Source organism: Barbus barbus (assembly GCF_936440315.1).
Source record: "Barbus barbus genome assembly, chromosome: 43".
In the NCBI taxonomy this organism is placed as follows: Eukaryota; Metazoa; Chordata; class Actinopteri; order Cypriniformes; family Cyprinidae; genus Barbus; species Barbus barbus.
Genome location: NC_136721.1, coordinates 23,998,360 through 24,070,448, shown reverse-complemented (window position 1 = coordinate 24,070,448; position 72,089 = coordinate 23,998,360). Strand labels below are relative to the sequence as shown.

The 72,089-nt window shown below is 37.3% G+C and overlaps 1 protein-coding gene across 1 annotated transcript; it reads left to right on the top strand.

Moving 5' to 3' along the window:
• Nucleotides 1–35,789: 35,789 nt before the first annotated feature.
• Nucleotides 35,790–71,888, top strand: LOC306862134 (synaptic vesicle glycoprotein 2C-like; the record flags this gene model as incomplete). The annotated part of the gene is made up of 12 exons (XM_079404784.1): nt 35,790–36,366; nt 53,234–53,414; nt 56,659–56,810; nt 62,468–62,601; nt 63,252–63,341; nt 63,463–63,573; nt 64,824–64,912; nt 66,013–66,177; nt 68,508–68,641; nt 70,603–70,806; nt 70,886–71,045; nt 71,705–71,888. 12 exons carry the CDS (start codon nt 35,790–35,792, stop codon nt 71,886–71,888), a joined length of 2,181 nt encoding a protein of 726 aa, XP_079260910.1.
• Nucleotides 71,889–72,089: the final 201 nt, after the last annotated feature.

Genomic DNA, 72,089 nt, shown 5'->3' with positions numbered 1-72,089 from the left:
ACTTTTTCACTGGAGGAAGCGTTATTATGGATTATGGACTATATTTTAGTCAGAAGCAACGGTTTGAAATGTCTTAATAATGGATTTGTTTCTTACAAACACACACACAGAAGTTTTTGGCTTCAGTTAAGATGTTAACTGATGGACTGGAGTGGTGTGGATTATTGTGATGTTTTTATCAGACTCTCATTCTGACGGCACCCATTCACTGCAGAGCATCCACTGGTGAGCAAGTGATGCAATACTGCATTTATACAAATCTGATGAAGAAACAAACTCTTCTAAATCTTGGACGGCCTGAGGGTGAGCTAATTTTTATTTTGGGTGAACTAATCCTCAAAACCTTGTTCATGCTTTAAATACATTATTGGATGTCTTATTAGATGTCCTCTTATTTTATAACCATCCATCATAGAGACACTTTTTACCAGTTAATCCAAACAGTTCTGCAAAAATGATTTTTCAAAGTAGATTATTAGAGTATAGGTTTTACAAGAAAATACTATTTCAGTCTTTATAATTTTAAATTTAATGTTTAATTCGATGTATTACTTGCCATTTCTTTTTATTTAAGTTTACTAGCAACTTCTGAGTGGAAATTGTTTCAGTCAGTTTTCTTTTTAGTGTACATTTCTTCCCTTTTATCCTGTTCTACTCAGGAAAATGTGTTGAAAATACTGTTGACAAATGCTGCAGTTTTTATTTAGAAGTAGTTTTTGGTTGTTAAAATAGCTAGTCTAGAATCCGGCTGCACAGATTTAATCTAATGCTAATCTATGATAAAAGATGTAGATTAAAAGATAAGCACACTATTAGCTAAGTAAAGCTGGTTTTCTACATTCGCTGTGACCCGCCGGCAGGTTGCACTCCTGTACTGTCATCTCTCTCCGTCTCTCTTTGTCTCTGTGCATTTCCAGTCTTTATGTCTCTGTGGGGCTTTAACAAAGTACAGACTGTCTCATACATTCTGTTCCTCTTGGACACGCCGAATGATCATAAAAATAAGAGAGAGATGACAGGGATTTACGAGACTAGCAGGTACGTGACGCTCTGCTGTGTCTGTTCTTATGATGAACGCGCTTGTGTCTTGCTTGTTATTTCTCATCACAGATGATTTCCTGTCCCAGCAGACATGTGCACAGACTTTACACTCTCTGATCTTTGATTGACGGCTGTCAGTGATATTCCATGCACCTCCTGAGAAGAGCAAACTTCCTGTGGTGGGAGGGGCCACACGGATCCTGGTGCAGTCAGGTTCATTGGAGAACAAAATGAATGTATTAAACTCAGTGTCTCAAACTGTGTATATATACATATGTATATACAGTATATATATATATATATACACATACACATACACACATTTATTTATATAATTACAAATAAGTGTATTTATTTTTAGATAAGTACATTATTTTGTGTATTTGGTGTAATGCAATGTGTTTATGCGGTTTAAGGTAAAAAAAAAACACATTATTTTCCACATACTGTACATTATTGTTGCTCCTCTATGCCCCGCCTTTCTGAAACGTGTAGATTTTTACAAAGCTCATCGTTCTGAGAAGCGAGGCATGCTCTGATTGGTCAGCTATCCAGTGTGTTGTGATTGGCCGAATACCTCAAACGTAGAACGGAAATATTATGCCCCTCACCATATTGTGATGTGTGTCCTGGCGCAACGACACAAAAACAATAAAACCCATTATAAACGAGGCATTTGTTGCATTCAGTGGGGACATAATTACTGATTATAATGACTTATACTGCTTTCTTACGCGTCGTGTTGTATCACGCCGCATAAACATTACCATGTCTGCATTTGTGATCGGAGAAACGACAAACAACAAGCACTACTCGAGTTTGAGTCGTCAGTAGCAGAAACGTACTTACAGGCTGTACAGGAGTCAGAAGCACCAGACTGTCCTTGCAAAGTTAGAATTGCCCCACTTTATAGAAACAGTCTTTGTGCAGCCAGCATTGTAATCTACTCTTCCAGCTTCAGGAAATAATCCTCCTTAAAATGCGCTGCACACACTCTAATATTTGGGTTGAACTGTTCTGGAACAGTGTTGTAAATACAACTTAACCACTGATTTCTAGTTGTGTCTTCTTTTGGAAGCCCAAACAAAGTAGTTTCGCTTTAACAACGAAACACAGCGTCTCTGGGACATGGCGCCGGCGGCAGCAACAATACATTATACATTTGGGCGGTGTTATGCAAATCTTCCCACACCGTGACGTAGACAAGCTATGCTATATTGCGTTCATTATCGAAGATGAATCACATTCGATAATGAACGCGATATTACGTAGCTTGTCAGTGATCTACGGCTCTGTGTATTAAAAGCCGCTCCATTTGAAAACAGGTGATGGAGATTTAGCGCTAATCATGGAACCGGCTTTACTGACGAGATGCGTATAACAATCGTGTTCGATATATCGCCCAGCCCTATGTGGGGGCGTATTTGAATGATCCGTTTTAGGGGGGCGTGGTCAAGTCTTAACTTTTATAAATAATATCTCTTTGGTTTTGAGACTTTAGTCTTTGCAACTTCAGGGATCTTATCTATGCTCAAACAGCTTGTAACACTCCAAAGAGAAAGGAAAATAAACGACTTTATATATATATATATATATATATATATATATATATATATATATATATATATATATATAAAAAATATATATATATATATATATATATTTAAAGATTACCTTCTTTAACTTTGTGTTTGTTATGCTGTTTTGTGTTCATCTGCATCTCCCATTTGCTCTTTTTCCATCACTCTATAATGACTAATACAAACAGATACAACAATGATTTCTCAAATATTTATTATAATAAATACTGATAAACTGAACATTCACTTCAGTGGTATGAGATGACTGGATACTTTCAACTGATTTCTAATTGAACTCTCACTAACTGAACTGCAGTGTCATTTGATTCAGATCAGGGCTTAAAAGCGTGTCACGAACCATTTTAGTTAGATTGTGACTTTGGAGTAGGTTCATAAATCATTTAATTTAGATCGTCACTTTGTGTATCGTGAACCGTTTGATTCAGATTGAGACTTAAGAGCACATACTATATGATGTAGATCAGAACTTCGGAGCGGGTTCATGAATCTTTTGATCAGATCGGGACTTCGGATCGGGTTCATGAATCTTTCGATCAGATCGGGACTTCGGAGCGGGTTCATGAATCTTTCGATCAGATCGGGACTTCGGAGCGGGTTCGTGAATCTTTCGATCAGATCAGAACTTCGGAGCGGGTTCGTGAATCTTTCGATCAGATCAGAACTTCGGAGCGGGTTCGTGAATCTTTCATCAGATCAGAACTTCGGAGCGGGTTCGTGAATCTTTCATCAGATTGGGACTTCGGAGCGGGTTCATGAATCTTTCGATCAGATCGGGACTTCGGAGCGGGTTCGTGAATCTTTCGATCAGATTGGGACTTCGGAGCGGGTTCATGAATCTTTCGATCAGATCGGGACTTCGGAGCGGGTTCGTGAATCTTTCGATCAGATCAGAACTTCGGAGCGGGTTCGTGAATCTTTCGATCAGATTGGGACTTCGGAGCGGGTTCATGAATCTTTCGATCAGATTGGGACTTCGGAGCGGGTTCATGAATCTTTCGATCAGATCGGGACTTCGGAGCGGGTTCGTGAATCTTTCGATCAGATCAGAACTTCGGAGCGGGTTCGTGAATCTTTCGATCAGATTGGGACTTCGGAGCGGGTTCATGAATCTTTCGATCAGATCGGGACTTCGGATTCGTGAATCTTTCGATCAGATCAGAACTTCGGAGCGGGTTCATGAATCTTTTGATCAGATCGGGACTTCGGAGCGGATTCATGAATCTTTTGATCAGATTGGGACTTCGGAGCGGGTTCATGAATCTTTCGATCAGATCGGGACTTCGGAGCGGGTTCATGAATCTTTCGATCAGATTGGGACTTCGGAGCGGGTTCGTGAATCTTTCGATCAGATCGGGACTTCGGAGCGGGTTCGTGAATCTTTCGATCAGATCGGGACTTCGGAGCGGGTTCATGAATCTTTCGATCAGATCGGGACTTCGGAGCGGGTTCGTGAATCTTTCGATCAGATCGGGACTTCGGAGCGGGTTCGTGAATCTTTCGATCAGATTGGGACTTCGGAGCGGGTTCGTGAATCTTTCGATCAGATCGGGACTTCGGAGCGGGTTCGTGAATCTTTCGATCAGATCGGGACTTCGGAGCGGGTTCGTGAATCTTTCGATCAGATTGGGACTTCGGAGCGGGTTCGTGAATCTTTCGATCAGATCGGGACTTCGGAGCGGGTTCATGAATCTTTCGATCAGATCGGGACTTCGGAGCGGGTTCGTGAATCTTTCGATCAGATTGGGACTTCGGAGCGGGTTCGTGAATCTTTCGATCAGATTGGGACTTCGGAGCGGGTTCGTGAATCTTTCGATCAGATCGGGACTTCGGAGCGGGTTCGTGAATCTTTCGATCAGATCGGGACTTCGGAGCGGGTTCGTGAATCTTTCGATCAGATCGGGACTTCGGAGCGGGTTCGTGAATCTTTCGATCAGATTGGGACTTCGGAGCGGGTTCGTGAATCTTTCGATCAGATCGGGACTTCGGAGCGGGTTCATGAATCTTTCGATCAGATTGGGACTTCGGAGCGGGTTCGTGAATCTTTCGATCAGATCGGGACTTCGGAGCGGGTTCGTGAATCTTTCGATCAGATCGGGACTTCGGAGCGGGTTCGTGAATCTTTCGATCAGATCGGGACTTCGGAGCGGGTTCATGAATCTTTTGATCAGATCGGGACTTCGGAGCGGGTTCGTGAATCTTTCGATCAGATCGGGACTTCATGAATCTTTTGATCAGATCGGGACTTCGGAGCGGGTTCATGAATCTTTTGATCAGATCGGGACTTCGGAGCGGGTTCGCGAAGCATTTTGTAAAATGAATTGAAGTCCCAATCTGAAATGATTGTTCGCGAATCTTTTGATTAGATCTCGACTTCCGATCGTGTATTGCGAATATTTTTTCTGATTTCATTTTTATTAAACAGTACAAAACATACAAGCCATAGAAACATAGAAATCCCTTAAGAAAATTAACCAAACTGTAGTAACCATGTTTTTTTTAATAATCACAGTTTTAATACAAATACCATATAGTTAAACTATGATTAGTGTAGCAAAACCATGGTCAGTTTTGGTTACCATGGTTTAACTAAACCATGTTTTTTTCACATTAAGAGAACACACAGGATGAATATAGAGATGCAGTTTTCACTGCTTTAGGATTAACAGAACTTTGGATAGTTTCAATATCCTTCTCTAGATCAGCTTTGAATAATGAAAAGAGAGGTTTAGAGTCAGATTTTTGTCTATATGTGTGAAATTTAGCTAGCAGGAAACAAATTAAGTTATTTTCTTATATTCTCATTCGAGTAGTCAAACAATCCAAAGAAAACATCTGTACAAAATCTGTCCAATTTATAGATTTATATATAAATGTAACATCTGAGATCTTTTCATTTAGTCTCTAAAGCTTTGGGCAGGATCATGTTTATGGATGAACCGGAGAATGGTTTGTGCTCTTGGACACACATTAAGTCGAATGTCAGGAAATCAAAGCTGAATGTTCAGTTCCTCTCTTTGTGTTCATTCTTTTAGTTTGATGTTTCGTTTCTCTGCATTAGCATAAAGCATAATGCTGGGAGATGAGCAGTCATTAAAGTTTAATGGCATTGCGTTTGGTCAGTCGTGTAGCCACGAGCAGCCGTAAGAGACTGAGACAGAATTAAACCTGTTTTAGTGATACAGAAAGTAAAATATGTGCTTCCTTTGAAGGGGCATGAAACACAAACGAGGGTCATCTGTCCTCATATCAACAAATCTGACATCAAATTGCATAATTCTTGAAAATTTAAAGGTATATTATGTTTTTCACTGAACTATCCTTTAATATGATATAGTGCATAAAACTTGATGCTGACACGAAAATTTGTGAGTTAATCGTGTTTTTAATGCATTTTAATTAAGGACTGTGCATTAAAGCTATGTGACAGTTATTCACAGGAACAGGCAACTGATTATTAGTCGTTATGAATGCATTTGAATGTCTATATAATGCAGTATATACACAGGCTTGTGGTTGCAGTGTCAGCGTAAGGTCTGTTTGGGCTAATGATCACATATGATGTGCATATGTTGTAGTCGACAGTGTTCTGATGACCCACACGCCGCGAGCAGCTAAAATCTGCGGCAGCTCCCATATGGCATTCCTGCAGGACGCCAACACTGTAGTGCAAACCCAGCAGAAACCTGATCAAGAGATTCACATTTACCTCCAGTGTGTGTGTGTGTGTGTGTGTGTGTGTTCTGGGATGGCAGCCCATTACAGCCCCTCTGACTGAGCTGATGGAGGTACAGATATTATAGAGCCATGAGCCTCTTTCAGTAAAAGACCAGACACTAATGAAATTAAAAAACAAGACATGCGGTCACAGAGGCCAGAACGCTTTTCAACACCGTTTTCCAGGCTATATAAATTCTGCTGTTATTTATAGCCGCCCTAGGCAGGTATCTTATTTATATTATATATTTATATATATTAAACATTAGATTTATATTTATATCTTGTTTGCATTGAAAATTTTGATTGGAACATAAAAATTTTAAACTATATATTTTTTTAGATTTTTATTTTATATATTTACATTTTCAGAATTTTTCTGATGGAAATGTACAAATAAATGTTTAAAAAATTTATTTTATATTTCTATATATTTTTATATATCATCACTATTCTTTATTTAAATATATATATAGAGAGAGAGAGATAAGTGTGTGTTTTCTCTACAGTTTAAATGTTTGTGGTGGGTAAGATTTTTTAAATGTTTTTGAACAAATGTCTCTTAATCCTCACCAAGGCTGCATTTATTTGATCAAAAATACAGTAAAATGTTAAATATTATTACAATTTAAAATAACTGTTCTCTATGTGAATATATGTTCAAATGTATAATTTATTTCTGTGATGCGCAGCTGAATTTCCAGCATCATTACTCCAGTCTTCAGTGTCATGTGATCCGTCAGAAATCAGTCTAATATTCTGATTCGCTGTTCAAGAAACATTTCTGATTATTATCAATGTAGTGTATAATTTTTGTTCATATTTTTGTGATACATTTTATTTGACTCTGATGAATAGAAAGTTCAAAAGAACAGCATTTATTTGAAATATAAATCTTTTGTAACATTATTAATGTCTTTACTGTCACTTTTTATCAATATAATGCAGCCTTGCTGAATAAAAATGTTAATTTCTTATCTTATTGACTCCAAACTTTTATATACTGTATATTAGCCTACATTCTATATATTTTACATTTTATTACATATAACATGTATATGTAATTCATACGTAACTTAGATGAAAATAGAAGGAAAAAGCACAAAAAATTATGTTTTAGGACATATACTATGGTAATACTATGGTACTTTTTGTAATTGGTTCAGTACCATGGTATCACCTTCTCTCGCTCTCTCACTTCCTGTGGCTGATCTTCATGCAGTGTTTCCTCCAGAGCTGAAGGCTTTGAGTTTTCCCGCAGTGATCTGGTTTTCCTAATGCGTGTGGACAGTCCACAGACCTCTGGAGATTCCTGCGAGTGAAACTGCAGCATTAGCGTGATCATGCGTGACGCTAGTGTGTGTGTATGTGTGTGGCCCTGGGCTCCGTGTCAAACACCCCCACTTCATCACAGACGCTCTTCTGACCCCAAATACCGTCAGGAACCCTGCTGTGATTCTGTCATACACACACCCACCCGCCCTCAACTGTTGCTCTGTGTCATGTCTGCTGAATGAAATCAGTACATATTTCTTACTCATTTTGAGCTGCTGATTGCAAAAATAGTGGCAGTTTCACACTTTCTCACAAAATATCATGCATTTTGTAGCAGTTTTGCTTTCGATGACCATTTATTTGTTTAAGAAGTCTTGTATTCTTCCTTAATCAGCAGAAAAACAGCCATAAACACATAATTCCTGTCTGAATCTAAAGCCAGATTACAATTGTTTGTTCAATTCTCAGCCCATTTTCATTATTAATCATATGGTTTAACTTAACCATGTTTTTTCACATTAAGAGGACACATAGAATGAATAGATGCAGTTTTCACTGCTTTAGAATTAACAGAACTTTGGATAGTTTCAATATCCTTGTCTAGATTATCTTGAATTATGATTGGTGATTATGGCCAGTGACAAGAAATATGCAGACATGAACCAGATTTCTACTGTTTTCTATTACATCTGTGAGTGTTTTACTGCATCCAAACAGTGGCAGAAAATTACAGATTTTATAGGGGGAAAAAATTATTCATTTATTTAAAAAAGTTTTTTTTTTTTTTTTACATTTTTTTTTACTACTTTTTGGCATTTGACTGCTTTTTTTATTTTAAAAAGTGCATTAAAGCTGATACAACTTTAACTTTTTTAACTCAACATCAGCAATTTAGGTAATGTTAGGCCTTTTTGCAAATATATATACTATATATTTAAATGTTCTGATGGTCTTACAACTATAAAAACTGAACAAATTAATCTGTATATATATGATACAAGTTTTTGGTCAGTAAGACTTTTTAATGTTTTTGAAAGAAGTCCAAGGCTGCATTTATTTGATCAAAAATACAGTAAAAACCGTAAAAACAAAACAAAAACAGTATTCATGTGATCAAAGCTGAATTTTCAGCATCCAGTCTTCAGTGTCACATGATCCTTCAGAAATCATTTATTGGCATCTGTGTTCTCTATTCATATTCAAAACACAACACGAAACATGATTCCTCCATGTGTGTGTCTGTGGGGTTTTTCTGGTCCAGAAGATGAAGATCTTGCTCTGATCATCACACCTCAGCTCAACACGTTTGAGCCGCACACTGAATTAGCATCAGAATTAGCATCTTCCATCCGTCCCTCTGGAATCAGAACGTTCCCTCATGCCTGGTTGCCATGGAGATCTTTTTGGTCTTCAGTACGGAGCCACTTGTTGATGCCCTCATGAAAACGGTAAACAGCTTTTGTTGTTAATTTTGTTCACTCAGATTGTTTTGAACATTGATCGTCAGTGAAAACCAAAGATAGTTGTTTTCATGAAGCATTTGAAACTGATATAAATCAAGAGAGAGGTAGGTAGGTGTGTGTGTGTGTGTGTGTGTGTGTGTGTGCGCGTGTGTGTGCGCGCATGTGTGTGTGTGTGTGTGTGTGTGTGTGCGTGCGCGTGTGTGTGCGCGCTTGTGTGTGTGTTGAGCCATCTGCTAATGGATGAGGAGAGAGTGAAAGTGGGAATAAAATCTTGATAGAAACAGAAGAATTTTAATGTTCAGACTCTGCTATTTTATAATACATTTACTGGAAATTCTTAGTCATGCTTCATTCAAGAATCAATTTCTCAGATGTTTCTTCTAAAATTCCTTTAGAAGTTTATAAACAAACACAAATGAGTCACTACACTAAACAAAAATGGATTTTGAAACAATTTTCTACTTCTGTCAGGACCACTATCATCAAAGATAATTGACAATTAGCTTATAGTTTGGATTGGTGGAATGGTTCAGTTCTGGACAAGGCAGCCTAGCATGGATGAGAGCAGGGAGAACAGCGATAACCTCCCAGGGTAAACAGAACAGAACCAGCAAAAGTATTGCACATTTGTTAAAAAGTTCAGTAATTTTATGTACACATTTTTTAATTTGTCTGATTCAAAATCAGAAGGCTGGACCCTGACTGACAGAGGAGGAGTTGGGGATGGAGGAGGGTAATTTGCTATTGAGCAATGCGAAGACTGCTGATAATATTGACGACCTTATATATGGATGCTTAGATAGGTGTCGTATTCCTAGGTAGATGGGGATCAGCTGAGAGTCAGCTGACGCGAGCTTGACTAACACGACCTGCCAGAACTAACGCTACACTCGATTATTACTTCAAGCTTATTTCACAAGTTATACAAAGAAACTGAAAATAACATGAAATTTTGAAATAGTCATTTAAAGAGTGCTTTCTTGTAAACATTCTCCAATAATCTTTGTTTCATTTACAACTTCGATAAATGGTGTAGAATTCATATTGAAAAAAAAAACATTAAAAAGCATTAAAAAGTTTTGTTTCTTGAAATAAATAAACTTAACTGCAATAAAAAAAATATAAATGAAAAAGTTTTATTTTTTTTTACATTGTTTAAATTTTTATTTTTTATTTTTTTTATTTTCTTTTTACATTTAGTTTATCTTGAATGAAACTGGAATAAAAATGAATAAAAAACTATATAGACATTTAAAAAAATTCTAAAATTAAAATGAAAACAGAAAATATAAAATTAAAAACTAATTCAAAATATTAATAAAAACTATAATACTATAACACTATTTTGAATCAATTATGACTTAAAAGAAGAAATGGCATGTAACATTGAATTAAACATGAAATTTTGAAGCAAAAAGACTGAAATAGTATTTTGTTGTAAATACTTCAATAATTTTTTACAACTTTATAACTTTGAAAAACAACATTTTTCACCATTTAATCTCAAGATAACTTATTGAGATTCATTTGTTGTGTTGTGTTAGATGGCTGCTAGTGTTGTTATAGTGTGTTTCTATGCAGTTGTTGTATGTTGTTTGCTAAATGGTTCCTTTCTGTGGTCTTAATTATGAGCAATAATGATGCAAACATTTTTTTTCCAGCATGTTTATTTTTGGCATCCACTATTAGACTCATAGCAACAGAAATAACAGATTGCATGTTGAAGAAACAGGCCTCGTCTTCTCTGATATTTGCTCGAGTCTTTTATGCCGTGCAATAACAGAAGCGATCCTCACCTGCTGAGAAACACCAGAGGCCTTCAGCAGCACTGTGTGGAAGAGTTCCCTTTCTCCTGTGCTCATCATGACTCCTCCGCAGCCCATGCACATCAAATAAAGCGCTTCAAATGCACATACTGGCCGTGGGAATTTTCTTTTGATGAAAGTATTTTTCGTGTGTTGTGGTATCACAATCGCCAGCGGCAGCACGTCGCTCAAACACACTGTGAACACAGTGCACTTCAACATCTGCTTGCTTTTCTGTCTCACTTATTTCTCATTCCCTCTGTTTGTTTTTTCCCTCAGGCTATCCATTTCTCTCTGTAGGACTGACTTGTACTGTAAACATTTTTTTTTTTTTTTGAAGATTATTGGAGTATTTGTTTTTTTACAAGATACACGTTGATTGTGCCAGGGTTGCTATTGTAAACTAAATCTAAAACCATAAAAAAAAAAAACATTTTACTTAAAATAAACATAATACTTGCAATAAAATACATGTTAACTGAAATAAAATATAAACAGATATATTTTAGTTCAGCTAGTTCCCAAGAACACAAAATAACTAAATCTACAACTGAAATAAAAACTTCACTGAACAAAAATTTACTTTGAAACAGTTTTCCGCTATTATTTTAAACTTAATTCACAAATAATTGCATAGAAACGGCAAAATAACATTGAATTAAACATTCAATTAGTAAGCAGAAAAACTGAAATTGCATTAGTGAAATAGTATTTTCTTGTAAACATACTCCATAATTGTTGTTTTCCTTACAAGAAACAAATTATTTTGATGTACTAAAATAATTAAAATATTAAACTGAAATAAAATTAATAAAAACTATATAGGCATAAAAATATAAATATAATAATATCTATCAAATTCATATAGATATAAAAAACTAATAAAAATGCCAAACAAACAAAAAGTACTAAAACTTTAATTAAAATTAAACAGAAAATATAAAATTAGAAACAAATATAAATACAAACTATAATAGTACACTGTTTTGAAACAATTAAAATAATATGAATGAACAAAGCGAACAAAAAACTAACACAAATTAAAATAAAAACAGAAACAGAAAATATTAAAATAAAAACTAATTGAAACTATTTTAAAAAACTATAATATCTCAATTATACTAAAATAACACTGGTATGAAATATAAGACATGATGTTAAAAATAAAATAGACATGAACAAACAAAAGCTGATGAACTAATGAGGTTAGCATGTTTTTCACAATGAGTTCAGGTCATATTAAAGTCTGTCTATCCATCATTAAGAGCGCTTGTGTGTCTGTATCAGGTCATTATTCACACGAATGAGCGTTTTGATGGATAATATCATCTGTTGTGTTGCAGCATATTGATCAGCATTTCTCGCTCTTTCCAGCACAGATTCAACGCCAAGTAGGTCACCAACACGCCTCCATGCTCCTAATAAATGAATCATATCTTTAGAGTATAAAAAAAACACTTGATATTAATAACTGTCTGACGATGCCATTGTTTTTATCTGACAGTTCATCATTTTTGTTTCCTGTTCTGTCTTTGTAATTAAAATAATTGTTTTCTTTTAAAATATATAATGAATTATATTATTTATTTCTTTATTTCATCTTTATTTGACCCTCTAACTCTAGCACTCTGAATTCTAATTTATCTGTTTGTTGGCTTGACCCTCTAACACTTGCTCTCTCTCTAGCTGCCTCTATTGTTTTTGTTTTGTGAGATATATATAAACCTTGTTATGTGTACAGTGTTAGGCTAAACCAGACTTGCCATAGCTCTTGCATATTATTGCTCTTTTGTTTTGTTTTGATCATCATTTGTAAGTTGCTTTGGATAAAAGCATCTGCTGAATGACTAAATGTAAATATTAGTAGTCAGTAAGCTCTTAGATGTCACTAGACTTGGAATATAATGCAAAGGTGATTTGCATTCTTTTTAATTGCATTATATTGATAATAATATGATCATTTTATGATGCTTTGGGAGTTTATATGGAAGAGTTGCCGGGATACTCTTTAAAGAATTAGATTTTGTGTTTGACAGAAGAAAGTCGTACAGGTTTGGAATAACAATGAGGGTTAATGATGACAATTTGTATTTTTATTCTTTTAGTAATTTTTTTCTCTCTATTAAACTATTTTTGATTGCATCCACTCTTCATTCACTCAGTGTATCTGCCAAGTTTAATCTTAACACAAACGGTTTGGCAGCGTATGGCATTGTTATCAGAGTTTTCTGACTCTTCAGTAGCATCTAAAAACGTCTGTAAACTCAGCCAATGAGAATACAAAAACAGTTGCAGACGCTGCCACCCACTCCGATCTGGTCCAGTCCGTCAGCATTTGTGTTCCAGCTCCGTAATTAGACTTCTGTTTGACAGCAGACAGCCAGAAAACATGGCAGCCAGACCCTTAGTCCACCGGAATTGTTTACTGTGCCTTTGTTTATGCCTTTTTTAATGTGGTGAGACAAATTTGGATGATAATTTTGGGCCTGACAGTCCTGGATTCCCTGGTAAACAACCAAGAACTAAATTTTGTTCATTTTTCCAGATTAAACCCTTAAAGAAGTCAAAGACATTTACTAAATTTACATTTTTGGTGTTTACGGATTTTTGGGGTAATGCATTGATTTTGCTGGGATCAAACAAATCATTTGTTCGCCATTTTGAAATGCTTTGAATAATTGGGTCGAAAATTGGTAGAGATCATCGACAACATGTGTTGAAGTCACCTGAGAAATTTTAAGACAGCGCCACCTTGTGTTCAGAATATATAGGGTTTCATACAAAAGCACAATCAAAATAAAAGTACAAAATAAAAGTAATTATTTTGTTTGTTGATAAGATGAGCAAATTACCATTTAACTTATCATTTTGACTTGGCTATATGGTTCTTTTTAGAGATTATAATAATATTATAGGTTTTTCCGATTCGTTCTTTGGTCCTCTGAGGTTTTGGTTCTTCTACAGGGAGCTCATGAACACTGTTTCTGTTTTATAGCTGTATTGTGTTTGTTTCAGTGTTTATTGAGACTCAGCAAGCATGTTGTGACCATTTAAAAGCATTAAAAACACCATTAATGCGAGGTGCGTGTGCGCCGTGATGTGTTCTAGCAGCTTGATTTTAGCATTGACTCCATTTGCATGTGCTGAATATAAAACACTCTGTCTTGCATAGTGCTGTTTCATAATGAATCCTGATTTAAAAACACTTCAGAAATAAAACAAGCTGAATTCATTCTTCTCAACTTTAGTCCTTTTCATTTGCTTGGTGTTTTTAGTAAATTCCTTCAAAGCGGTCAAGTTAGTCTTGAGTTAGCGGCCTTTCTTTCATGTCTGATTTGAGATGAACCAAAAATTGGTGACTAAATGAGATTTTAGTAACGCTTTACACTTTTCATTATAGATACTTATGGAAGCTTGTTTCTGCCACTGAATAAAAAATAAAAAAGTAAATTGTGATTTTTTTTTTATCTCACAATTCTGATTTTTTTATTCGCAATTCTGAGATATTGTGAGATATAAACTCCCAGTTGCGAATTATAAAGTCCTATTCGGGGAAAAAAGACTCATGACTTTACATCATGCAATTCTGATTTTAAAACTTGCATTTGCAAGTTTATATCTCGCAATGCTGAGAAAAAAGGAGGAAATTGTCAGAATTGCGAGATGTAAAGGTAGATGCCTACAATAGTTTACATGAACTGACAATAAAAACAGAATCTTAGTTAATGCTAATTTCGACATTTATACGTCATTAAAGCATTGCTCATTATTAGATATGGATTAACTAATGTTAACTAATGGGACTACATGGATGTTTATTAAAATGTGTGTAAATCATGTAAAATGTTACTTGGAATGCATTAGGACATAAAAGATTTGAGAAAATAAGTTGCACTTCCCAAAACTACAGTAAATGATGACACAGTTTTCACTTTTAGCTGAACTGAGCACATGATCCATCCACGATCAATAGAGCAGCGTGAACATTCGTCAAAACGTCTCCTTTTGTGATCCACGGAAAGCCACATTGGTTTGAAACGAGTAAATAATGATCATTTTCAGATGAGCTATTTCCTTTTACACGAATGCAATCTCTTTGTCCCATCATTATAGCTCAATGTAGAGATGATGGTTCTGCCTCTGAACATAAGAAGAGATGCGATATTACCACAGTCTATCAGCACAAAGATGATAGAAACTATGTGTCATCACTGAGAAACCCATCAGTGTTTGAAGCACACATACACACACAGAGCTGTGTCAGCCCCTTCGGGGTGGGCTTCCCTCCTCCACTCACGACTCACGCCGCAAACCTGTCATGTGTCTCCAGACGGCAAATCAGACGCTGCAGAGTGGGGATTCCGTGTGTGTGGGAGTAAAAGCTTCAGCTAAATGACACATTAGAGCTTAACGCAGTAACGCACTTCACCATTAACCTCCATATATGGTTATATGAGGAAATGGAGCTCAGAATCAAATCCTATTTAAAGATGATGTGGGTAGCATATTGAGAGCATTTACACACAAAAATCACAATGCTCATACTCAGGGTTGGAACAAATCTTTAACCATTTTACTGTTACCACTGTTACTTGGAACACCCTAACAACTGCTTAGCTACGCCCTAGCAACCACCCTGAAATTGTGGCAGCAACTTTTGTACAGGCAAACACCTTCAACATTTTTTTGCAGATAAGATTCTAAATATTTCAGTATTTAATCTGAAAAGAAAGGATGCAGATAAAAATAAAGGATATTTTGTTATTCTGGAGAATAAAAACTATATTTGTACATGTTATGTATCCAGAATTCTGATTCTAGCGTTTATCAGTGGTATATATATATATATATATATATATATAATTTTTTTTTTTTTTTTACTAGGTCTTCTGAGTAGTTCTATTATGTTGCTTTATGGTTGCTAGATGTTCTGAGTGGTTGCCAGGGCATTCCTATGTGGCTGCTAGGTGTTCTGAAGGGTTTTTATTGTTGGTATGTGGTTGCTATATGATCTGAGTGGTTTTATTGTGTTGCTATGTGGTTGCTAGGTGTTCTTAGTGGTTGCCATGGCGTTGCTGTGTGGTTGCTAGGTGTTCTGAAGTGTTTTTTGTTGCTATGTGTTCTGAGTGGTTTTAATGTGTTGTTATGTGGTTGCTAGGTGTTCTGAGGGGTTTTATTGTTGCTATTTGGTTGCTAAGGTGTTCCAAAGGTTTTTTTTATTATTATTGTTGCTATGTGGTTTCTAGGTGTTCTAAATTGTTTTTTTCATTGCTTGCTAGATGGTTACTAGGTGTTCTGAGTGGTTGCCAGGGCATTGCTACATTATTGCTAAGGTGTTCCGAAGGGTTTTTAATGTTGCTATGTGGTTGCTAAGGTGGTTTAAGTGTTTTTATTATGTTACTTTGTGGTTGTTAAGGTATTCAGAGTGGTTTTATTGTGTTGCTATGTGGCTGCTAAGGTGTTATGACTGTTTTTATGGTATTGCTAGGGTGTTTTGGGTGGTTGCTAGGTGTTTGCTATAATCTTATGGTCTGTAAACATGACTTGTGTCCTTCAGTATTTATTCATTGATTTGTTTTCACCTTTTTTCTGGTGAAAATTGTGCATCTGATCACTTAGTAAAGTAAAACATGATTTACAAACGCTGTGGAGGAAGAGAGCGTTATAGTCCTGATTTCTTCACACACACACACACACACAAACACACACACACACACAGGCTTCTGTTCGGTGGAGAAAAAAGCCAATTAACATCAATGTCAGCAGTCATTTATTATCCGCAGAGGTAAACTGAGATGGCAGCAAGAGGAAGATCTACCTCCTCTAGCACTCAGTCTTTCTCTCTGTTTCTTTTCTCCTCACCTGTGATGCAGCAGACGTTTGTGTGCCGAATGCTGATGGCTTTTCCAGCTCATTGTTCCTCAGATCTCACGTTATATTGACAGAGCCGCACCTGATGTCTGCAAACACACACCCACACCTGTGCCAGGTGTTTGACGGCACGTCCCTGACCCGAGACGACGACTATAGCCGTCTGACAACACCAGATCTGTCATCGGGTGAACTAAACAAATCTTCATATAAATAACATGATTCTGGTTCCTCAGTTTTAATGATGATTAAGCTACTTTTTTATTTACAGAAACTTGGACTGTCAATATATTGTTATTTTTATATAATAGTTAGAAATAGTTTTAGTTGTTCTGGATTACTGGATAAGGATTAGGATACGCTATACCATTAAAAGTTTGGAATAATTTAGATTTTTTTTAATGCTCTGAAAGAAGTCTCTTCTGCTCATCAAGGCTGCATTTATTTGATGACAATTACTGTAAAATTTGTGAAATGTTATTACAATTTAAAATAACTGTTTTATATATGAATATATATTAAAATGTAATTTATTTCTGTGATCAAAGCTGTATTTTCAGCATCATATCTCAAAAATATTGGGCAGCACAACTGGTTTCAACATTGATAATAATCAGAAAGATTTCTTGAGCAGCAAATACTAGAATGATTTCTGAAGGATCATGTGACACTGAAGACTGAATCAATTGCACTTTACAATATATTCACATAGAAAACAGCTATTTTAAATTATAATACTCTTTCAAAAACTGATTAAAAAAATGCAGCCTTGATGAGACTTCTTTTAACAAACCTAAAAAAAAATCTTAATTATTATATAATATTTGACTGGTACTGTAAGACTGACGAACTGAAAACATTGAAACGACATACAGTTAATTGTCCTTCACAATAAAGCATGTCAGTGTGGCATCTGACCGAACTATGATTGCTTCATTTACCACAGTAAAAGATCGCATGCGACAGAAACACAGTAACAGTTTAGGCATCACAGTGATGACTGACACATGAGGACAACACCCGCCCACTCCTGTCCGCTCGTGTTGTCACACCTGTCATGTGACTGCCGGTTCGCTACAGCACTAAGCAGGTCATTTGTGGAAATGTGGAGATGTTCACGTGAGCGTTTGCACGGCTGGACTATGAAAGAGCCGCTCGCTTGTCTATTCATGCTCAGATAAGAGCTGTAAGCGTGACGACCGAACCCTGAGGTGAAAACAGATGCTATTCAACCGAGAGACAGAAATGGAGATAAATATAGTCTATAGTCCAGAACAACTGAGGTATTGAAGAGATTGTTTTCAGTCCAAAGTGAAGTGAATTAGTTCAAGTGGGGCGGCACTTGAAAATAACATCCGCCGATGGACGTCATTCATTAGAGTTTTCAGGCTTTTCCAGCACACACACTTTCATGTCACATTCACGCCACATTTCCGTCTCTGAAAGCGTCTGTGTTTCTCACGAATCTCTTTCACACACACACACACACACACACACAAGCACGGTCGGCAGCAGGTCTGCGCTCGCTGTTGGAAGCTCAAATGATGAAAGAGACGCAAATCCGTCCTTTGAATAATTCACAGAGGGCAGTTCGGCATTATGTCAGCTTTCTCGGCCTTGAATGAAATGATTCCTCTGAGTGTTTCCCTGCCAGATAAGATCCACAGGCAAAGACAGGGAATTCCCACACAAATCCATCATGATTGTCTTCAAGCACCACACATATACACTAGCGTTCAAAACTATGGGATTTGTACGATTTTAAAACACTTTAAAGTCTCTTCTGCTCACCAAGGCTGCATTTATTTGATTAAGAATACAGTAAAATTGTGAAATATTATTGCAATTTAAAATATCTGTTTTCTATGTAAATTTATTTTATAATATAATTTATTCCTGTGATGCGCAGCTGAATTTTCAGCTTCATTACTCCAGTCTTCAGTGTCACGTGATTCTTCAGAAATCATTCTAATATGCTGATTTGTTGCTCAAGAAACACTTCTGATTATTATTATGTTGAAAACAGTTGTGCTGCTTCATATTTTTTGTGGAAGCCATAATACATTTTATTTTTCAGGATTCTTCGATGAATAGAAAGTTCAAAAGAACAGCATTTATTTGAAATGTAAATCTTTACTGACCCCAGAAATTAACAGCAATTTATAGAGATGAGATGCATTTTTTGTGTATATGGCTGTTTTATAAATTAAAGGAAATTGTCATACATTTACATTTAGAATCATTTAAACGCACATTTTTATTAATGAGGTCCTTGGTTTCCAAACAGGTTTTCAAAGAAATGCCCCTCCCACTTCCCATTTAGCTCCGCCCCCTGTCTGCCATTGATTTAACTAGACTAAATTCACACATCTCATTTCTCCTTTGACCTTTGACCCGTGCTGCACTGATTACAGCTTTGGCACACTAAAACCCAGCTCTGTGTTTCACAGATAACATTGGGGACAGACACTCACAGTAAGAACAGCACTTAAGGAGGATGTGAAATGTTACCGCTGACTGAGAAGCTAAAATCAGCCGCTCTCTGGGTCAGACTGAGAGCGATAGAGGAGATGGCAAGGTTAATTACATCAGACAGCCAGAGAAAAATAGAGCATGTGTGGAGGCTCACCGTAAGAAGTCCTTTCTCTAGGTCCAGCCAATGTCAGCGTTTCATATTTCTTCTATATTTATAATAAAGCAATAAGTCACCAAGACTACAAATACAGTGGTTTTTACCATTAAGGAGGCTTTAGGTTCTCTGCCTACCAACAGCAAGCTTTAAAGGAATAGTTCACCCAAAAAATGAAAATTGGCTGAAAATGTGCTCACTCTCAGGCCATCCAACATGTAGATGAGTTTGTTTCTTCATCAGCTTTGGAGAAATGTAGCATTCCATCACTCACTCACCAATGGATGCTCTGCAGTGAATGGGTGCCGTCAGAATGAGAGTCCAAACATCACAATAATCCACAAGTAATCCACACCACTCCAGTCCATCAGTTAATGTCTTGAGAAGACAAAAGCTGCATATTCCTGAGAAATAAATCCACCATTAAGACACTTTTAACTAAAATATGAATCCATAACCGTTTCTCTCTCTCACACACTCACACACGCACACACATTACTAACAGCTCCCTGTTTTCCAGGTTATTTGCATGAAATTAGACGCCCACTGATGCATGTAATTGCATATCAATTAAAACCGATATTACATGTCCAGATAATAATGTAGAGAGATTTCAGAACATTGTGTTGATATTTACAAAACTTTACTTTTTTCAGTGCTGGAAAATGTACCACGATACAAGCATATCTATCTACCTGTGTGTGTGTGTGTGTGTGTGTGTGTGTATGTGAATTTAATGGATGTTCAGTGGTAATTTGAGCCTTTTAGATGTTTTTGTTAGTTTTCCTTTGGTCAAATGATGTTTGTGGATGATCTGATCATCACTTTCTCACTCAAGGGACCGCCAGATTTCTGTCCCACAAACTTTTGCTCCAGGGTCTGATCAATATGTCATCTCCATGGCAACATGCCGCCCTCTCACACTCACAGGAAAAGTCTTAAGTGTATTAGAGGCGGAGTTATTCAAATCAAAGAGAGCATACTAATTATTATAGGGTCATCAGTGAAACCACAGCTATCTGGAAATATGTATGCATGTGAGCACAATATTGAGCACAATTAAGTTTTTATTGAATTATATCGAATATCCATGTGCATATACTGAATCACATTATGTCCGTGCGCAGTATTAAATTATATTATGTGTAGTGATAGACCAATATATTATTACCAATGTGTCTATATATACATTTCTAAAAACTTTTCAAAATATATTTTTACTATTAAAAAATATTTTATTATTAAAAGTAATTATTCAGAAATTATTAACAAATAACTGCAGCAATTTATATTGCTGAAATTATAATTATTAATTAAATTAATTAATTACTGTATATGCGTGTGTGTTCTAATGATAATTGAAATGATAATTCTTCTAACAATTTGAATTCCTGAAATTGTCAATTTTACACACATGTATATATATATATATATATATATACTTTTTAGAAAATATTTTATTTTATATTTATTTTTATTTTTTACTTTTTAATATTTATTATATTTTTATTTGTTACAATTTTAAAGTAATCATTCAGAAATGATTGATTCACAAATAATTCCAACAGTTTATATTGCTGAAATTATACTATAATTCCTGAAATGATAAATTAAATTAATTATTTTTATAAAAATGTTATATTTTATATAAATTTAATTTTATAAAAATAATACATTTAATTGATCTCTGTGTATATAATGCAGTTACTGCACTATATATATGCAGTATTTAGTTAAATCAGTCACTGAAAAAAACTCAACTATTAATCTGTATATGTATACATTATAATCTTACTAAAGCTTTGGCAATGTAAAGCTTTTTTTACTGTGCCAGTAAAGTTTCTTGAATGGTAAGAGAGTAGGAAACTTTATTAGTGCCCATTTCAGCTGAAAACCTCTAAACAGCTGGTGTTGGATGCGAATGCAAGTGCATTAGCATGTTTATTGAGGCCATTAGAATGAGCAGGGAACCCTGCACTCTTCCTTCCTGCATCTTCAGCCCTCTTTTGATTCTCAAGATTTCCAAGAGGAGGAGAGGATCATTCAGAGAGTTTGGGGTGGTTCTTTCCGTGCGGGTGGAGAGGCCGGATAGGATGTGAGATGGATTTCTCTCCCAACAGCTCTCCAGGGAACCGTTTTAGCTCTAAATAAAACAGAAAACCTTCCTCGAGGCAGGGACTCTTTTCACACATGCGTCTCGTCTTCATTTTATGTCTTTGTGATGTTAATGGATATTGACTTGAAAACCCATCAGAACTCCTGTTCGAGTCAGTGCTGTGAACTCCAGCTGAAACTCTGGAGCTTCTGATCCCAGCTGACGTCACGGGTCGGAGGGGAAGCGATCATGAACGTTTGCTTCCATATTCTCCTGTTCGTAGTGGTTAGGGATCTGTGTGGTTACAGTCTTTCTGCTTCTGTAAGATCAGTTCTGTGTAGTTCTACAGAGTCTGTTTATAGGAATCTGATCTATGATATAGATTTGGATATGATCTGTTATATGGATCTGGTTCTGAGTAGATCTGTTTCATATGGATCTGATATATGGTTCTGTAGGGTTTGTTATGTGTGATTCTGAGTAGGTCTATTTAGTGTAAATCTGATCTATGTGGTTCTGTAAGGTCTGTTTTATATGAATCTGATCTATTTGTTCTGTGTGGTTCTGAGCAGGTCTATATTTTGTGTAAATCTGATCTATGTAGTTCTGTGGGGTCTTTTTATATGAATCTGATCTATGTGGTTCTGTTTGATGGTCTGTGTAGTTCCAAGTGGATTTATTATGCGTAAATCTGATCTATGTGGTTCTGTACGGTTTGTTCTGACTAGTTCTAAGTGGATCTATTCTACAAGGTCCGTTTTAAATGGATCTGATCTATGTGGTTCTGTGTAGTTCTGAGTAGATCTATTCTCCTTAAATCTGATGTATGTGGTTCTGTTTAGTCCTGAGTAGATCTGTTTTGTGCAAATCTGATTTATGTAATTCTGTATAGGGTTTGTTCTGTTGGATCTGTTTTATTATGCATCTGATCTATGTGGTTTATGTGGTTCTGAGTAGATTTATTCTGTGTAAATCTGATCTGTGTGGTTTTGCAGGGTCTGATTTATGTAAATCTGATCTATGTGGTTTTGCAGGGTCTGTTTTATGTGAATCTGATCTATGTGGTTTTGCAGGGTCTGTTTTATGTGAATCTGATCTATGTGGTTCTTTGTAGTTCTGTATGGATCTGATCTGTGTGGTTCTGTAAGGTTTGTTTGTGGATCTATTTTGTGCAAATCTGATTTATGTGTTTCTGTAGGGTTTGTTCTGTCAGGTATGTTTTACAATAATCTGATGTATATGGTTTTGTATGGTTCTGAGTAGATCTAATCTGTGTAAATCTGTTCTGTAGGGTCTGTTTTATTTGAATCTGATCTATATGGTTCTATCGGACGTTCTGCGAGCTATTATGTGCAAATCTGATCTATGTGGTTGAGTAGATCTATTCTGTGCAAATCTGATCTGTGGTTCTGTGGGGTCTGTTTTATATGCATCTGAGCTATGTGGTTCTGTGGGATGTTTTGTGTGGTTCTTAGTAGATCTATTTAGTGTTCTGTAAATCTGATCTATGTAGTTCTGTTGGGTCTGTTTTTATGCATCTATGTGGTTCTGTGGCATGATCTTTCTATCTATTCTGTGCAAGTCTGATCTGTATGGCTCTGTCTAGTTCTCTAGTGTCTGTTTCACATGGATCTGATCTGTGGGGTTTGTTCTGCATGTTTTCTGTTTTCTTCAGCACCATGGAGAGTTCCATTCAATCACGACGAGTCTCGTGCAGCACCCCAGTGCCGCAGTTTTTTCTGACTGTACCGCTGATGCGTGAGTGTCGGGAAAGAGCAGAAAGTTAAAAACACTGAAACACGAGTCACTCCAACAAAAGCAGGAAAAAGCCCCACAGCCGCCAGAGAATCGTGACTCGCGGAGAAAGAGCAATGCGTCACGGGTGGGTGGGGGTGTTCGTGTTCGTATCCACGCATACAGTCACAGTATATACTCACTATGATCCTAACGCGCTCATTCCGCTCCCCCGCCCCGCGTCGCGTCACATTCAGCGGGGCTGCCCGCGATACAACTATTCTCGCTCCCTCCTTCTCTCCCTCTCTCCATCACTTCTTCTCAGCTTTTCCTCAAGTGCTGCAGAGAGACGCGGCCGCTGCTGCTGCATTGTGAGGAGAGAAAGAAAAACGCTAAAGGAAGATCCGCGTTCACGCGTTCAGAAATCTGGAGTCGCATACAGTCGGTAAGTGATTGAGATTTTCTGTAGCTTTACGCACGAGTCTAAAGCGTTAAATCAACTTTAGCTGCAAGGGAACGATCACGACACCGACGCGTTGTTGCGTTTGCATTTTAAAAAAGTTTGTATTTTTAACATAACATGTCATGTTACGAATGCAACGCAAATCCTATGCATGTGTACATGAATTCATAATTAAAAACAGCACAACGCATCCCGTGTGAACGCTTCTTATTAAAAGCGGCGTCGAACCTGATTTATAGCTATTTATAGCGTTTCGCTTGTGATTCATTTTTTTCCCCTTGAAGATCGTAACGTGAAATTATGCAAAGCATGCAAAACGCATCAAACTATTTCTGTAATCACGCTTGTATGTCAGTTTAGTCAGATTTAAAAAAAAAAAACATTTATCAAAGGCAATGAAGTTAGGGGTACTAATTAACATGCAAACACACCTATATTTGTGTTTATGAGGTTTTTACTAATTAAATAGGACTGTGTTAGGGTGGAATTTGAGTTTTTAATCAGGAATTTACCATTGCAAAATTTAAATGCACCAGAAAAGATAAAAGTCTTATTTTTGAGTCATTATAAATTCATTTTGCACTTGAGAGTATTATTCTCAAGATAAGATTTTAAAGCTTGAATGCTGTATTTTTTTTTTTTCTGTGGAAAAGGAAAAAAGCTTTTTCCTATATCTGTCAAGCTCCATAAAGGACCAAAAAAAACATATAATTACTTCAAAAAGTACTATTTCTAAGCCTTTTGAGAGCTTTGTGTGAGGAACAGACTACAAGTGACGTCAGTGACATCAAACAGCATCATTGGTTCTTGAGACCAAACGTCACTGACAACAATATGAGAAGTTTACTAGTAAATAGCGACTTAGATTTGGTTCTGTTCCTCATGCAACACATTTTAAGACTTGAGAAGACATGGAATATAGTTGAATGGATCACTTTTAAAACAAGTTCACCGCTTTATTGGAGCTTGACAGATGCAAGCAGCCATTTTGCATGCTAATAATTCTTTAATAAAAATGATTATTTTGTATTAAGAGAGAGCTTGAACTATTCCTTTATGCAGTAAGCATTGAAAAACCTATAAAGATCAAACATTCTTCTGGAGACTGCAAGACGAGTTTGTGTTTGTGTGTGTGTGTGTGTGTGTGTGTGTGTTAAGTTGCTCAAGGGCTCCCAGTGGTGTCCTGGATTGTGGAAAGAGAGAAAGAGCGAGTCACTTTAGGAACGTGTTCCCTGACAGAGCAAAATTTGTGTGACTGTCACAAGCAGACAGAAATCCACCTGAAAATGAGTCATGGAGGCACGTGTGTGTGTGACGGAAAGATAAAATGCAGAGGGAGGGGATTGATTCTCATGCACAATGTCAAGACAGGCAAAATCTCATTATGGGGCGCAGCTTGCGTCAGAGCCGGACCGTGATTGATGTCTTTTCCCGGTTGTGCTGGCGATTGGCGCGCAGACCGATGACTTTTCGCCAAGTGGTAGTAAAAGGGTGAAGCCTGCGGTGCGTGAAACAACCTGCCTGAGAGAAAGAGGGATGCGCTGAATACATAACTATAGCATCGTCCCGTAACTGGAAATGCAGCTTTGCTATAGTAAAGTGTACTATAATATCTGATAATATTGTACATGATGGTACCAAGGTATTCTTTTGAAGAACTGTTAACTGTAAATAAAATAAAACACAGTATATGGCAATCATTCAGTACCACAGTATTCCTCAGAATACCCTACAGTGGTTTCCAAACCGGTCCTGTGAGCACCCCCAACACTGCACATTCTCTGTGTCTCCCTCATCTATCACACCTGATTCAACTCATCAGCTCATTAGTAGAGACAGCAAGACCTGAAATGGGTGTGTGAGATATGAGAGACCTACAAAATGTGCAGTTTTGGGGGTGCTCGCAGGACTGGTTTGAAAACCACTGCCCTATAACCATCTGATACCTTAACTGCACCTTTTGCAGGGGGTTTTAGTAGAAATCTTACAGCGATGACCGGTTTTATCCTGCACATCTGCATGAGCCTGCGTGTTTGCTTGAACTGCTCCTTTGACATTTACCATTTTAATGAGGAGACGCAGAATATGTGTCACGTTCCCTCTCGGGGGGCAAGGAGGTGCGGAGACGTGGAAGTTCCAATAATGTTCTTTATTTGAATCCAGCAGACAGACAGGGAGCATGGGGAGAGACGAACACATCTGACGTTTAAGACCGGACACAGGGGCTAGGAAACACAGGGATTATAAACACAGGGAAATACGGAACAGGTGTGGACTAATCAAAACACAGGGCTAGGGACTAATTAAACTAATGGAGACAAACGAGGACAGGAACAGGAAGGCCAAATATGGGCACAGGAGGAGGGGAAACACAAGACAAGGACTGACATTACGCCCCCCTCCGGAAGGCGTGTCCTCACGCCTAACACCATCCAATGGGGAGGGGGGGTGGGCGCTCTGGAGGCCTCCAGGGCGGTGCCCGTTCCAGGGGCCATGGCGGGTCAGGGGACTCGGGAGGCCATGGCGGGTCAGGGGACTCGGGAGGCCAGGGCGGGTCAGGGGACTCGGGAGGCCAGGGCGGGTCAGGGGACTCGGGAGGCCAGGGCGGGTCAGGGGACTCGGGAGGCCAGGGCGGGTCAGGGGACTCGGGAAGCCACGGCCTATTTTTTTCGGGTCGTGTGGCCTTGGCCCTTGGCCCGGCCACACAGGCTGTGACCCTCTTACCCCCCCCCCAAAATTTTCTTGGGGAAGCTCCCCCCTGGGAGCCACAGAGGAGCGGACTCTGTCGGGCGCTCTTGCAGCGCGGACTCTGTCGGGCGCTCTTGCAGCGCGGACTCTGTCGGGCGCTCTTGCAGCGCGGACTCTGTCGGGCGCTCTTGCAGCGCGGACTCTGTCGGGCGCCCTTGCAGCGCGGACTCTGTCGGGCGCCCTTGCAGCGCGGACTCTGTCGGGCGCTCTTGCAGCGCGGACTCTGTCGGGCGCTCTTGCAGCGCGGACTCTGTCGGGCGCTCTTGCAGCGCGGACTCTGTCGGGCGCTCTTGCAGCGCGGACTCTGTCGGGCGCTCTTGCAGCGCGGACTCTGTCGGGCGCTCTTGCAGCGCGGACTCTGTCGGGCGCTCTTGCAGCGCGGACTCTGTCGGGCGCTCTTGCAGCGCGGACTCTGTCGGGCGCTCTTGCAGCGCGGACTCTGTCGGGCGCTCTTGCAGCGCGGACTCTGTCGGGCGCTCTTGCAGCGCGGGGCTGGACAGAACCCGCGGGAACGTGCGTGGAGCCGGCACCGGAGGGCACGTGCGTGGAGCCGGCACGGGAGGGTACGTGCGTGGAGCCGGCACGGGAGGGCACGTGCGTGGAGCCGGCACGGGAGGGCACGTGCGAGGAGCCGGCACGGGAGGGCGCTCGGGAAGCGCGGACACCTGGGGGCGCTCTTGCAGCGCGGAAACTTGGGGACGCTCTTGACGAGCTGGGCTGGACGGCACCAGCGGGAACTCAGGGGGGCACGGGCGTGGAGCCGGCACTGGAGGGCACGTGCGTGGAGCCGGCACTGGAGGGCACGTGCGTGGAGCCGGCACTGGAGGGCACGTGCGTGGAGCCGGCACTGGAGGGCACGTGCGTGGAGCCGGCACTGGGGGGCGCTCTGGAAGCGCGGACACTTGGGGGCGCTCTGGAAGCGCGGACACTTGGGGGCGCTCTGGAAGCGCGGACACTTGGGGGCGCTCTGGAAGCGCGGACACTTGGGGGCGCTCTGGAAGCGCGGACACTTGGGGGCGCTCTGGAAGCGCGGACACTTGGGGGCGCTCTGGAAGCGCGGACACTTGGGGGCGCTCTGGAAGCGCGGACACTTGGGGGCGCTCTGGAAGCGCGGACACTTGGGGGCGCTCTGGAAGCGCGGACACTTGGGGGCGCTCTGGAAGCGCGGACACTTGGGGGCGCGACGGAACCAGCGGGAACTCAGGCGGGCTGGACGGAACCAGCGGGAACTCAGGAGGGCTGGACGGAACCAGCGGGAACTCAGGAGGGCTGGACGGAACCAGCGGGAACTCAGGAGGGCTGGACGGAACCAGCGGGAACTCAGGAGGGCTGGACGGAACCAGCGGGAACTCAGGAGGGCTGGACGGAACCAGCGGGAACTCAGGAGGGCTGGGCGGCACCAGCGGGAACTCAGGAGGGCTGGGCGGCACCAGCGGGAACTCAGGAGGGCTGGACGGCACCAGCGGGAACTCAGGAGGGCTGGACGGCACCAGCGGGAACTCAGGAGGGCTGGACGGCACCAGCGGGAACTCAGGAGGGCTGGACGGCACCAGCGGGAACTCAGGAGGGCTGGACGGCACCAGCGGGAACTCAGGAGGGCTGGACGGCACCAGCGGGAACTCAGGAGGGCTGGACGGCACCAGCGGGAACTCAGGAGGGCTGGACGGCACCAGCGGGAACTCAGGAGGGCTGGACGGCACCAGCGGGAACTCAGGAGGGCTGGACGGAACCAGCGGGAACTCAGGAGGGCTGGACGGAACCAGCGGGAACTCAGGAGGGCGCTCTTGAAGCGCCGGGTTGCGGGGGTGCTCTGGGCTGAGGACAGCAGCAGTGCTGGGAAGAGTTGGGTGGCCGGAACATTTGGCAGGGTATGTGGAGGGTCCTGGCGAGCGGTGAGCTGGTGAGGCCGGGTTGTTCTCGGGTTGGGTTGGACGAAGATCAGTTTGACATTCTTCGACTTCGAAATCAATGCCATGTACATTGAGGACATAATTTATCAGCCCGATAAGGGAAAAACTGGACGTGGGGATATCGCAGCTGATGACATCTTTGTCCAACCCAAACCGAAAACACACACCGAGCGAGGCGTCAATCCAGCTCACCTCGTTGGAAACCTCAAGAAACTCCTCTACATACTCTACCAACTCCCGACCATCCTGCCGCAGACACCAAAGCCTGTCTTCAGCCATAGTGTTGTTGTAGGTCCGGTCTTCTGTCACGTTCCCTCTCGGGGGGCAAGGAGGTGCGGAGACGTGGAAGTTCCAATAATGTTCTTTATTTGAATCCAGCAGACAGACAGGGAGCATGGGGAGAGACGAACACATCTGACGTTTAAGACCGGACACAGGGGCTAGGAAACACAGGGATTATAAACACAGGGAAATACGGAACAGGTGTGGACTAATCAAAACACAGGGCTAGGGACTAATTAAACTAATGGAGACAAACGAGGACAGGAACAGGAAGGCCAAATATGGGCACAGGAGGAGGGGAAACACAAGACAAGGACTGACAATATGATTTACTTTTATTCAAGTGAACAACATATATATTTTAAGTCAAATACATCCTATTTAGGTGTGTGTGTGTTTAGTATTATATTATATTTAATTATATTTATAGACTTTTAATTTAATCTAATATATATAGTCTATTAAATTAAAAATCTATAAATATAAAAAGTGTAATAAAAATATAATTAAATTTATTTAGATATATGTATATTAAATATAATAAGATATAATAATAAATAATAATAAATAATAATAATTATTAAGAAATTAAGTTAATCAAATTAAATAATTATATTGCATATAATATTAAGTTATATAAATGATATAGAATTATATTTTACTCATTTAAATCAGTTGCTCTGTCAGTATTTAATCAATTGGTCTTTTAATGTTGATCGTGTTTCCGGGTTATGGACTTGCTTTCAGATGCATCAGATATATATATATATATATATATATATATATATATATATATATATATATATATATATATATATATATATATATATTTTTTTTTTTTTTTTTTTTTTTTTTTTTACAAACACTATATATGAGTGTCAGCTGATCAGTGGAGTGGATCAGATAAAGTGTCCCCCAGCACACAGAGCTGTGACCTTTGACCTGTAGTCTGAGCCACTGACAGTAAAGCACAGAAATTCACTTTACACACAATACACTATATGTGTTACATTAAGGTAGTTGCAAATAACGTATTATAACATACAAATGTTTGCATTAGCAAGATTTTCAGTTAAAATGTAGCTATTTCGCCATTTTAATCTGGTTTTCATTTTCACTTAAATAGTGTCTTGTGTGTAAAATGAGTTTATAAATGTAACAATACAACATGCAGTCACAATTAATTTGAGATTCTACAAACTGCATATAGAAAATTTTAAGTAAAATGTCAGGTTGATATTATTTAGGATAAAAATATTATTTAATGTGACTCAGTCCACTTCTTTAGGTTATATTACCATATTACCATATTACTTTTTAGTTTTATAGTCAATAGATAAATAACACAACAACTGCAGCTTGTAACTCTGTGTACACAAGTGTACAGGTTCACCTTAACCAGTACTACAGGATTCTGTCACTTACCAAAATATTTTATTTGACTTGAGTCTCTGTGATTATTGATGTTTCATGACCAGTGTTTTGCATTCAGAGACTTTAAAATACCAAAATTAAAGGAAATAAAATGTTATGTACAACTTTAAACTTTTAAAATTCTATTATTACGAACATTCTGTTCTATTTGGAACCTTATTAAACTTATTTCTCTTTATCCACTTTATATATCCTGGTTTTATTCAGGATGAAAATATTATTTATTATTATGACTCAATCCGCAGAGCTACTTTAGGTTATATTAACTTGTTTGTTCTATAATGTAACAACTATAGCTTTTTAAGTCTTTACAGAATGCATTTTCTTATTTTTCTGTAATAAGTGTCATATGCCATATATATATATATATATATATATATATATACACACACACACACACACACACACACACACACACACATATATATATATACAGTAATATATATATATATATATACACACACATATATTAATGTGTTATTGAATTCTTTTTAGATTGATTTATGTCTAATTTCTAAATCTTATAAATATTATATAATATAAATTATAATCAATGTCTAAATGAATCCTTTCTAGATTGATTTATCGGTCTAAATCTTTAAATTATTTCTCTTTATCCTTTTAATATAGCCCAGTTTTATTTAGGATATTAATAACATGACTCAGTCCACCTAACTACTTTACATTATATCAACATATATTTTTAGTATTTAGGGTTAGTCATTTGTGTCTTTATGTTCTTCTATCTTTTTTCTGTAAAGCTGCTTTGCAACGATTTGTATTGTGAAAAGCGCTTTACAAATAAACTTAAATTGATTTGAATTTAATAGTATTTTAAGCACCTTTTAACTCCTTACATCATGCAGTTTCCCCAAAATCGTTATTTTTTTCTGTAAGTACGCTTTTTACTGTATAGGTTATAGATCAAACTGTAGGAATCTGTCTACATTACTCAGTCACACACACACACACACACACACACACACACACACACACTCCAATGCCTTCATCCAATCTGTGCAGGCGTCCAGTAAGAGAGCCTTGCAGCTGCTGGAGAGTCCCAGTGACCAGTGAAGCCTTCAGCTATCCATCATTACATTACTGCAGTGTGTGTGTGTGTGTGTGTGTGTGTGTGTGTGTGTGTGTGTGGTCTTCAGTTGTGTAAGAAGTTAGCTGTTTTTTACCAAACCACCGAGTCTGATGAAGCACAGATCTGTTTTGCGCAAGGTGAATCAGGGACAGTGGAAAACAGCGCGACCTCCCTCGCTCAACTTTATAATTCCTCACTCCAACACGTCGTGTAACACTAGTCATTTAGTGTTGAAGGTGTGTGTGTGTTGTATTTAGAGCAATTCCCCGTTTGTGGAGCAAAAACGCTCTCAAAGCGCTCTGCAGCGTCCCATTCCTCCCCCTCCCGCGCTCACATCGGGGTTAATGCAGGAAAACGGGTGTCGCATTGATTACATCAGCCCTCCAATGATGTCATAGTTACGTCAGGGACTGCCTTTATTTGGTATAAGAGGAAATGATGTCATGCTTTGCTGGTTTTTAGGTCTGGCTGTTGCCGCAGCATTCCAGACGTGCCATTTTGAGTTTTTTGTTTATAGTTTTAATGAAAATGCTGCTTTCGTTTGACCAGATTTGTGATTGATCGATTGATCTGTTGTTGCGTGTTACGGGTCATGTCTTCTTACAGTATTTCATGTTAAGTTAGTGCACACTATTGTGTGTGAGAGGGAAAGTGCGAGTGTGTTCCCCTCCATGATTAATGAGGGCTTCTCCGACAGCATCAGCGGACCGTGAAACACAACTCTTAGAGAAGCATTCGTTTTGTTTCAGCTGAATCTGGACAGGCGAAGGTTTCGCTGATTTTTCAGGAAAGAGGCCGAATGCACGATTCCAGTTGAACAGTGAATCATTTCTGAGAATTGGATCTTTTGATTCATTTGTTGTTTTATGTCTTCATGTGCTCCCAAACCTTGTGATTTGACATTTTAAATTTGTGTTAATAAATGACTGTGCTGAATATTACACTCAAGATTATGCTGATGCATTTAGAGGCTGTGAACCGGTTCATTTTAAAAGAACCAACTCAAAAAAAAAAAAAAAAAAAAAAGAATTGATGGATCAGCTCTCTCTACATTTTTCAGAATGAGATGCATTGCCAAGTATGCTTGCATGCACCAGGAATTTATATTGGTGACAGAAGAATTCATTAATAAAATAATAAGTATTTTTATTAAATAATAAATAAATAAATGTACTTATATTATACATAAATAAATAAATATATAATAAATTAATTAATAAAAAAAAATTCTATAAATGTTTTTTTTTTTTTTTTATTGGAGTCTTCAGTCTGCAGTTATTCTCTGGCGTGTCTCAGATATTTGGGTTACAAATGCCAGAGTTAATGAATATGAATCATATTCTAATGATGATCAGCATATTGGCCAGACTGAAATTCATCCGCAGTTATCAAATGTCAGCTCAAATCAAGATGCACAAAATATTCTGCAAAATAAAGGCTGTTCAGTCATTCTTGGTTTCAGCTTTTTCTTGTCAGGAAATATTTTGGGCTGCATATTATTCTTGAGTTGCTGTATGATTGTTAATATTTCTGGATTTAATGCATTTTGGTTTCAGGCACTAAAACACCACAACTAAATAAAAATAAAAAGTTCTTTCTGGAACTTCAAAAGGTTCTTCTATGATTTAGAAAGTTCTGGTTCTATGGAACCTTTACTGTAATCTTAATTCTCTTATGAATAGAATAGAACAGAGTTCAATAGAATAGAATAGAATAGAATAGAATAGAATAGAATAGAATAGAGCTTTTGTGTGATGCACCAAACCATCTGGAAGTGTTTGGGGTGGAAGGACAGGACAGATGAGACTGTACTATAGTATTGATGTACTTTACTGTGGTATTGAATAGAATTGTGGGCGTCTTCATCACAGATGCAATATTCTCTGGTTTTCTCATTCTCAGGGATACCTGGTATCTGTAAGACTGACTGATCATTTTCAAAGAGATTTGCTGAGTTTACTGGGTTCAGAGAACGCGAGTGTGTGTGTCTGTGTTTATTTTTCAGATATGAGGAGATAAAATGTGATGAGTGTGTGCGTGTGTGTGTGTGTGTGTGTGTGTGTGTTTCTGCTGGAGAGAGGAATGGTGCTGCAATGCAGCAGGACTCTTCTGTGTTTGAGATCCTGAGAAGATCCTCCAGACAGTGTCACTGTCAGTGTCCTGTAATGTCTGCGTGTGCTGGTCTCTTCTTCTTCATTTTTCTTTGACTCTGTCCTGTTAACGTCCACATCTCTTCCTGTGGAGGTGAACAGTGTGAATGCAGTTAAACTGGGCTCTCTGTCCTCTGTCCGCTGTGCCCGTCTGATTTATGGCTCTCCCGTGTTTCTTCAGGGCACATGAGCAGGAACACCTGAGATCTGTAACGCTTTCACTTTTGCAATTACAGCTATTCAGTTTAAACCAAAAAATACCCAGCTAATTCAGATCTGAAGTAGACTGGCATTTGATACTAATTAAAAGGTTTTTTATTTTTATTTGAATGGCACGCGCATGTGTGTGTGTGTGTAGATAGATAGATAGATAGATAGATAGATAGATAGATAGATAGATAGATAGATAGATAGATAGATAGATAGATAGATAGATAGATAGATACTGTATAGACACTGAAAAAACAATACCATTTTATTTACACATTTTTAATTCTAAATATATATATATATATAAATCAGTATTTTCAGCTTCATTCCTCCAGTCTTCAGTGTCACACGATTCTTCAGAAATCATTCTAATATGCTGATTTGCTGTTCAGGAAACATTTAATTATTATTATTATTATTATCAATATTTAAAAGAGTTGAGTACATTTTTCAGGATTATTTGATGAAAGATCCAAAGATCAGCATTTATCTGAAATAAAAAGCTTTTGTAACATTATACACTATATAATTCAAAAGCTTGAAGGCAGTGTATATACAGTGCCTATAGAAAGTCTTCATACCCTTCACATTTTGTTCAACTGCTTTAAATTACTTTTTTCCCACATAAATCTGCACCCCACTCACCATAATGACAAAGCAAAAACCGGACTTATCACAACTTTGAAAATTTATTAAAAAGGAAACACTGAAAAAATGACATTGCACAAGTCTTCATACCCTTTGCTTTGACGCTTAAAATTTAGATCAGGAGCATTCCAGTTTCACTGGATCATCTTTGAGACGTTTCTATACTCCGACTGGAGTTAACCTAATTTGGAAAGGCACACACACCTGTTTATATAAAGTTTAACCGCTGAAATGGATGTCAGAGCAAAAACTAAGCCATGAGGTCAAAGGAATGGCCTGCAGAGCTGAGAGTCAGGATTGTGTTGAGACATATCTGGGGAAGACTACAAAAAAAATGATTCTGTGTTGAAAGTTCACAGGAGCATTTGGCCTCCATAATCCTTAAAGCATGAAGTTTGAAACAATCAGGACTCTTCCTAGATCGAGCCTCCTGGCCAAACTGAGCAATCGAAGGAGAAGGGTCTTGGTTAGAGAGGTGATCAAGACAATGATGGTCACTCTGGTTGAGCTCCTTGATCTTATATGGTGATAGGAGAAACTTACAGAAGGACAAACATCACTGCGACACTCCACCAATCTGGGCTTGATGGCAAAGTGACCACAGTCAAGCTTCTCCTCAGTAAAGATATATGAAACCCTGATTGGAATTTACAAAAATACACCCAAATAACTCTCAGAGTATGAAAAAAAAAGATTCTCTGGTCTGATGAACCTCAATCCCTTATTCTTGTCTGAGGGAAACCAAGCACCGCTTATCACCTGCATACTACCATCCCAACGGTGAAGCATGGTGGTGGCAGCATCATGCAGTGGGGGTGTTTTTCAGCGGCAGGGACTGGGGAAGTGATCAGAGAAGATGGAAAGCTGAATGCAGCTAAATACAGAGATATCCTTAATGAAAACCTGGTTCAGAGCGCTCAGAACCTCAGACCGGGCTGAAAGTTCACCTTCCAACATGACAATCACCCTCCCAATCAGACGCCTTTGGAGAAACCTATAAATGGCTGTTCACCGATGGTCCCCAGCCAACCTGACAGAGCTTGAGATGATCTAAAGAGAAGAATGGCAAAAAATGAAGCTTGTTGCATCATACCCCAAAAGACCTGAGGCTGTAATTGTTTGTAAAACCTGTGTAAAAGTTTTGAGTTAAGGGTATGAAGACTTGTGCAATGTCATTTTTTTCAGTGTTTCCTTTTTAATAAATTTGCAAAGTTGTGATAAATCCGGTTTTTATTATGGTGAGTGGGGTGTAGATTTATGTGGAATTTTTTTTTTTTTAAAGCAGTTCAACATAATAAAGCAACGTAACAAAATGTGAAAAAAATGAAGGGGTATGAAGACTTTCTATAGGCAATGTATATATACACATTTATTCATGTTATATTGCATGCTTATAGTTTGTGTTATAGTTTACTGCTGTAGCGAATGAAAATACGACTCTGTTTCTTCTTCCCATAGTTTCCTTCTCTGAGTGAATGAAGCTGTCTGTCAGAAGGAACCGCACACTTCACACACATCTCCTGTCCAAAACCTGCCTCCAAACCACACAAACCATTGATCTCGTCCTCTGAAACTCACGTTTGATTCCTGACTGCTGGAATCACCAAACAGCTAAACTCCGCACAGATGGAGGACCCCTACAGAGACAGGACGTCTCTGGTCAAAGGCGCTCGCGACATCGCCAAGGAGGCGAAGCGCCACGCCGCCAAGAAGGTCAGCAAAGTGGTGGACCGTGCTTCGGACGAATACTCTGGCCGCAACTACAGCCGCTTCGAAAACGACGAAGACGAGGGTGCTGACGAAGATGGTTACTATTATCAGGACGGCAAAGCTCAGCGAGAGGATGACGAGGGGTCCAGCGACGCCACCGAGGGCCACGATGATGAGGACGAGATCTATGAGGGAGAGTATCAGGGTGTGCCTGCAGGGGGCGGGGCCACTAATGGGCGTGGCCAGCCGCCAGCAGATGGGATGAAGGACAAGCGAGAGCTGGAGAAGGAGAGAGAGGCGGATGAGGAGGAGCTGGCGCAGCAGTACGAGCTCATCATCCAGGAGTGCGGACATGGACGCTTCCAGTGGCAGCTGTTCTTTGTGCTCGGCCTGGCGCTCATGTCCGACGGGGTGGAGGTGTTCGTGGTGGGCTTCGTGCTGCCCAGCGCTGAGACCGACATGTGTGTGCCCAACTCTGGAGCCGGGTGGCTGGGTGAGTCATGAGAGAAGTCTGCCTTGAAAACACTTAATTTTATGACATTGAAAAGTAAGAAAAATTAAAGTAGGTTCAAAAGACGCCACATTGCCAAGCAGGAGAAAACACGCCCCGTTACAGTAATGTCAGTGAAATTAAACTACAGTATTTCAATTTACAATATTTAAAACAAAAAAAAAGCTTTTTATCATGACCAGTAGCAAACTATTAGTTGAAAGTTGTTGTCTTTTATCATATTTTAAGTTGCCATATTATGCATGCACTTTTTCCCCAAATTATGTAATTTTTTCTGCTTTAGGTTTATTTTAATGGTTAAAATGAAAATTTAGTGATCAGAAGCATGTCTAATTAATTGTATTCACAACACGTATACAATTTAGCAGCAATTTATTAAAAGATAAACAAAAATGACATAATGGTTTTTTTTTCTCAAATTTCATGCTTTCTGTTGTAATTTTTCTAGATTCAATTTTAAAGGTTTAATTAAACTGTAATAACAAAAAGTATGTCTAATCAGTTGAATTCATAAAACTTTGATCATTTATTAAAATATTTACAATTATACGGCCCTATGAATTTATTTTTTCCGAAATTTTTGTTCTCTCTCTCTCTCTCCCTCCCTCAGTTTAAAAATGTAAGTTTATTAATGTTTAGTTTTGTATGTTAAACAATGCTTTTTATTGCCAAGTCAAGTTGCCACTTGATCTCACATTCAAATTTGCAAAATCGCAAAACCAGTTATTACTTTATTAAGCATAAAAATATACAGTAAACATGAATATTGGGTAAAATAGTCAGTTCTGAGTATAGCTTTATGATACTATTGATTGATATCTTTTTTTAAAAAGAAGTTGATGCTTTCATTCTGCAAGGATGCATTAAATTGATCAAAAGTGCCAGTAAAGACATTTATAATGTTACAAAAGATTGCTATTTCAAATAAATGAATCAAAGAATTCTGAAAAATAAAATGCATAATGATTTCCACTAAAATATGAAGCAGCACAATTGTTTTCAACATTGATAATAGTTTTTGAGCAGTAAATCAGTATATTAGAATGATTTCTGAAGATCACGTGACACTGAAGACTGGAGTAATGATGCTGAAAATACAGATTTGATCACAGAAATAAATTACATTTTAATATATATTCAAATAGAAAATATTTATTTGAAATTGTAATAATATTTCACAATTTTTTTACTGTATTTTTGACCAAATAAATGCAGCCTTAGTGAGCAGAAGAGATTTCTTACAAAACAAATTAACCAACCCCAAACGTTTGAACTGTAGTGTACATTCTAATTGTAACATAATTTCTCTCACTTTTACATATGATAACACTTTAGGTCTCCAGTGTTAGAAAATAATCAGCAGAAGGTATCTTAGCGCTTCTTGTACTGGAAGCACCTCTGCTGTCTTAAACTGGAGTCTGTAGGAGTTGACTGGATTCTGGAGCAGAGCCTTTATTATTCATCTCTGTCTTTGTACCCACACGTTTCTGTCTGTACTCACATGCTGTAAAGACGACAAGCTGCTTTTTTCCACCCTTTGATGTAATGGAGGGTTTTTTCCTTGTAATGAGTGTGTGTGTGCATGTGTGTGAGGGCTTGTATTTGGTGTGTAATGTGGGTGGTTGGGTGGCGTTTGCCAGCGATATCGTCCTGTCGTGCTTGTTTGATGGTTTATGAGTGTGTACGTGTGTGTGTGTGTGTGTGTGTGTATGTGTGTGGGTAGAGACTGTCGTTGTATTGTTAGATGATCTCTCTGGGTCTGAATGGGTTTGTTGTTTTGGCAGCAGGTAGAGCAGCGCATGTGTGGGTAGATTTGAGCATATTTAAGAGGAGTGTGTGTGTGTCTCTTATATGTTTATATTTATCTATTATATGCAGATCACATATATACAATATAACAGACACAAATCAAATTAAAGAGCTGACTTTCTGCAGACGTTCTCTGGATGTTGTGGCAGAACACTGTCATGTTTAGTGTTTATCATGTTTTTAGGTTGCTTTGGTAGTTGCCACATGATGTATGTATTTTTCACCCAAATTGCTTTTATTAATTAATGGTTAAATTACATTTTAGTAATCAAAAAGCATTTTCAATCTATCTATTCAGTTTTAATAGTTTAATTACATTTTAATACCAAAATGTATGTATAATAAATTGAATTAATAAAACTTTAATAATTTATTAAAATATTTACAATAGGCACCTGTGATTTTTTTTTCTGAAATTGTTCAATTAAAAACAATGATAATCAAACAAATGCCTAAGACATTAAAAAATTTTCTTTTAAAATATAATCAAATTAAAAATGTAACAGTTCATGTTAGTTTTAACATGTTAATATTTATTTAACAATAACAGTACATTTTATTGCTGCTATTATAAATACTGAATAATTCAAATAATTATTCAATAATTCATTGTTTTTGAGTGAATTATTTACCAAATTTTACAAGTTATCATTGTGTAAAAAAAAGAAAAGAGGAAAATATATCAGAAGTAATGTTGACTATAAATATACTAGTAGGTTTATTTCAATACAATTGTTATAGTTATTTTAATATGTACTGTATAATATTTAATGTTTGTAAATCATATTTACTATTTAGATATTTAATACTTTGTATGTTTTATAGCTACTGTTACACATAATGCATATAATTTAAATCAAATGTTAAGTGGATTATTTAATCACATATTTTATGCTAAATTCTAAAGCAGCATTACATTTATCACGGTGAAAAAAATCAATAGTATTGTTGACTAAATATACTTGTATGTATTTCTATTTGATTCAATATTTAATTAATATTTATTATATACTATTTCATGTTTAAAAATAATGTTATATATACGTATATATACAATTATTTTTTATTAATTTTTTTGCTAATATTAATATCACATTGCATTTATTCATTTAATAATTTTATAGTTACAGTGGGGCAAATAAGTATTTGATACACTGCCGATTTTTCAAGTTTTCCCACTTACAAAGAATGGAGAGATCTGTAATTTTCATCGGTACACCTCAACTGTGAGAGACAGAATACAGGTCCTTTTCAAAAAATTAGCATATTGTGATAAAGTTCATTATTTTCTGTAATGTACTGATAAACATTAGACTTTCATATATTTTAGATTCATTACAACACAACTGAAGTAGTTCAAGCCTTTTGTTGTTTTAATATTGATGATTTTTGCATACAGCTCATGAAAACCCCAAATTCCTATCTCAAAAAATTAGCATATTTCATCCGACCAATAAAAGAAAAGTGTTTTTAATACAAAAAAAGTCAACCTTCAAATAATTATGTTCAGTTATGCACTCAATACTTGGTCGGGAATCCTTTTGCAGAAATGACTGCTTCAATGCGGCGTGGCATGGAGGCAATCAGCCTGTGGCACTGCTGAGGTGTTATGGAGGCCCAGGATGCTTCGATAGCGGCCTTAAGCTCATCCAGAGTGTTGGGTCTTGCGTCTCTCAACTTTCTCTTCACAATATCCCACAGATTCTCTATGGGGTTCAGGTCAGGAGAGTTGGCAGGCCAATTGAGCACAGTAATACCATGGTCAGTAAACCATTTACCAGTGGTTTTGGCACTGTGAGCAGGTGCCAGGTCGTGCTGAAAAATGAAATCTTCATCTCCATAAAGCTTTTCAGCAGATGGAAGCATGAAGTGCTCCAAAATCTCCTGATAGCTAGCTGCATTGACCCTGCCCTTGATAAAACACAGTGGACCAACACCAGCATCACTGACTGTGGGTACTTGACACTGGACTTCAGGCATTTTGGCATTTCCCTCTCCCCAGTCTTCCTCCAGACTCTGGCACCTTGATTTCCGAATGACATGCAAAATTTGCTTTCATCTGAAAAAAGTACTTTGGACCACTGAGCAACAGTCCAGTGCTGCTTCTCTGTAGCCCAGGTCAGGCGCTTCTGCCGCTGTTTCTGGTTCAAAAGTGGCTTGACCTGGGGAATGCGGCACCTGTAGCCCATTTCCTGCACACGCCTGAACACGGTGGCTCTGGATGTTTCTACTCCAGACTCAGTCCACTGCTTCCGCAGGTCCCCCAAGGTCTGGAATCGGTCCTTCTCCACAATCTTCCTCAGGGTCCGGTCACCTCTTCTCGTTGTGCTGCGTTTTCTGCCACACTTTTTCCTTCCCACAGACTTCCCACTGAGGTGCCTTGATACAGCACTCTGGGAACAGCCTATTCGTTCAGAAATTTCTTTGTGTGTCTTACCCTCTTGCTTGAGGGTGTCAATGATGGCCTTCTGGACAGCAGTCAGGTCGGCAGTCTTACCCATGATTGCGGTTTTGAGTAATGAACCAGGCTGGGAGTTTTTAAAAGCCTCAGGAATCTTTTGCAGATGTTTAGAGTTAATTAGTTGATTCAGATGATTAGGTTAATAGCTCGTTTAGAGAACCTTTTCATGATATGCTAATTTTTTGAGATAGGAATTTTGGGTTTTCATGAGCTGTATGCCAAAATCATCAATATTAAAACAATAAAAGGCTTGAACTACTTCAGTTGTGTTGTAATGAATCTAAAATATATGAAAGTCTAATGTTTATCAGTACATTACAGAAAATAATGAACTTTATCACAATATGCTAATTTTTTGAAAAGGACCTGTATATATACAAAAATCCAGAAAATCACATTGTATGATTTTTAAATAATTAACTTCCATTTTATTGCATGAAATAAGTATTTGATCACCTACCAACCAGCAAGAATTCTGGCTCTCACAGACCTGTTAGTTTGTCTTTAAGAAGCCCTCCTATCCTCCACTCATTACCTGTATTAATTGCACCTGTTTGAACTCGTTACCTGAATAAAAGACACTTGTTCACACACTCAATCAATCCGACTCCAACTCTCCACTATGGGCAAGACCAAAGAGAGTCTAAGGACACTAGGGACAAAATTGTAGACCTGCACAAGGCAGGGATGGGCTACAGGACAACAGGCAAACAGCTTGGTGAGAAGGCAACAACTGTTGGTGCAATTATTAGAAGATGGAAGAAATTCAAGATGACTGTCAATCTCCCTCGGACTGGGGCTCCATGCAAGATCTCACCTCGTGGAGTATCAATGATCCTGAGAAAGGTGAGGGATCAGCCTAGAACTACACGGGAGGACCTGGTCAATGACCTGAAGAGAGCTGGGACCACAGTCTCAACGGTTACCATTAGTAACACATTACACCGTCATGGATTAAAATCCTGCAGAGCGCGCAAGGTCCCCCTGCTCAAGCCAGCACATGTCCAGGCCCATCTGAAGTTTGCCAAAGACCATCTGGATGATCCAGAGGAGGCATGGGAGAAGGTCATGTGGTCAGATGAGACCAAAATATAACTTTTTGGTATAAACTCCACTCGCCGTGTTTGGAGGAAGAAGGATGAGTACAGTCCCAAGAACACCATCCCAACCGTGAAGCATGGGGGTGGAAACATCATGCTTTGGGGGTGCTTTTCTGCAAAGGGGACAGGACGACTGCACCGTATTGAGGGGAGGATGGATGGGGCCATGTATCGCAAGATTTTGGGCAACAACCTCCTTCTCTCAGTAAGAGCATTGAAGATGGGTCGTGGCTGGGTCTTCCAGCATGACAATGACCTCAAACACACAGCAAGGGCAACTAAGGAGTGGCTCCGTAAGAAGCATTAAGGTCCTGGAGTGGCCTAGCCAGTCTCCAGACCTGAACCCAATAGAAAATCTATGGAGGGAGCTGAGACTCTGTGTTGCCCAGCGACAGCCCCAAAACCTGAAAGATCTGGAGAAGACCTGTATGGAGGAGTCCCTGCTGCAGTGTGTGCAAACCTGGTCAAGAACTACAGGAAACATCTGACCTCTGTAACTGTAAACAAAGGTTTCTGTACCAAATATTAAGTTCTATTTTTCTATTGTATCAACAACTTATTTCATGCAATAACATGGAAATTAATTATTAAAAAATCATACAATGTGATTTTCTGGATTTTTTGTATATATATTATGTCTCTCACAGTTGAGGTGTACCTACGATGAAAATGACAGATCTCTCCATTCTTTGTAAGTGGGAAAACTTGAAAAATCGACAGTGTATCAAATACTTATTTGCCCCACTGTATTTACCATTTATTATATAATATTTACTTTTTAGCTATTTTTTTTTTTTTTTGGCAAATACTAAATTTAAATCTCATTTTAGGTGAATTAATTAGTCATATATTTCATACCAAATTCTAAAAGCAGCATTACTTTTATTCTTTGTGAAGAATTGATCCCCAGTGAAAACATTTGAGTTGAGAGAAGTAACTACACATACGTTTACTGTTTCATTAGAAACTAAAAAGGACAGATTAAGACAAGCGTGTGGTTTGTGTAAGTGTGTGCCATGTCTGGAGGTTAGTTGTAGCTTCAGCAGCAGGTAATGAACAGCGCGGCTCAGAAACGACTCCTCACAGCCACAGCGAGACGCTTTTCATTTGTCCGCCTGCCGCAGAGCTTCCATTATCTCTTATCTTTCTTCCTCCATTCCCCTCTTCTTCCCCTGCAGTAAAGCTGCTTTATTTACCCTCTCTCTCTGTAATCAGCCGCTCTTTTCCTCCTCCTGTCCTCTTTGTGCCATCGTACAGGACGACCCTTTCCTCCTAATGACACTGCAACGATAACGGCCGACACTCACACACACACACACACACGTGCATTAGCAACAGGAACTAACACAATCACGTAAAGCACACACAGTCAGCCTGTGGTCGGATCAATAACTCTGATCGATCAATTAGACGGCAGGCGGAGCGGATGGAGATATTCCGTAGTCCTGGATAAAGAGAGCTGTCAATCACAGATGCCATCAAGTGTTCACGTTATATAATTTGACCGTGAAACACACACATGGTGAAGAGATCATGCTGGCTTTTATTAACCTTTGGTGTTTGTTTTTCTTTTTATTGACATACTACACCTACAAACCCTGCCGGCCCGAGACTCGAACCCGCAACCTCTGGATTACGAGTCTGACTCTCTAACCATTAGGCCACGACTTGTGTGGCGGTCAAAAATTGTATTCAATGAAATTAAAGTACTGTATTTTAGTTCTTTATTTAATCATTTGTATTTTTATGGGATTTTATGGTACTAAATTATATTTATGGAACAGTGAGGATCTGTTTATTAAATTTTTTGAGCATAGCCCTAAAAAATGACATTTCTTTAGAAACTGTGGTAAATCTTGAACGCTTTGGAGAACAGACTGAAGTTTGGTCTCTTTTTAAAGAAAACACTTGTGCATTCCTTACGAAAATCAACCATGGCTTTATTGTAGTAAAAGTGTGGTAACCATTGTTTTTTGGCTTCTTGATTAGTATTTGAATTACCACACTTTTACTGCAAATAGCATGGTTAAACTATGGTTATATGTTTTTATATGTATTAATACCATGGTTCATTTTCGTAAGGGATTATAGTTTAAATTAAAAAGTTTAAAAGGTGAAACTAAAAAAATTTCAAAGTTTGTTTATTATTATGAAAAAAGGTTGAAAAATACAAAATGTAAACTTTTATATGAAATATATATTTTTCCAAACGTTTTACTCAAAAAATTCAAGAAAATGAAAGCCATAAATCTGAACAAGTTGTGTTCCAAATTTGAGGTCGATATCTCAAAAAAATAGATTTCAGGAATAAATGTACATATTCACATAGAAAACAGGTATTATAAATTGTAACAACATTTCATATTTTTACTGTATTTTACCAAATAAATGCAGCTTTATAGAAGTTATAGAAGTGTACATTTATTATTATGAAAAATGCTAAACAAAAATGCTAAATTTTTTATTAAATATATATTTCCCAAAACATGTTTTACTCTAAAACTACAAGAAAAATTAAAGCCATAAATCTAAACAAGTTGTGTTCTAAATGGTTAATATCAAAAGGTTAAAAATGGTTAATAATAAGGTTAATATCACAAAAAAATGAGCGTTCAGCCAGATTTAGTTTGAGCGCAGTACCAAACGCTTCCACTAGATGAACGCTGTTTCCCATTGGTTTACAAATGTGACCTTTTTTTTCAGGACCATTTAACCTTTTTAAATCATGTCTATGATTTATTTATTTATTTTGTGTGCGTGTGTGTGTGTGTGTTACATAACAAGTGCCAAAACCTTTAGCAAGTTTCGTATCATTCTGATGTAGTAAAAAATGAAGAAAAAGAAATAAAAAGAAAATTTTTGAGTCAGAAACAGAGCACCAGAGGATTCAGACATTGTTTTTACAAATAGTGTAGATCACAGAAAGAAGGAATGAAAGAGAGAAGGAAGTAGCACATGTGATGTTGGTGATTTAGCGCGGTTGTGTGCTGGACAGACAGAGAGGATGAGTGATGGAGAGATGAGCAGAATGAACTCTGAGAGGTGAGACGCTCTTCTGCTGAAAAGACCCCTGAGAGGCGTCTGTAATATCCCCGACACTTTCTGATTTCACGCTTTACTGCTCTCTCTCTCTCTCTCTCTCTCTCTCATACTGCAGTATCAGCAACATCAGATGTTGTACAGATCAAACTGATGTGTGTGTGAGTGGTGTGTATATATATATATATATATATATGTATACATATACAGTAGTGGTCAGAATCATTGGCAGAATTATTGGCTTTGTTAAATATGATCAAAGAAGACTGTGAAAATTAATCTGCATTGTTAATCCTTTTGATCTTTTGCTCTTATTGCTTCGATAGGCAAATTGCCGTGGGTCCAGTGTGGGTGGAAGGCAGTTCTTGAGGTGTGATAGGACCAGTTCATCTATCCTCATAAAGTGAACTTTGTGTCATGATGTGTTCAGCACCGCGGTGAGACGTCATCATATACATCAGCTGAGGAAAATACTCAGCTTTCCACCCTGTATTTCTACAAGAGCCTCATGCATCATGATCATGCTGACGCTCACCGCAGATACTGACCACAGACTGAACACAGATCAGTGTGTGTTGTATAATCATGCTTGATTAGTCTTTATCTGTCCAGAGCTTCTGTAATTAAAACATGCAGGACGTCCGGCCCACCCACACTCGTCCTGTCCTGCGCTCTCATTGGTCGAGCCAATCAGACCATATTTACTCTTTAATATACAGTTATGTAGATAAATCTCTGTAAAACTTACCCATTAAACACACACATTGACCTTATCGCGTGTATATTAGACCCATGACTCTTTTCAGAAGGTTTCCAGACGTTTTCCAGTCCCCTGTTTTCCGCATTCCCGTGTTTGGAGTCGTCCGTCTCGCTCCGCTTGTCGCTCGCACGGGTTTCCGCAGGGATTTTCTGACAGATCCAAGTACACCCGGCTGCAGCCTGCAGATCGAGGCGGGGCTGCACCTGGGGCGGGGTTGCACGTGTCGCCCCGCCCCCAATGCTTCTCATTGGTTAGTGGCAAAGTAATGACGTCGACGCCGCGGTAAACAGGAAATGCGGTTGAAACATAATTGGTAGCAATACATAATTATATAAAACAAACCTGTGAACCCGTTAATTACTTATACCTGGTAAATTTATATAGTATTAAACAATACATTGTAAATTTGTTAATCTTTGGAAAACATTTCATTTTATGTACATTTCCAAGCAAGAATCCAATTACTGCTTTTGACTTCATTGCAGTCGCAATGTCAACAAATATAGTTTATTTACAACTTAAGTTTAAGTTATTTCTATTCATGTGTATTGGTCATTTACCACTTACAAGTTATTTATGGTCGTTTTTTATTTTAATTTCAGTATATGCTTTACTGTTACATGTATTATTAACATTTAAATAAAAGTTAAATATTCTCAGCAAGTGTCATGCCTTAAGATGTTATTAAAATTAATGGTAACACTTTACAATAAGATTCATTAAACAGTAATGTATTAACTAACATGAACTATAACCATGAGCAATACAATTGTTATTGTATTTACTAATCTTCGTTTACATTAGTTATTGAAAATACAGTAGTTTATTGTTTGTTTATGTTAGTTAACTGTATAAGTGCAGTTCATTATTAGTTCATGTTAACTAATGAACCATATTGTTACCAAATTAATAATTTATGGATTTACTTGATAATGAAAATCTTATGGTAAAAATATCAGCATTGTTTGTATATGAATAACATGCCAAGACAATTATTTATTTAGGTATGAAACGGTTTAATTCTGATAAAGAAAGGTGAAATTTGTACATTTGTATATAACACATCTTTTTGTACATATAAATGTCTGGTTAAACATGAACATCCTTTACACACTTTCTTCCTTTATTACTTAATCTCCTTTAATCATTAAACCTTCCTTCTTTATACACTTTACTGGCACATGAAACAGCAGTCTGGGTCCTCTATGCTGTCGAAGAACACGCTTAACCACGCTTCCCATTACCTTTAAAACCTGAGCAGGATTTGAACAAGGTTTTACATGTGTTACACTCTTTATTTTCAAAAGGCACCCGCAATTCAGCCTTTGATGTTTCACTCCATTTTCCCCAGTTCACAACACCTGTATCCAAAAACACACACAAAACAGAACTCTTTCATATGCACATCTAAGATTATGTTAGCCATGCCAGTGCTTTAGAAAAAGCAAGAAGCAAGATTACTTAAAGTCAACCTTATACTCATGAGGCCTTATGGACCGAGGAAGACTGGGGCTGCGTCTGCTGGACCGAGGAAGACTGGGGCTGCGTCTGCTGGACCGAGGAAGACTGGGGCTGCGTCTGCTGGACCGAGGAAGACTGGGACTGCGTCTGCTGGACCGAGGAGGACTGAGGCTGCGTCTGCTGGACCGAGGAGGACTGAGGCGGCCTCTGCTGGACCGAGGAGGACTGAGGCGGCCTCTGCTGGACCAAGGAGGACTGAGGCTGCGTCTGCTGGACCGAGGAGGACTGAGGCAGCCTCTGCTGGACCAAGGAGGACTGAGGCTGCGTCTGCTGGACCAAGGAGGACTGAGGCTGCGTCTGCTGGACCGAGGAGGACTGAGGCGGCGTCTGCTGGACCGAGGAGGACTGAGGCTGCGTCTGCGGCATCTGCTGGACCGAGGAGGACTGAGGCTGCATCTGCTGGACCGAGGAAGACTGGGGCTGCGTCTGCGGCATCTGCTGGACCGAGGAGGACTGAGGCGGCGTCTGCTGGGCCGAGGAAGACCAAGGCTGGGTTGGTGGTGAAGCATGGGTGGCAATGTGCTTCAGCAAATTTGCCCGAGTTATTACAGTCGCTGAACAATAGCAGCAGTGAAAGTGAGACTTTGCCCGACATTTTAAAATGGTGAAATCTGAAAGGGCAAACAAAAGAAAATAAGTTTGTTGAAAATTGCCTAAATTTAACCTTCACTTGTTTGCATTTTGCTCTGGACAGTGGACAGTCGCAAGACAGAATTTTCATCAGCACCATCCATGTGCAAGCACATTTTTTTGTGATTTCAGCAACAAAGACCCATGGTCAATGCGCGCAATGCAGAAAATTAAATTTACCTGAACCTTAAAATTAAATATTCTTCTACAAATTCACAAGCAATTAAATCCGAAGCATGCACAGTGCATTGCTGGCTGGTTCAGCACCATATTATACTTTAACTAAAGTGAGATAAGCAAAAGACAGTTAAACTCACCATGATGTTGAACTGCCCACTGAAAGTGATTTTTGATGTGATAATACATCAGTTCTGGCATACTGGAGTAACTGCAGAATGGGCACTCACTAGTGGAGCTTTTTAAATACTGCTCACATTCCCCCTTGCTTAACACCGTTTTGTGCATTTTTGCAAGGGGTAATGGCTCTTAAAAGAGCCTTTGGGTTATAAATTGAGGAACAACAAAAAAGAGGAGAGATGGAGGGGTGGGTACGACAATGACAAGGATCTGCAAACAGAAGGAAATACAGAGAATCAGTATTAGATATTATTTAGATATTATTATAATAATATCTAAATTAACATTTAATCATTTTATTCACAGAAAAACAATAAATTTGTATAGCCATTGTTAATATGAACTTGTCCTATATTACTTCTGCTGGTTCAGTTTTGCCACTGTATTTATTTTTAAGGGGCTTATTTTGGGAACACTATATCAAATTCATAATCCCACTAAAACCACACACTAACTTTCTAATGCTGCCTTCAAGTGCTCTCGTAAACATTGCACATGAACGCCCTCCCATTCCAAAACCTTAATGGGATGAGCTCGTAATTACAACTTCAATAGTGAGAATTATTAAATTTCCGATAGAACGTGAAGGCAGCATTATGCCATGCTTTTGGGAAACGCAGACCTGGTTATTTAAAAGCAGACCTTTACACCTTGCGTGACATGGCTGAGTGAGTAAAGTTATGCGATTTTATTTTGAAACTACTTTACATTTCCTTTTAACAACACACTAAACAGCACTTCAGAATTAAATATTGTAATTAAACAAATTAGACAAGAGACGTAGCTCGCCTGTACTCACCATGCATCCAAGAAGAACGTAAATGAAAAACCGCTAGAATCGACGTAATGACTTGACGCCACTAACCAATGAGAAGTATTGTGGGCGGGGCGACACGTGCAGCCCCGCCCCAGGTGCAGCCCCGCCTCAATCTGCAGGCTGCAGCCGGGTGCTTCTCGACAGATCAGGGGAATTACGGGCGATTCTCTGAGCTGAAATCAGTCGGAGAGAGGGAACGAGAGAAATGGAAAGTTCACGCCGCAGGAGCTCATTACTCTCACTGAATGCTGGGAAATTAATAACAAGAGCTTTGACATGTAGATTCAATTCACTAACATAATCACATATGAGAGGAAAGATTACGCAGCGAAGGAGGGGAAGATGGCACAGCTGTACAACCACAAAAAATATGAAGGAAAAATGGATTTTCTGCACCATTTTGGAACATTCTGTGTATGATATTATAAAGAAAAAATGCACATGTAATAATCCAAAGATGAAGCATCATATTTGAGCATATCTGTGCTGATTCTTCAAAGAGCCTCTCTCCGTTTGATCAGCTGTTTCCAGTCCCTCAGAAGCTTCTGACCTGGAGAAAGGAGAAGAACCTCAGTGACTGGAGCTGCTGTGCTTCCCAGATAAAGCAGCGCAGTTCACTGATGAAGCAGCTTCTGGGTTGAAAAAGACATAATGTTCCCAATGAAGCTCCATTCGTGGTTTGTTAAGAGCACAGTTAGTTGAACTTGTAATCTAGAGCTGCGTAGTATGTGAGATAATCATTGTTAAATTTAAATAATTTTTTAGTTATATGAACATATTAGTTAAGATATTTCTCTGACTTGATTGTGAACGGTATTTGTATTTAAAAAAATATATATCTATCTATCTAAAATTACTGATTCATGCAAAAGTATGGTTCATAATCAAGTCAGAAAAGTACATTCTATTATTATAATAATAATACATTTTAATATGAAAGAATAATAAATTGAAAGTACTGAATAATAAATTATAATAATATTGCTCTGATTTGAGTGCATTAATATTTGAATACACACCTTAAAAATATATATGTATGTATATAGAAAATATCAAATAAAACACATTTATTTTAGAGCTCTGTACTTCTACTGTATTGTGTTACATGTGTGTTAGCACTATTTTTTGTTTTTATTTCTCCAAAGGAATTGCAGGAGAAACATCTGAGACAAAGCCAGTGTTGTTATTTTTAACTAAAACTATTAAAAATCAGTTTCTAATTCAAATGAAGATGAAATAAAATTTAAACAGATTGAAAAACGTAAACTTTAAAAAGTTAGAAAATCAGAAATATTGCATTATTGGCACATAACTGACTTTGAAATAAAATTAATTAAAGCTAAATAGAAATGCACAGAAAGATTTGTAGAATTTAAATGCATACGTGCGTGTGTGTGTGTGTGGGTGTGTGGATGTGTGGGTGTGTGTGTGTGTGGGTGTGCGGGTGTGTGTGTGTGTGCGGGTGCGGGTGTGTGTGTGTGTGTGTGTGTGTCTGTGTGGATGTGTGGGTGTGTGTGTGTGGGTGTGTGGATGTGTGTCGGTGGGTGGGTGTGTGTGTGTGTGTGTGTGTGGGTGGGTGTGTGTGTGGGTGGGTGTGTGTGTGTGTGCGGGTGTGTGTGTGTGTGTGGGTGTGTGTGTGTGTGGGTGTGTGTGTGTGGGTGGGTGGGTGGAGTGAGTGTGTGTGTGTGTGTGTGTGTGTGTGTGTGTGTGTGTGTTCAGAGTGAGTGTGATACTGTAAATGTGTGTCTCTAAAAGCAGCTCTTTTGCTGATCGTAGCACACAGGTCTGTGTTGGTGTTAGCAAGCCGCAGTATTCAGTGCTGTCAGACAGTAATAGATGAGCGGGGCATCCCGTCACGTCTGCACAGGGCGATAACACACGCTCACAGAGAGAACTGCGAACAAAGAGATAGAAAGAGACGACGCACGGGTTTCCATTGGTCCAGTTTCTGCTCATCAGATGGGCTTCACTTACACACTACCGCATAAATCAGCGCTTGCATTACCATATCTTGAGTGAGCGCACAGAACTGGATTTATTGCGAGCATATTTGTGTGTGTCTGAATTAGTGTATATAAATCAGTCTTTCTTAACTTGCAAAGAAACAATGAGTGAAATACACCTGTTATCATTTCTGCTGAAGCATTGCACATCTGGAGTAACTAAAAGCCCTGTGTAGGTCATCTTTACGTCGTCAGGAGTGTTTTACATCCAAAAGTTGCTGGTTTCGAACAAAATAAGTGTAACTGGACGATAACTGATGATGAGCAAATGAGTTTTCATTTGTTGGCTAATCTTTCTTCTTAAAGGGACAGTTTACTGAAAAAAGAAAGTTTCCTCATTATTTTCTCACCCTCCTGCCGTTCAAAACAAGTATGACTTTAGTTTTCTGCAAAACACAAAAGAACAAACACTACAAAGAGGATTTTGTGTTTATGAAGTTTTACATTGAGGAAAAGAAATAGGTGTAGAAACAGTTTTCACTCAAAATTGCTTGTAAATTTATGAATAATTACAAAGAAACAAAAAGTGACACTAAATTAAATGTAAAATTCGGAAGTATTTTTTTTGTAATATGTACTCCGATAATCTTTATTTTATTTACAACATCATGCATATTCTTTTTATAGTGTAAATAAAACAAATTTTATTGTATTATTATACTATTTTAGTCTTTCTGCTTAAAATTCCGCAGTTATTTAAATGTGTTGCTGTTTCTTTGTAATTATTAATGAAACTTACTAGCAGTTGAGTGAAATTTGTTTCACAATTAATTTCTACATTAGATTTTCCATGTATATTGAATCCAATATAAAACCTTTTAGATATTTAGATAATGTTAATGTTCTTCAAAAAATGTGTTGATGTTTTTAGGTGAACTGTCCCTTTAAATGTGCCACTGGACTGTGGTTTGTGATGAAGGAAACCGATCAATAAAACTAATAACAGCAGTGTGTGTTATTTATGTCACAGTCTGTTATTGAACAGCTCAGCTTTCCGTTACAATCAATACTGATCAATAAACAATAGCTGCCAATATTACAGTCACCATATGACTATAGGAAATGAGATCTCTTGAAATTTCAGTTGTTTCTCCTAAACAGCAATGAGGTTAAATGAAGACTTGCTGTGAGAGATGAGAAAAATACTCAGTTATCTCACATAAGATCTCAACAACATCTCAAACTGTCTTCAAATTCCTTATAGAGTTCTATACTCTGAAGAAATAAAGTGAAGTGAGCTGTCATCCAGTCAAAGGAATTGTATGAGAGACAATTAAAAATAATTCAATTGAATTGAAGCTGGAATATATATATATATATATATATATATATTGGCAACTAACTGAAATAAGTCAATTTAAAGTACTACAATTACTAAAAACTCAAATAAAAATAAATTAAAGCTTAATAGAAATAACTAACAAAAGCTGACAAGCAAAAAAAAATACTAAAACAAATTAAAAGTATGAAAATAAAAACAAATTACAATTATTATTAATAAATATAAATATAACTTTAAAAATTTTGCTAAAAGTTCATTTTAAGTTCTAAAATTTCTAAAACTAAAATGAATTAATTAAATAAAAGTATATGTTTAATTTAATAGATAAATAGAAATAAACAGCAAAAGAAAAAAACTAGTATAAAATATTATAATATAAAAATAAAGCTAATTAAACACATTAATAAATACTAAAACAGTATATAAATAATACTAAAACAACACTGAACAAAGATGATGCTTAAACAAATAAGCAAATAAGAAGAGCTCTGACAAATATTATTTATTTATCTATTGTTTTTTTAACATTTTAATGTCTTTTTAACATCACAGCTTAAGTTAGTTCGTTGTAAAACATGTAAATCAAGCGAATGGTCTCTTAATTCTTCACAATAATAATGCGATACAAACATAACAGTGGTATTTTAGTATTATTGAGATACTATTATAGTTTTTATTAATATTTTGAATTATTTTTGAATTTCAACAGTTTAAGTTTTAATCATTTTATTTTGTGTTTTTGTCATTTTTAATATATATATATATATGTGTGTGTGTGTGTCTATATGTTTTGAATAAATTAAAAATTTTAGTTTTAGTTATTTTAGTAGCCTACATCAAGTTAAACAGTATGAAAATGAGAAATGTTGCCTTGGCAAAGTTTTTCATACTGTATTTTATTTCAATTAATTTTTATTTTATATCAAAAATAAAAAATTAAATGTTTGTTTTAGATCAATACTGTAACCCTGACATTCTGACTCTGTATGTGCTATTTCACATGTGTGTGTGAAGTAAAATGCAGTTTCATGTTGAGCTCACAGTGTGTGTGTGTGTGTGTGTGTCTGCAGGCAGTGTGGTGTATCTGGGAATGATGGTGGGCGCGTTCTTCTGGGGCGGTCTGTCAGATAAAGTGGGCCGACGGCAGTGTCTGCTGGTCTGTATGTCAGTCAACGGCTTCTTCGCCTTCCTGTCGTCCTTCGTTCAGGGCTACAGCACCTTCCTCTTCTGCAGGATGCTCTCGGGCTTTGGGTGAGTTCATAGTCCATCCGTCTTCTGCTTTCCTTCACTTTCCTAATGACTGCGGGTTAATTAACTGCTCCGTGAGGAATGATCACAGATGACGTGCAGGAAAGGTCATTCAGAGCGTCCTTAAGACGAGAGAATCGAGTAAAAACGTAACTAATAGATAGCACCATACTTACCCAGCTGATTAATCACAGTACATTAAGATAGACATTTTCTGAAATGTTATAAGTATGCAAATGAAGCATTATCTCAGTATGCACTCATTTGCATACATTTAAAGCAGGATTATTATAGTTAACTAAAACGTAAAAAAACATTTTCGTTACTTGAAATAAAACAAACTTTAAGTGAAATGAAATAAAACATGTGTGCACACATTTTCATATTTTCACATTTTCATTTTCAGAGTTGAAATTGAAGCACTAAAATAACTAAAACTAAATAAAATAAAACTAATCAAATAAAAATTAATGAAAACTAAACAGACATAACTGAATATTTATTTTTAAAAAATTAATTAAAATGACAAAAACAACAAAATTACTGAAACTTAAACTAAAATTAAAGTGAAAACTGAAAATCTAGAAATAAAATCTCATTTCAAAATATTCACAGAAACTGTAATAGTATATCAGTGATACTAAAATAACACAGGCTCAAAATCCATACAGACAGATATAGATAAAGTGCAATAAATAAACTCTTAAATGTGTATTTTAGATGTTTTCTTTGCACTAGTCTGAAAGAAGACAGGCCAAAATCTCACAATTGAACAGTGTATGAAAAAAGGCTTTTCCTGCAGTTTCTTGCCTTAAAAGTGAAGCATTTCTCCACCATTAAGGGCAAAGTAAAATGGTAAAATGCAAAGTAAAATGAAGGGCCAAAATCAAACGCAGAGCCAGAAGCTGACATGTCAGACCACTCAAATTGAACATTTGCTGTCTTTAAATTCTGTTGGGATGAATGTACATGAACCCACCAAATGCTTGAATGATTATCCATGGGAAGCTCAGGATTTCAGTCAGGAACACTCACTATCAGAGTCAATTAAAGAATCCTGGTGCAATCAATATTTCATTGAGGTCATATGAAGTTTAAATTTATGCATGCATTTATATATGCATGGGATTTTAAGGAATTATGCATAAAATATGCATTAAATGTATTATATTTTAAATGAATGCATTTTCTGTACTGTAAAAGAATAGCAATAAAGTTACTACCATTTCCCAGCATTCCCACTTTTTGAATAGGAATTCAGATGTTTCGAAAGCGTCAGTGTTTCACTCTTCAGGGAGTCAACCACAAATTGTAGACTTATTGTGCCTTTTAACATTAAATTGATAGAAAATCCTAATAGCATTCATGGCGTTCATGTGTGCTCAACTCGATTATTTGGGACAGAATTGAAATCAGCCTTTGATTTTGATGTGAAATTGATGTGTGATCTAATGCAATAATAAACAAATTACTGTTAAGCAAATGAATGCATCATTTTGACAAAGTTCCAATATTGCATGTCATGATAAATAAATCTGTTGCACATTTTTATGTCAACAGATATGCATAAAACGCTGTAAATTATCTTTTTGGATAACCATGCATGTGCTAAACAAATGCTAGCATTGATATTTTGTTCCTTTGAATGAGTATTGGATCACTTCAGGACAGCAGGAATATCCCACATCCGACTAGAAACTATAATAAAACACAGAATTGAACACACACGCACACACACACGCACACACACACACAAACTCGCTTTCAGTCAGACAGACGTCACCCCTCTCTCTCTCTCTCTCTGTCTCTCTTCAAGCACTTCTGCAATGTCACAGTTGTTTTAACCTCCTGGCACAGACCCATAACTTAAGAGCAGAGAGAGAGAGAGCGGGTTTTATTGCTAATTGAATTTCAGCGTGGTCTCCTGCCCTTGCAGCAGTGCAGTGACTCCAGACTGAATCAGTGCCACAGCACAGTCACTGCGGTCCGTCTCAAACAGAGGGTCAAAGGTCACACCGACTGACCGCAACAGACTGTCTTCAAAAATAGCTAGATGCAGCACAAAGGAAGATGTTTTTAAATTCATTTTCAACTGTGCTGAATTTATGTTATCATTTATTTACACTGATATATTTGTTTGTTTAACTTATTCTCTGTTAAGATTATAATTATTATCTGTTTGGTGGTGCTAGAGATGCTAAAACAGATTTTACACACTTCACCCTAAAAACACAGAGGAATGTGAACATCTTGAATGGCAAGAAGTTTATTAATTTTTGATACTTGTTTGTTTTATGTGCTGATAATTAGATGGGATGTATCAATATAAGCAAGCAAATAATTATTATTAATTATTCATTATTCATTATTATATTTAGGTCGAGATTAAGAGTATATTATAAAATGCTATAAATTCATTAAAGTATCGCTTTTTATTTTAGTTTATTCATTTATATATTTATTATTGAAATGTTGTTATATGCATGTGTCAATTTTATTTAATTTCTTTATTTTCTTAAATATGTGGGTAGATAGTATTTATAGAGTTGTAACTTTTAGTTTTAGTTACTTTTTCTTATTTGTAAGTCGCTTTGGACAAAAGCGTCTGCTAAATGACAAAAGTAAGTAAGTAAGTAAGTAAAAAAAGTGTTTAAAATGTTACAAAAGATTTCTATCTCAAATAAATTATAGATGTGTATAAATATAAATATAATAATAATAATATAATATTCTAAGTAGATTTTAGGATGCTGTTGATTGATATTATTGATACAAAATAATTTCAATAATTATTTGATTTAAATAGTTTTAATTGCATTACTGTTTAAATAATTTGGGGTCCTTAAAAAAATAAATAAAATAAAATAAAATAAAATAAATAAAATAAAATAAAATAAAATAAAATAAAATAAAATAAAATAAAATAAAATAAAATAAAATAAAATAAAATAAAATAATTAAGAATGCATTAAATTGATCAAGGTGCCAGTAAAGACATTAATAATGTTACAAAAGATTTCTATTTCAAATAAATGCTGTTCTTTTGAACTTTCTATTCATCTGTGAATCGTAGCACAGTTTCCACAAAAATATTGGACTGTTTTCAACATTGACAATAATCAGAAATGTTTCTTGAGCAGCAAATCAGCATATTATAATGATTTCTGAATAATCATGTGACACTGAAGACTGGAGTAATGATGCTGGAAATTCATATAAAATATAATATGCCGTAATATCTTTGCAGGATTGGCGGTACGGTTCCCATCGTGTTCTCGTACTTTGCGGAGGTTCTGTCCCGTGAGAAGCGCGGTGAACACCTGAGCTGGCTCTGCATGTTCTGGATGGTGGGCGGGATCTACGCCTCAGCCATGGCCTGGGCCATCATTCCACACTACGGTGAGTGACACTATACTGTACTCGTGCAGGCAGAATGCACATAGAAAATACAGTTTTGGAGCTTTTTGGTGGTGTTTTAATGCAAAGGTGCAATGTGTGTGTTTTTTTTTTGTTTGCTTCTAAATGGTTGCTAGGGTGTTCTGAGAGGTTGCTAAGTGGTATTGTGCTGTAAAAATATTTAAATAATTAATGCATGAGATTCTGTTATCCTACCAGTGTTACAAATCAACAATATTACACATCAACACTGAACTCAATTCAATTAGTTCATCTTTGATGCTTATTTTAGATCAAGAAATTATATATATATACATATAAATGAAGAGTTAATTTCCAAAAACAGATAACTATGTTTTTAAAAATGTAAAAAAAAAATTTTTTTTTTGTTTTGTTTTTTATCCTGCATTCCAATTAATATCAATCAAACTGCAGTTGGGTTGTTTTGATTAAATAATAATAGCTAAAAAAATTACTAGCACAATAAAACACAATAAAAACATGATAACACAATAAAAAACATGATTTATGAAAACTTATAAAAACAGTTATCTGGTTTTGCAAATAAACTCTTCAAATATATTTATGTATATTTATATATGTAAATATATATTTCTGTATGTGTACATAAAAATAATGTAAATATATTATAAAATATAATAAAATTGTGCATATGTCTATATATATATATATGTGTGTGTGTGTGTGTGTGTGTGTGTGTGTGTGTGTGTAAACGCATTTTACAGATATAAACAACATGAGTGTATTCATATGTATACATGTGAGTGTTTTCTTGATCTAAAAAACTATATATATAAATTATTACATTTTTGTATTACTTATGATATAGCTTTTTAAAGAAAATATTAAGAATATGTTATATAAAATAATGTACATTCTATTTATTATTATAAATAATGTAAATACATTATATTATATACTATATATATTACATTTTGTAATATATTTATATTATATCCATAAATATATTATTTATAATATCTTTATAATAAGTTATAATATAATATAATTTGGGATCAGCGGTTGCTGAGTGGATTCTAGATTGTTTTCTTCCTGTAAATAATTTTCAGAAATAAGTATTTTAATAATGCATGAGATTCTGCTATCCTGCTAGCAGATAATATTACACATCGACACCGAACATGATACAGTTTGTGCAGAATGAGACAAATGTTTGTGCTGATTTCACATAACTGATCCTGCGGGAGGTGTTTAAAGGGAAGCCTCTGCGTCCTTCATCATCTCATTATGAGCGGATGATGGGTCATTTTCTGTGAGCGAGTGTAAACAGGAGCAGAAATAACGGCGCTGCTGCTCTTCTGCCAGATACTGTGCTGTAATTGAGGTCAATTGATTAGCGTCTCTTGTTTTAGCTGTGCTTTTGTGGTCAGGAGGCAGCAGCGTGTGGCCAAACGGTTCTGCCGCAATGACTCCATCACTGCAGGAACACAGAGAGAGGCAGGTGAAGGACTTTAGCGCCCGTGAAACCGCTTAAGTGTGTGTGTGTGTGTGTGTGTGTGTGTGTGTGTGTGTGTGTATGTGTGTGTATGTTCTGCACTTGGCAAACGCAAAGTTAGTTAAAATTTCAGACACAACCTCCAATTTTTGTTCTCAAGTAGAAATGACGTCTTGATTTGATAAAAATGGACTTTTGCATACGTGAGCTGAGATGCTAACTATAAGCTAGTGTGTGGAATTAGCTTTAGCTGAAAGACTCACTGCAACATGACCTCAGTATTAATGTTCAAACGATGTACTTTATCAGACTAAGTTAGAAACGTTTCACAATTTCATCAGTTTAGACCAGTTTAGACCATCTTAAATCTGGTTTTGGACAGGCAATGCTAGTCTTTTGCTGGTTAAGATAATAATTGTTCCTGAATCAGCTTAAAGGCATCGTTCACCCAAAAATGAAGATTCTGTCATCAATTATTCACCCTCATGTCGTTCCAAACCTGTAAGACCTTTGTTCATCTTCAGAACACAAATTAAGATATTTGTGATGAAATCCGAGAGCTCTCTGACCCAACACAGTCGTAATTTTTGTTTTCTTTTCGCACAAAAAATATATTTTTAGCTTCATAAAATTACGGTTGAACCCCTGATGTCACATGGACTATTGTACCGATTTCCTTGCTACGTTTCTGGACCTGGGAACATTTCAGTTGTGTTGCTGTCTATGCAGGGTCTGAGACCTCTTTCATCACCATTTCATCTTTATTTTATTTAATTTTTTTATTTTTTTTATATTTATAAAGGTATTTTATTTTAATTTTATCAGATTATATTAGATTAGGAATATATGTCATATTTTCACATTTCACATATATAATATTTTTTAATACACATTCAAATGTTTATGTATTTTTTTCTGTATAGATTGAAAAACTGATGAAAAATATAATTGTTTTTTTTTTTTTTTTTTTTTTACTAAAAGTGTGTGGAATTTGCTGAAAAACAACCTCTACATTAATGTTTGTTAAAATTGTATTAAAACTGATTGCATTATCAAATAATGTTTATATAGTTTATATTTTCACATTTTCATCTTTTCCTGGTTAAATAATATTTTGAGACCAGTTTAGCCCTCCTTAAATTGTTATGTTTGGTTTTTAGACAGACAATGCTGGTCTTCTAGCTGGTTAAGATGGTAAGATGCTTAACTAGTGTCGCCATCCTGGTCACCAGCTAAAACCAGTTATACGTCAGTGTTCAGTTGGTAAGCACTATAGCTGATCTATACTAGTTTGTAATGGAAGCTGTGTGTGTGTGTCTTGTGCTGGTGTATGTCTGTAGACTCTCTGGTCTATGAACACACTCTATTACACACATAATCTATATAATGAGATTCTCTATGGTGACTGATAAACACAAACCCACGGGGGTTATTCCTCACACACACACATACATACACAGTGCTGTGCTGCAGTCCTGTAATGAGTGTTTTCCCTACAGAATATTAGGAGAAACGTCTGAGATGAACATGATACATTTAAAGGAGACTTAGCTGAGTATGCCGTTATTTTTCCTGAGCTCTGGAAGAGCAGTCTTTGAGACGTAAGTGCACTTGAAGGCAGCTTTGACTCTCACTGGGACATGGTATTTGTGATCTTGTATATTGTTTTGGATAGCATACAGAAGGAGTGAGAGTAAATGAGTAGCTTTAAGGATGTAATATTAACTCTCGTCTCTGTGGTGATGTTTCTGTGTCCCCGACGGCCACTTACAGCCAACAGTGAGTGATTGCATTAGAATCCAGAGAACATTAGTGCTCAAAGACTACAGGGCTTTCTGTGTGTGTGTGTGTGTGTGTGTGCGTGCGTGCGTGTGTGTGTGTGTGTGTGTGTGTGGGAGATATCACTGCTCATATAGTGTGTTCTTGCATCATCAGCTAAACTGCAAAGTGTGCTCATTTGGACTGGCACTGTGGAGAACAAAACCTGCAAAAAATAAATAAATACTCAATGAAATAAACATTTTCTTTCAATTTTCACAAAATTTAGTCCTCAATTAATTTTTACATTAAATTATTAATTATTTCTTCATTTTTTGTAATTATATATACATATATAATTAGTACAAAATTGAATATATAAATATATAATTATTTTATTATTTAAATATTATTATTATTATTTTACTTTTTTTTTTCTACTGAGAAACTTGAAAAAAAATTTACCTTGCTAAATTTTTTTGTTTCATTTATTTTTGTTTAATTTCTTTTAATTTTGTATTGTTTCATTTTGCACACATTTTTGTTTTGCAGGTTTGGTTCTCAATACAGCGCGATTCATGAATTTCACATGGTATATGTTGAATATTGAAAAGAAAAAACATTTATTAAGGGAATTTAAAGGATGTTCATCTAAAAGTGAATATTTTGTCATCATGTGTCTCATTTCCTCTTCAGAATATGTAGACTTCAAGTCAAAATTCAAGGAAAGTAAACTTTTGACACACATGAGAAGGTCATCTTCAGAAAGATGTTGCACAAATCATATCAATTACTTGTATGGTGCTTTTGTGTCCTTTCTGGAGCTCAACAGCCTCATTCACTGTCACTGCACTGGAAAGAGCAGCGTGAACATTCTGCTAAAGTGTTTGAAGTGACATGAGTGAGTAAATGATGACAGAATCTTCCTTTAAAGCATTTTTCTGGTCTAAGGCCTTTCTGTCCTCTAAGGCATCTTCATTTTTACTCTCCGTTCCCCTGCAGCTGTCCTGTAAGCATCGCACTCGGCTCCATCGCTCACTGCTTCTCTGTGTCTGAATCAAACACACACACACACACACACACCATATGGTGCCGCTAGACATTCTGCGCAGCGTCAGAGAGCAGCAGCCATGTGGAAAATGATACCAACTTTAATGATTATTTTTCAGTGAGAGTGTTATTACTCCTGCAGGCATTCTTAATCGACTCCTCTTCACACACACACACACACACACACACCCAAACAAACTTATTCACTGTGAAAGTCAGTCGCAGAGGCTTCTCAAAGGCTTTTGTGGAAACCATTTGTGTACTGAACCGCATTTGCTTGTGTTACAAACAACACCAAAAAACACCATGGTACTGTTCAAACTAAAAATGATATTAAAACCATAAAAACATTTCATTGCTTGAGATAAAATGAACATTGACTGAAATAAAATTAATAAAAAAACCTTAAACTTATTTTAGTTCAGCTAGTTGCCAAGGCAACATTTCTCGTTTTTATTTCATTTAAGATGAAGTACTAAAATAACTAAAACAAAATAAAGTAAAACTTAATTAAAAAAATATAGATATATATAAAAAAAAAATCTAAAAATGGCAAAACCACAACAAAATTACAAAAGATGTGACTAAAAATAAATAAACAAATAAAAATTATAGTAGTATATCAATGATACAACTAAAAAGTACAGCATTTTGGGTATGGTGCCATGGAAATATCTTTGTTTTGGGGGATGTTACTATGGTAATACCATGTTCTTTTTTATGAGGCAGCATGGTAAAACTTTTTTTAATGGTATCACCATTTTTTTTTTATATCTCAGAGTATCATGTAAATACCATGGTACATAATTATGAATTATCATTCAAACTGTATATCAAAGTAACATAATATTATGATACCATCATTTTACCAGTAATGCCATTTTACTTTTTTTGTCATAGATGTTTTTTGCCTGTAAATTGTACATAAATAATGTATTACTCTCAATGCATTTCAAACAACAGGTTAACATTTGAATGTCATGTGTAACACAGAACAAGCACATTTATCACTTATCAATAAGAAACCTACATTTTCCTCAAAAATAGGTTTTACATCATATGTAAGTGGTTTTGGGCAAAAGCAAATGAAAAAATTGTTTTTAACATTTATTCTGTTTCTGTTATTGTACTGTTTCTGAAAGAAGTCTCTTCTGCTCACCAGGGCAGCATGTATGTGATGAAAAATACAGTAAAAACAGTATTATTGTGAAATGTTATTACAATTTAAATTGACAGTTTTCCATGTGAATATATTGTAAAATGTCATTTATTCCTGTGATCAAAGCTGTATTTTCAGCATCATTACTCCAGTCCTCAGTGTTGTTGAATGTTTGTGGTTGTTTACCTGTGTGTGTGTATGTGTGTGTGTGTGCAGGCTGGAGTTTCAGCATGGGTTCAGCGTATCAGTTCCACAGCTGGCGAGTGTTTGTGGTCGTCTGTGCGCTGCCCTGTGTCTCTGCGGTCGTGGCGCTCACATTCATGCCAGAGAGTCCACGCTTCTACCTGGAGGTAACGAGTGTGTGTGTGTGTGTGTGTGTGTGTGTGTGTGTGCATGTTTATGTGGTTTATGAGGACACAAATTAGTATAATGACATGGGTATGACAGAGGTATTACAATATGAAGGTGGTTTATGAGGACACTGCCTATGTCCCCGTAATTCAAAAGGCTTAAAAAACATACTAAATGGTGTTTTTTTGACAATCTAAAAATGCACAAAGTCTCCTGTGAGGGCTAAGTTTAGGTGTAGGGTTGGTGTAGGGCAATAGCACACACAGTTTGTTCAGTATAAAAACCATTACGCCTATGGAGAGTCCCCATAAACCACAAAAACCAACACAATTTTTGTTGTGAAATATTTTCATATATTTAAAATAACTGGTGTCTATTTGAATATATTTTTAAAATGTAACTTATTCCTGTGATGGCAAATTGTTTATATTTTTTTAATTATTAATTGTTTATATCATCGAAAAAATGCAACTATATTATCATCCAGCTCTAATCTGATGAATGTGACTATGGGATATAAAGATATTGAGATATTATAAACATTGCGTTGATGATTTTCTGTAAAGCTGCTTTGAAACAATGTGTATTGTGAGAAGTGCTGTATAAATAAGCTTGACTTGACTTTATTTGTGTTTTCTCTCATCTCCAGGTGGGAAAGCATGACGAAGCGTGGATGGTTCTCAAACAGATTCATGACACAAACATGCGTGCGCGCGGAGAGCCAGAGAAAGTCTTTACTGTGAGTCACACACACAACCAGCAGTGGTTAACCAGTCAGCCAGAGCTAACCAGCTTGACCTCTTGACCCCACTGGCTCAAACTGCGCTGGTAACGTCACGTCTCTCTGTCTCCTCCTGCAGGTGAACCGTATAAAGATCCCCAAGCAGCTGGATGAGCTGGTGGAGATGCAGTCGGAGTCGGCAAACCCCGTGGCCAAAGTTTTATTCAGGATCAAGAGCGAACTGCGCGGAGTGAGTGAACAAACCCTCAGATCTCCTATAGATCCCTCACATCTTAGGCAATTTAAATTACTGTTTGAAAGTTTGAGGTCAGTAAGATTTTGGAATGTTTTTGAGTCACTTCTGCTCACCAAAGCTGCATTTATTTGATCAAAATTACAGTAATATTGTGAAATATTATTTATTATTAAATTTAAAAATAACTGTTTTCTATGTAAATATATGTTAAAATGTAATTTATTGCTGTGATCAAAGCTGAATTTTCAGCATCATTACTCCAGTCTTCAGTGTCACATGATCTTCAGAAATCCTTCTAATATGCTGATGTGCTCCGTCTCCAAGATGCTTCAAGAAAACTACCTGCAAAGGTCCCTGAAAAACTATGCGCTAGTGCACCGAGGGCAAAAGCTGCTTTAAACACAAAGGATGCTCACACCAAATGTTGATTTAATTTAGTTAATAGAAGCTAATTGATAAAGAAAATCTATTTATTACATTATTTTTGACAGCATTCTCATTTTACAGCATTTTTACACAAGTGCCTAAAGCTTTTAACAGTACTATACCTTTGCAGGTTTCTTGAAGCATCTTGGACACACAGTTCTTCTGGATTGAGTCTGTCTCAGTTTGTTCTGTTTCTTCATGTCACTCCAGACAGACTGGATGATGATCAGATCAGATCTCTGTGTGGAGCACTGGCTGCTGTCAGACAAAAATCTCACTGGATTATTACAATTAATGGCAAAATTAATGTTTGGATATTTCCTACTGACACACTACAGCAAAAGATAGAAATAACTGACTTAAAACCATTTTTAGCTGCTGAAAATACTAGTGTTCTAATCATTTTAGGCCACCACTGTATTTCTATGCATAAAATATAATAGAAAAATGAAAATTATATATTATAAAAAATATATGTTTTATAGTATGTATTTTCATATTTATATTTTTTATTATTTTTTAAAAACTTGTACTGTTTGGCCACAAAAAATTTGCATCTTAGAGAGAAATCTCCGTGCTGACATTGAACACAGAAAAAGATTTGCAGCTTGAAACATGAAACCGTTTGCATAAACGCCTCTCGTTTAAAATGAATAAGTCACACTAAAGTCCAGCTGGGACTCACATGCACCAAATGTTCTGCTGATTCATCTTTGCCTTGCATTTCCTAATGCTGTGATGAAATCAGATCCCATTATATGCAGGTGTTTTATTAGCACTTTATGCATTAGTTTGACTCTGTATGTGTGTGTGTGCAGATCTGGCTCACGTTCCTGAAGTGCTGGGAATACCCTGTCAAGGACAACACTGTGAAGTTGGCCGTGGTTTGGTTCTCACTGTCGTTCGGGTGAGACTGTTTGGCTCTAATGCCTGCGTCTGATTGGCTGGACTGACCCCTGATTTATCACCCCTGTAGTTACACACATTATCACCCAGCGGAGCCGTGATATAGTGATCAACAAGCTGTTTGCATGCCATTTAGAGTACAATATCATCAGATTCTGTTCTATTCTATTCTATTCTATTCTATTCTATTCTATTCTATTCTATTCTATTCTATTCTATTTGGCCTTGTTCCAATCAGTAGACACTGTTTTTCTTCCTCTCAATCTCTCTCTGCTGCTCTCTGGCACTGTAATGAAGTGTCGTCCCTGTAATCACCATGTTTTAAGTATCTGTCTTGCAGTGGTTAGGCCCAGGGGTGGAGCTGCATGAGGGGGACCAGTCACTGTTGAATTACTGTATTTATTGGAGCTTAAGCCTGGATGGACGGACTCAGAGGCAGAGCTCTGCAGGAGGCCTTATATCCACAATCATGTGTAAAAGCCTGGTTTACTCATGAAATTACAATAAAACTCCTCTGACCAGGCTTTTCTGGGACATATTCTAGTCTAGTCTAGTCTAGTCTAAAACCGATAGTTCCAGCTCTAGTTGGGATGAGTTGTGTTCTAATCTGTAAAATATCCAGTAAAAATTTTAATTCAAATTGATATTAATAGATATTAAAAGTGTTTTAGTTTGTCATTCCATCAAGTTAACAATACCCCTAAACTTTAGTCAAATCACTGTAAAATGTGGCTTATTGCTTTATGTCTATTCTATTCAATTTCTCTTTTCTTGTCTTATTTCCACCCTCCTCTCTTTTGTTTTTAGTCTAGTAATAAATTTGTGTCTTCACTCTGTCACAGACCAACTCAAGCTAAACACTTCAATTCAAAATAAAAGAGAAATTCACACACACACACTAATTAAAGAGTGAACAGATGCCTCTATCGCTGCTCTCTTTCAGACTGAAGCCCACCGCTGAGGAGCAGAAATTAATTAACTAAGTGCTGGTGTCACCACCGGTGTCATGTGCACACACACACACCTCAGCCAGCTTCAGTCCCTGTTAGTCACTCAGACGTCACCCGTCAGTGCTCTGATGATGTCACTTCCTGTGCGCAGGTATTACGGTCTGTCTGTCTGGTTCCCTGACGTCATAAAGCACCTGCAGGCAGACGAGTATGCGTCACGCGTGAAGATCCACAACAACGAGAGAATCGAAGATTTCACCTTTAATTTCACCCTGGAGAACCAGATCCATAAAAACGGAGTGTTTATTAACGACAGGTCAGTCTGTGTGGGACAGGATGTCTGTGCTCTCATATTAAAGATCGTATTCTGCATTTTATATGTTGAATTTCTCTTATTGTCTCTATTATCAGTCATAATTTAGTTTTTGATGACAATTTTCCACCCTCCTTAGAAATAAACAGGTCGTTTTTCTGCTGTGCTTTTATGATAATATGATCTTTTTGTATTATACTAAGAAGAATTGTTAAAAATGATAATAATAAAACATATTTTAAAGCCCTCAATTGTTGGCGTACACACTAAGTACCTCACAATTCCGACTTTTTTCTCACAATTGCGAGCTATAAACATTGACGGTTCTGACATTTTTTGTATCTTATATCTCAAAATGATCACTTTTTTTCACAATTCTTAGTTTATATTTTGGTATTCTCACAGTTTTTCTTGGAATCCTAAGTTTAAATTTTGCGATTCTGGCTTTTTTCTTCGGAATTCTGATTTTACATATCACAATTCTTGCTTTCTTTATTTAAAGAATTTGTTATAGCCACAGAATAAAAAATTAAAAAAGGTAATCGTGACTTTTTATCTCACACTGACGAGACTTCTATCAAGTCTATCATTTCAGACTATTTTTCTCAGAACTGAGTTTATATCACAATTCTGGGGGAAAAAAGTCAGAATGATGAGTTGCAATGTTGTAATTCTTTCTTATTTCATGGCAAAATAATTTTACATATGTTTTTCATTGAATTATGCAGGAACAATTCAGTTTTGCAGGATAGGGCTATTCACTTGGGATGGGATTGGCTGTAGGTGCTGATATGTAAATGTGGGTGGTCATATGTTAATGAGCTCATGATTGTAATGTCATAATCGTGGAGGTTTCCTGGGGTTTCTTTTTAGTAACTGAAGCTGGCACTGGGAAGTTGTTAGTTGTGAATGTTAGAAATCGAGATCTTATTTCAAAAGAGCAAGAACAGTCAGGTTTTCCCTGGATATAAAAGTGAGATTGCACACGCCAGTGAACTCTGAGAGGCCTTCCCATGTTCCCATCTTATCTCTTCAGCTCCTTTATGTGAAATTAAATCCTGAAACTAAACATGCTTTTGCAGAAGAGATTAGCAGAAATAGAGCTGATCTTCAGCTGTGGTTAATGCCGGTCATAACGTTTACATTCTGTCTGTGTGTGTGTGTGTGTGTGTGTGTGTGTGTGTACGTGTGTGTGTGTGTGTGTGTGTGTGTGTGTGTGTGTGTGTGTGTGTGTGTGTGTACGTGTGTGTGTGTGTGTGTACGTGTGTACTTGTTAATAGAAGTCTATGGAAAGTCCCCACAATTCACAGAAACAAACGTGCGTGTGTGTGTGCGTGTGTGTGTGTGCGTGTGTGTGTGTGTGTGTGTGCGTGTGTGTGTGCGTGTGTGTGTGTGCTTGTTTTTGTGACAAATGAGGACATAAATTTGTATAATGACACAGGTATGACACAGGTATAACAAGGTGAAGATGATTTTCAGGACATTGCCCCATGTCCCCACTTTTCAAAACGCTTATAAATCATACAGAGTGAGGTTTTTTGGGGGAAAGTAGAAATGCACAGTCTCCTGTGAGGGCTAAGTTTAGGTGTAGGGCAATAGCACATACAGTTTGTACAGTATAAAAACCATTACACCTATGGGATGTGTCCACTTTTCACAAAGACAAACGTGTGTGTGTGTGTGTGTGTGTGTGTGTGTGTGTGTGTGTGTGTGTGTGTGTGTGAGTGTGTGTTTTATTGTTCTCAGCGGTCTGATTTCTCTCTCTCTCATAAATAACATTCTGCGGTTGAGGCAGTGTCTCATCCAGACGCAGGGCCAGGAAATTAAAATGCCCTTATCTCTTCTCTCCTCCTTTTCTTTCTGCTTCGCTCTGATTCTTTCTCTTTCTTTTTGTTTATGATCTCCATCCGCTCCTCCTCTTTCTCTCATCCCTCTCTCCTGGAGATGAAGCTCTTATCATGTTGTTGTAGCTCCCAGTTCCTGTGATGCTCATTTATGAGCAGATGAGATCACACACACACACACAAATCAGTCACAATGACAGAACTCGCTAGATTATGAAAACAAGTGGATGGAGAAACATCTGAGAAGCTGGAGACTTCAGCAAACATCTCCAGTTGACCTCCATTTAATCCAACTGTTAATTAAGAAAAGCAATTGAGATGTAAAAGAGATTTTTGCTTTTTGTTGCTGATTATTTCCTTATTTGTGGCAAATGTCAGATTGAAGTGATCTTGATTCTTTCTCATTAATATTTTAATGTTTGATGTGGTTGAACACTGTTCACTGAGCTGGTTAGTTGTGTCCTGACCAGTCCTGTCATTTATTTTTAGGTTCATTGGCATGAAGTTTAAGTCTGTGACTTTCATCGACTCCACCTTTCAGAGCTGTTACTTTGAAGACATCAGCTCCATCGGTTCTTTCTTCAAGAACTGCACCATCATAGAAGCGTTCTTCTATAATACAGGTACGAGTTTGCTGACATCGACTTACTTCATTTTTAGGGCTGTCAGTTGATTGAAACAGTCACATGTGATATAAATATTTAAAATAAATATTCTTAACATATATATATATATATATAATGTAATTTCTAAATATACTGCAATATCAATAATTATATTTTTATTACTTTTATCAAATATAAATATTTTACATATTTATATTCTAAATTCAATTTTAATTAGAATACATTTTTAATTGCAATATGTTCTAAATTATATATGTGTGTGTGTGTGTGTGTGTGTGTGTGTGTGTGTGATTTTTAATTTTAATATAATACATGAAAATATGAAATAATGTTAGAATGTTGATGTGTACATATATAATTTTAAAATTAGAATTAAATGAATACATTTTTTTTTTAAGTGAAATGTTGCTTTCCATGTGTAGTGGATTCAGTTGTTGAATAAAAAAATATATTTTCCTTTGGCTTTGGCCATCCACTGCTGATCTCATTAACAGTGTGTTTCACTGAAAGTTCAGGCCTGTTCAGCTTCCATTAATGGCTGTCTGTGTGTTTGAGAGGGCAGAAGTTAATTGGCGGATGGAAACTCAGTGCACTCTGATTGGCTCCTGGGGAGTCTGTGTGACTGGCCCATAGACACGGTGGACGGTGGGATCTTAATTATTTGGGGCATGTACTGTACTATTCTTCCATTTTAGCTAGAGAAAAGCAGAGAAAAAAGAAGGGAAAGGCTCTTTGTTGTAGTCGGCTCAGTGTGAGATCTGTAGGTATCAGTGATGTGAGCGAGAGCTTCACTGACTCACAGTGAGATGGTTGATGTTTAAATATCTGACTGCAGCGACAAGAAACCACAGACTTTGAAGTTGAAATTGATTCTAATTTATATGCATTTGAAGGCAAAAAGACAAGCAGATGGATTAGATGTAACACAGGATGACAAATAAAAGCCGAAGGCACCGATTATACGAAGAAGACCTGAAATGGCCACAGTAACAGCAGAACAATGATTTTACCCAGAAGCCCTCGAGCATGAGAACATTATGGAGCTCAAGGGTTCAGTCGGTGACATGCGTTATCTATATGGAGCAAATCGTTTTAGTCATAGACATTGCAAGACACACTTATGCATGTGTAGAAGTCTGTGTAGTTTCACATTTTTGCTGATCTAATTGTTAAATTCCCAGTGAATGGCTTCACTATCCATAATCCTGAAGAGCGATCCACTGAAAGTTACTGTTACCATAGAAACAAGGATTCTTTTTTCAAATTCAAATAAAATTTTAAATTTGGTTTGGATCTCTATTTAAGAATACTCTGATATTAGTAAGAGTTAAATGTTGTGAGCTTGAATTATGGAGCTTGTTTGAGGCTGTTGATGTTGATTTATAAGTGTGTGTGTGTGTGTGTGTGTGTGTGTGTGTGTGTGTGTGTGTGTGTGTGTGTGTGTGTGTGTGTGAGCAGACAGCGGTTGGGTCATTTCAGGGTCTTGCTGACTCAAACTCCACAACTCAGCAGAACAAACACAGACGGCAGAGAGAGAGAGAGAGCTGAGGCCTCATGGGAAATTGAGTTCATGTCTGTAAGGAAGCCGTTTCAGAGCTGCTACAGAAATTAAATGAGCTGGAAATGAGTTGCGAGTGAAAGCGTGAGAGAGCTGGATATGTGCTGCACACACTCAAACTCACTAATAGGTTTTCAGAGGTTAAACTCCCTAAAGACCCTCCAGTGTGAAAGAGACAGCATGTAGCTCAAACTGTGACCACAGGGGGGCAGTACAGCAAATGTCTATCTATCTATCTATCTATCTATCTATCTATCTATCTATCTATCTATCTATCTATCTATCTATCTATTTTGCTGTAGGTTTGAAATAATTTTTTTAAAGTAATAAATTTTTTTGAATGGATTTGTAAGTTTAGCATCTGTCATGTAACTCAGCATCTCCCATCTGTCTCGTTCAGATATCGATGACTCTAAATTCATCAGTTCCTCTTTGATCAACTCCACGTTTGCGCACAACAAGACCGGCTGTCAGATGACATTTGATGACGATTACAGCGCATACTGGGTGTATTTCATCAACTTCCTTGGAACACTAGCCGTGCTGCCAGGCAACATAGTTTCCGCCCTCCTCATGGATAAAGTGGGCCGTCTGAGCATGTTAGGTCAGTCACTTGACTAGATTCACCAAATACTAAATAAACTCGTCTGATATCATATTGTTGACTGCTTTTTTGTGTTCAGGCGGCTCGATGGTGTTGTCCGGCATCAGTTGTTTCTTTCTGTGGTTCGGCACCAGCGAGTCCATGATGATAGCAATGCTCTGCCTTTATAACGGACTCAGTATATCGGCCTGGAACTCACTGGACGTGGTGACGGCCGAACTGTATCCCACCAACAGGAGGTACATACATCCAATCACATGAAAAATTACTGGAAAATAAACTTTAAAAAGTAAACTACAACTGAAATAAAAAATAATTAAACAAAAACTGTAATAATATATATATTGAAAAAAAAAACAAATACAAAGGGCAAAAGCACATAACAAAATCAACTAAAATTAAATTAAAATGAAATTGAAAAGTAATGAAATTTACTATTAGCTTTTTAAAAAATAGCTTTTTTTTAAAAAAATGATTAAAAATATTTATTTCACCTTTTTATTTAAATAATTATTCTGTTGTTCCTAGGTCTCCCTAAGCTGCGTATAATGTAGATAAATACTGCTGTTTTTTATGTAATTACATATATTAGAATCATATAAAAAATAATATCGTTTATTATATTTACTTAATTTAATAGTTTATACTTTATTATTTATATTGTTTATTTTTCAGTTTTATCAGTTGTTAAATATATCATTTTTTTATATTTATTTAATTTAATAATTTCTATGATTTATACTTATTATTTATATTGTTTATTTTACCATTTTTTTTTATTGTGTTTAGCTGAAATGATCAGTGTATGTCCTTTAGATGTCAAAGCTTACTACAACCTTTCTAGAAAACTGCTAGTATTGTTAATACTGCTAACACTGCTTGTGTCTGTCTCGTGCAGAGGGACTGGCTTTGGCTTTTGTAATGCCATGTGTAAGCTGGCCGCAGTCTTGGGGAATCTAATATTTGGGTCGTTGGTGGGAATCACAAAATCCATCCCGATCCTTCTGGCGTCGTCTGTGCTGGTCGCCGGAGGCCTGGTGGGTCTGCGGCTCCCCGACACCCGCTCCAACGTCCTGATGTGACCCCACCACACCTGTGACCTCTGACCCTGAGTCGCCACGGAAACATGCAGGACACGCTCAGGGTGCAGGTGGAGGCAACTACGACATGTTTGCTTTATTTATTCATTTAAAGAGGTTTATTCTCTTTTGACTTGCCCAGTTTAGAATAAAACTAGATTTTGATGCCTTTACTGTAAATCAAATGTCATGATGTTATGAAAT